This window comes from Hordeum vulgare, chromosome 2H (assembly GCF_904849725.1).
Source record: "Hordeum vulgare subsp. vulgare chromosome 2H, MorexV3_pseudomolecules_assembly, whole genome shotgun sequence".
Classification (NCBI taxonomy): domain Eukaryota; kingdom Viridiplantae; phylum Streptophyta; class Magnoliopsida; order Poales; family Poaceae; genus Hordeum; species Hordeum vulgare.
Genome location: NC_058519.1, coordinates 584,544,705 through 584,616,793, shown reverse-complemented (window position 1 = coordinate 584,616,793; position 72,089 = coordinate 584,544,705). Strand labels below are relative to the sequence as shown.

Genomic DNA, 72,089 nt, shown 5'->3' with positions numbered 1-72,089 from the left:
GATGGGGTTTTCATCATTGGTTTGAGATTATCCCTCTACATCATGTCATCTTGCTTAAAGCGTTACTCTGTTCGTCATGAACTCAATACACTAGATGCATGCTGGATAGCGATCGATGTGTGGAGTAATAGTAGTAGATGTAGAAAGTATGAGTCTACTTGTCTCGGACGTGATGCCTATATACTAGATCATTGCCTTAGATATCGTCATGACTTTGTGCGGTTCTATCAATTGCTCGACAGTAATTTGTTCACCCATCGTAATACTTGCTATTTTGAGAGAAGCCTCTAGTGAACACTATGGCCCCCAGGGTCTACTCCACACCATATTTTCAGCCTTACACTTTTTACTTCGTTGCACTTTCCGCCTTCAGATCTCACTTTTCAAACAATCTTGAAGGGATTGACAACCCCTTTGAAGCGTTGGGTGCAAGCTTGTTTGTGTTTGTGCAGGTACTCTGGACTTGACGAGACCCTCCTTCTGGATTGATACCTTGGTTCTCAAACTAAGGGAAATACTTACTGCTCCTGTGCTGCATCACCCTTTCCTCTTCAAGGGAAAAACCAATGCAAGCCCAATCTCCGTCAACGTGTCTATTTCTGGCGCTGTTGTTTGAGAAGTAGCACAAGGATTTCTAGCGCCGTTGCCGGGGAGGAAGATCAAGTCAAGAACTCATCCAAGTTAGTGTCGCAAACTCATCTCTTGCATTTACTTTGTTTGCCAGTTGCCTCTCGTGTTCCTCTGCCCCACTTCACAAATTTGCCTTTTCTGTTCGCCCTTTTCGTTCGCCCTTTTCTCTCGCTTGCTTTCTGCTCATCTGTGTGGGATAGTCTATCCTCATGGATAGATCCACCACTTCGAACGATACTCCCGAGAGCGAAGTTCTCAAATTCACACAAATTGAGGGAGAAAACTTAAAGGACGCTTGGTATAGGATTTGCAATGCTCAGAGTAGATCTACTCATAAGCAATCCACTACCGTCTTGCTTGGCGGTTTTTATGTGGGTATTTCTCCTTGGAATAGGTATATTCTTGACACCATCGTAGGTGGAAATTTCTTGGGTAGCCATACCGTTGATTCTTACAGAGCTATGATAAATTTGGTAGGCTCACCCCCACTCATGGTTAATGGAACTACCTTAACTGTGGAACATGTGATGCGTAGACTCGACGCTATTGAAAATAAAGTCGCTACGATTGAACTCATTGAGAATTTGGATAAAAAGATCCACAATCAAATCACTTAGTACGGATCCAAGGTGGGAATGGTTTTGAAAAATTTAAAGGAGAAAGAACCCACAGTTAACGAAAAGCAAGGACACGATTCCGCTAGGATTGGCAAACTAGAGGATGTTATTACCAACTTGGGTTTCACTTTTGCCGCTGTGCAGGATACTCCAAATTTTGCCCACAATAAAATCGCCAAGTCTATATTTGTTCCTAAAAGTAGTGGTGAATCATCCAGCAAGAAAGATGAAAACCTCAAGATGATAAGTGATCACACCACTTATGGTTTGAGCACCAAGGACGACGATACGTGATTCTATCGCTTTTATGCCTAGCTAAGGGAGTTAAACAATAGCGCTTGTTGGGAGGAAACCTAATGAATTTATCTTTTTCTTTCTGTTTTGTTGCGTCCATACTTTCATAATTCTGTTATGATTGTGTTTCTTTTGTGTTTGAGCCAAGCAAAGCCTTTATGATCTGTCTTGGTAATGGTTGTTTGATCCTGCTGGAAAAAGACAGAAACTCTTCGCTCACGAGATAATTTTTCATTTTTATTAAGAAATATATTTTGAGTTGATTCTTTTTATGCTGATTGATATGCTTTTTCCCGAGACCGTCATAATTTTTCAGATTTTTTGAGGTACCAGAAATATATGAAGTATACAGATTGATACAGACTGGTCTATTTTTGACACATTCTGTTTTTGTTGAGTTGCTTGCTTGTTTTGATGAAACTATGGTTAGTATCGGGGGGTACTAGCCATGGAAAAGTGAGAATAAAGTACACATCATCAATATAGATAGAATTCAAGTTTTCTATAGTACCAAAAGAAGTGGTAGTTTATTTTCTTGTACTAATGTTATCACAAGTTTCTGTTTAAGTTTTGTGTTGTGAAGTTCTCAAGTTTTGGGTGATGTTCTCATGGACAAAGAGATAAGGAGTGGAAAGAGCTCAAGCTTGGGGATTCCCAAGGCACCCAAGCCAAATTCAAGGACACCAAAAATCCTAAACTTGGGGATGCCCCGGGAAGGCATCCCCTCTTTTGTCTTCAATCCATCAGTAATATTACTTCGAGCTATATTTTTATTCACCACATGATATGTGTTTTGCTTGGAGCGTCTTGTATCATAGGAGTCTTTTAGTTTTTTTGTCACAATCATCCTTGCTGCACACCTTTTTGAGAGAGAGATACATGCACTCATCGTGATTTTGCTAGAATGCTCATAGTGCTTCACTTATATCTTTTTGAGCTAGAAACTTTTGCTCTAGTGCTTCACTTATATCTTTTGAGCTAGATACTTTTGATCTTGTGCTTCACTTATATATTTAGAGCACGGCGGTGCGTGATTTGGTAGTTGGCTTATGCTATGAAAGTAGTCCCATGTGCTAGGTACCCAAAGAGAATGCAAAAACCTCCATCTTCATGTGCATTGAGTAGAAAGAAAAGTTTCGATTCCTCTCAATTAGTTTTGAGACATGGATTCGGGAATATTAAAAGCTATGTTAGTAGGGTGTTGTGAATCTAGAAATACTTGTGTTTAAGTTAGTGATTCCCGTAGCATGCACGTATGGTGAACCGCTATGTTAGGAAGTCAGAGCATAATTGATCTATTGATTGTCATCCTTTGTGTTGAGGTCAGGATCGCGTGATGGTTTACACCTACCAACCCTTCCCCTCGGAGTATGCGTTTAGCACTTTATTTTGATTACTAATAAAAACTTTCGCAACAAGTATTTGAGTTCTTTATGACTAATGTTGAGTCCATGGTATAGATGCACTTTCACCTTCCACCATTGCTAGCCTCTCTAGTACCGCGCAATTCTCGCCGGTGCACAAACCCACCAAATTCCTTCCTCAAAACAGCCACCATACCTACCTACTATGGCATTTTCATAGCCATTCCGAGATATATTGCCATGCAACTACCACCGTTCCGTCTCATGACTCGTGTTGTCACTCTCATATTGCCATTGCATGATCATACTAGATCGTTGCACATCCCGGTACACTGCCGGAGGCATTTCCTATGGAGTCATCATCATTTTGATCTTTGAGCTTTGAGTAACTAAAAGTGTGATGATCATCATTATTAGAGCATTGTACCATGTGAGGAAAAAAAAGAGGCCAAAGAGCCCAAAAACAAACAAAAAGGTGAGAAAATAAAAAAAGAGGCCTAAGAGCCCAAATAAAAAAAATAAATGAGAGAAAAAGAGAGAAGGGACAATGCTACTATCTTTTTCCACACTTCTGCTTCATTTTAGCACCATGTTCATGATTGAGAGCTTCTTGCTTTGTCACTACCATATGCTAGTGGGAATATTTTTTATAACTTGGCTTGTATATTCCAATGATGGGCTTCCTCAAAATTGCCCTAGGTCCTCGTGAGCAAGCAAGTTGGATGCACACCCACTAGTTTTCCTTTTGAGCTTTCACATACTTATAGCTCTAGTGCATCTCTTGTATGGTAATCCCTACTCATTCACATTGATATCTATTAATGGGCATCTCCATAGCCTTTTGATACGCCGAGTCAATGTGACCATCTCCTCCTTTTTGTCTCACAACCACCACCACACTCTATTCCACCTATAGTGCTATATCCATGGCTCGCGCTCATGTATTGCATGATAGTTATAAAAAGTTTGAGAAAGTAAGAGTGCAAAAAAAATTACTTGGCCAATTCCGGGGTTGTGCATGATTTAAATTAGTTGTGTGGGGATGATGGAGCATAGCGAGACTATATGATTTTGTAGGGATAACTTTCTTTGGCCTTGTTATTTTGAAAGTTCATGATTACTTTGCTAGTTTGCTTGAACTATTACTGTTTTCATGTCAATAGCAAACTATTGTTTTGAATCGTACGGATCTGAACATTCATGCCACATGATAGAAGCTGCAAAGGACAACTATGCTAGGTAGCATTCCCCATCAAAAATTCATTCTTTATCACTTCCCTACTGGAGGACGAGCAGGAGTTAAGCTTGGGGATGCTTGATACGTCTCCAACGTATCTATAATTTTTGATGGTTTCACGCTATTATATTGTCAAACTTTGGATGTTTTGTATGCCTTTTATTTATTTTTTGGGACTAACTTATAAATCCAGTGCCAAGTGCCAGTTCCTGTTTTTTCCATGTTTTTGACCCCTTTTAGAGGAGATTTTGAAACGGAGTCCAAACGGAAGAAAATCCTCGAAAAGATTTTTTCTGGAACGAAAGAAGATCGGAGAGCTTGGGGGCCAAGCCAGAAGAGCCCCAGGGGCCCCACAAGCCCCCACCCCGCGGCCAGGGGGGTCGCGCCATGCAGGCTTGTGGGCCCCCTGGAGGTCCCCTGACCTAGATCTTGCACCTATAAATTCCCAAATATTCCCAAAAAAATCAGGGGAGCATCGTAATCACTTTTCCGCCACCGCAAGCTTCTGTCTCCGCAAGATCCCATCCGGGGCATGTCCTGGTGCCCTGTCGGAGGGGGGATTCAGACACGGAGGGCTTCTTCATCAACACCATGACCTCTCCGGTGATGCGTGAGTAGTTCACCATAGACCTACGGGTCCATAGCTAGTAACTAGATGGCTTCTTCTCTCTCTTGGATCTTCAATACAAAGTTCTCCATGATCTTCATGGAGATCTATCCGATGTAATCTTCTTTTGCGGTGTGTTTGTCGAGATCCGATGAATTGTGGATTTATGATCAGATTATCTATGAATCTTATTTGAGTTTCTTCTGATCTCTATTATGCATGATTTCATATCCTTGTAATTCTCTTCGAGTTGTGGGTTTTGTCTGGCCAACTAGATCTATGATTCTTGCCATGGGAGAAGTGCTTGGTTTTGGGTTCATACCGTGTGGTGACCTCACCCAGTGACAGAAGGGGGTAGCGAGGCACGTATCGTGTTGTTGCCATCAAGGGTAAAAAGATGGGGTTTTCATCATTGGTTTGAGATTATCCCTCTACATCATGTCATCTTGCTTAAAGCGTTACTCTGTTCTTCATGAACTCAATACACTAGATGCATGCTGGATAGCAGTCGATGTGTGGAGTAATAGTAGTAGATGTAGAAAGTATCGGTCTACTTGTCTCGGACGTGATGCCTATATGCTAGATCATTGTTGGAAATATGCCCTAGAGGCAATAATAAATTAGTTATTATTATATTTCTTTGTTCATGATAATCATTTATTATCCATCCTATAATTGTATTGATTGGAAACACAGTACTTGTGTGGATACAAAGACAAAACACTGTCCCTAGTAAGCCTCTAGTTGACTAGCTCGTTGATCAAAGATGGTCAAGGTTTCCTGACCATAGGCAAGTGTTGTCACTTGATAACGGGATCACATCATTAGGAGAATCATGTGATGGACTAGACCAAACTAATAGACGTAGCATGTTGATCGTGTCATTTTGTTGCTACTGTTTTCTGCGTGTCAGGTATTTGTTCTTATGACCATGAGATCATATAACTCACTGACACCGGAGGAATGCTTTGTGTGTATCAAACGTCGCAACGTAACTGGGTGACTATAAAGATGCTCTACAGGTATCTCTGAAGGTGTTCGTTGAGTTAGTATGGATCGAGACTGGGATTTGTCACTCCGTGTGACGGAGAGGTATCTCGGGGCCCACTCGGTAATACAACATCACACACAAGCCTTGCAAGCAATGTGACTTAGTGTAAGTTGCGGGATCTTATATTACGGGACGAGTAAAGAGACTTGCCGGTAAACGAGATTGAAATAGGTATGCGGATACCGACGATCGAATCTCGGGCAAGTAACATACCGAAGGACAAAGGGAATGACATATGGGATTATATGAATCCTTGGCACTGAGGTTCAACCGATAAATATCTTCGGAATATGTAGGATCCAATATAGGCATCCAGGTCCCGCTATTGGATATTGACCGAGGAGTGTCTCGGGTCATGTCTACATAGTTCTCGAACCCGCAGGGTGTGCACACTTAAGGTTCGGTGACGTTTCGGTATAGTTGAGTTATAGGTATTGGTAACCGAAAGTTGTTCGGAGTCCCAGATGAGATCCAGGATGTCACGAGGAGCTCCGGAATGGTCTTGAGGTAAAGATTGATATATAGGAAGTCCTATTTTGGTCATCGGAAAAGTTTCGGGCTCATCGGTAGTGTACCGGGAGTGCCGGGAGGGGTGCCGGGGACCAACGGGAGGGGTGTCACGCCCCAAGGGGTCTCATGGGCTATGGGAAGAGATAAACCAGCCCCTAGTGGGCTGGAATAAGTTCCCACTAAGGCCCATAAGGTTTGAGAAGGAAAAAAACACAAGGTGGAAAGAGTTTCCAAGTGGGAAGGTGGAATCCTACTCCAAGTAGGATTGGAGTAGGACTCCTCCACCTCCATTTTCGGCCAAACCTTGAGGTTTTGAGGCTGCCTCCTCCCCTCCCTCCCTCCTATATATACTGGAGTTTTAGGGCTGATTTGAGACAACTTTTGCCAGGGCAGCCCGACCACATACCTCCACGGTTTTTCCTCTAGATCGCGTTTCTGCGGAGCTCGGGCGGAGCCCTGCTGAGATTAGATCACCACCAACCTCCGGAGCGACATCACGCTGCCGGAGAACTCATCTACCTCTCCGTCTCTCTTGCTGGATCAAGAAGGCCGAGATCATCGTCGAGCTGTACGTGTGCTGAACGCGGAGGTGCCGTCCGTTCGGCACTAGATCGGAGCGGATCATGGGACGGATCACGGGACGGTTCGTGGGACGGTTCGCGGGGCGGATCGAGGGATGTGAGGACGTTCCACTACATCAACCACGTTCACTAACGCTTCTGCTGTGCGATCTACAAGGGTACGTAGATCGGAAATCCCCTCTCGTAGATGGACATCATCATGCTAGGTCTTCGTGCGTGTAGGAAAATTTTTGTTTCCCATGCAACGTTCCCCATCAGTGGTATCAGAGCTAGGTTCATGCGTAGATGTCTTCTCGAGTAGAACACAAAAGTTTTTGTGGGGGGTGATGTGTGTTTTGCTGCCCTCCTTAGTATTTTCTTGATTCCACGGCATTGTTGGGTCGAAGCGGCTCGGACCGACATTACTCGTACGCTTACGAGAGACTGGTTTCATCGCTACGAGTAACTTTGTTGCTCAAAGATGACCGGCGAGTGTCGGTTTCTCCAACTTTAGTTGAATCGGATTTGACCGAGGAGGTCCTTGGATGAGGTTAAATAGCAATTCATACATCTCCGTTGTGGTGTTTGCGTAAGTAAGATGCGATCCTACTAGATACCCATGGTCACCACGTAAAACATGCAACACCAATTAGAGGACGTCTAACTTGTTTTTGCAGGGTATGCTTGTGATGTGATATGGCCAACGATGTGATGTGATATATTGGATGTATGAGATGATCATGTTGTAATAGTTAATATCAACTTGCACGTCGATGGTACGGCAACCGGCAGGAGCCATAGGGTTGTCTTTAAACTAAAACCTATAGAGAATAAAAGACCTTTCCGATGGGCGGATTCTGCCGGGGAGAACTCATCCCGGAAGGGGAGATCGTTCTCATCATCATCACCATCATCACGGCCATCATCGAGATCATCATCACCATCATCACCAACAACAGCACCATCTCCACCTTCATCCCATCTACTTCACTATTGCAATTGGAGTTGTACCTTGCACTATTCATCCCCTCTACTCTAGCGGCGTTGATTACTCTTTTGTGTTGTATGCTATTTAGTTTGGTTGGAGGATTATTGTTATGACAAGATTGTTAATCATATTTTAATCACCTCTGATTATGATCTCTTTTATGTCTTGTGAGTAGTTCCGTTAGTTCTTGAGGACATGGGAAAAGTCTAGATGCTAGTAGTCATATGATGTTGAAGTAATATGTGTTGATTGATATTTAAGTTATGATGTTATTCTTCTAGTGGTGTTATGTGAATGTCAACTACATAACACTTCACCTTTTAAGGACCTAGGGGAATGCATCATGTATAAAGAATGCTTATGGTGGGTTGCCGGAGTGACAGAAACATGAACCCTAGTTCGCATACTTTTGCATGAGGGAGTATTGGATCCTAAAGCTTATTGCTATGGTTAGGCTTAGCCTTAATTTCTCGCTTGTATTTGCAGATGCTTTCAAGAGGGATTAATCATAAGAGTGTACTTGTCTTAGCCTAGACGGTGCACTAGTTAAGATCCACCCACATAACACTTATCAATACAAAACATAGTACTAGACAGAGTATGGCGAAAGCACTTGGCTATCTCTCCCGTGTGTCCTCAGGAACGCCTTAGTCTTTATAAGTTTAGTCCCGTGGGTTATCCTTTGTGTTTAAAAGGATTGGGCCACTTGTTGCACCTTGGCACGATTTACTTTACTTGCATTTATTTCCTTGTTGCTTATACTAGAAAACCGATAAAAAGTTACATTTCAGTACTTGCAGTTATTCCTTGCTCAACATCACTTGTCAATAACTTCTGCTCCTCGTTGGGTTCGACACTCTTACTTATCGAGAAGGATACGATAGATCCCCTACACTTGTGGGTCATCAAGACCATTTTGTGGCGGTGTTGCCGGGGAGTGTAGCGATATTGGTAAGTGAAATTGGTAAGGAAATTTTTACACTGTACCTACTATTTTTGTTTTACTGTTCCCGCTTTTTGTCCCTATGGACCACTCTGCTCTTGGTTCGTTGCTTGTGGGGAACAGCCCCAACGCTATTGTGGTGGAGAAGCCATCCCCACCTACTGAAATTGTGCCTTTGAAAATACCAACTGGTATTATTGATTGTGTTTTGGCTAATCGATATGCAAGAGATAGACATCCAGGTGAACACTTGCTATATATTTCACAACTATGCTCCTTATTTAAGCTTGCAGGTATATCGATGGATTTTTTTATGAGAAAGTTATTCTCTCTATCATTAAAAGATAAGGCTTTGGATTAGTATAGGCTTCTTGATGATTCTCATTTACTAAATTGTCAAGATCTTATGCCTCTCCTTTATGTGAAGTTTTATCCTCTTCATGAAATACATCGAGGCAGGAATTATATTTATAACTTTTGGTCTCGTGACGAAAAAGCATCGCTCAAGCTTGGGGGAGATTGAAATCCTTAATGCTCAAATGTCCCAATCATGAGCTCTCCAAAGAAATTATTCTCACAAATTTTTATGCAAGACTTTCTCGTCAAGATAAAGAAATGTTTGATGCCTCCTCTAGTGGGGCATTCTCCAACAAAAGCACTGAAGCTAAGTGGGATCTTATTGAAAGGATCCATAAGAACACTGAAGACTGGGATATTGATAAAGGTATTGAGCCCGTTACAAATTATGAGCGTTATCACATTGAGAGCTATGTGAAAACTGATTACTTCAATACCTTTTGTGCTAAGATTGGTCTTGATTCCCAGCTTCTAATTGATTTTCGCAAAGACTTTGCCTCTCATATTGACTCTTCTAAGAAGAAGGAGGATCAACATCATAAACCTTTTAAGGAATTACCTGTTGATATTAATGTTGTTGACCCTATCTTGCCTGCAGTTGAATATGAAAACCCCCTTTTCCCACAAGGATAAGGGAGCATTCTTTTGTCACACGCATCTTGAATAAAAGTGAAAGAATGACCGATGAGCATGAGGACCTGATTAAAGTCGATCCTCAAGTTGCATTAGTCAAGGATCTTGTTACTAGTAATATTGAGGATTCCAATATAAATTTTTGTGTTGTTTCCACTAACCTTGTTAAAATAGGAGATCATAATTATTATGGGCTATGTGATTTAGGATCCAGTGGTAGTGTTATACCTTTTTCACTTTATCAAGAGATCATGAATGAGATTCTACCATGTGAAACTGAAGAAGTCAATGTTACTATTCATCTTGCAAATAAAGAAACTATCTCTCCTATTGGAATTGTGCGAGATGTTGAAGTTCTATGTGCAAAGGTAAAATATCCTACCGACTTTCTAGTACTTGGTTCACTGCAAGATAGTTTTTGTCCTATTATCTTTGGTAGGCCTTTTCTCAAAACTTGTGGAGCTATTATAGATTGCAAAAAGGGAAAAGTATATGTTGAATTTCATGGTGAGCCATATGAATTTAAATTTACTAAATTCTCGAAGCAAACTCATGGTACTGATCTACCTAGTAATGATAAAATTATTGAAGAGATTGCTTCTATTGCTATTCCTCCTAACGATCTTTGCAGCAATTTATGGAAAACCACGAGAATGATATGCATATGCTGGAAAGGAATGAGCTAGATGACATATTCTTGAGACAACCTGCTATCCTGAAGCACAACCTTCCGGTTGAGCCTTTGGGAATTTTATTGAAACCAAAAGAAGACCCGGTGTTCGATCTCAAACCTCTTCCCAGTACGCTCAAGTATGCTTATTTAGATGAAAAGAAAGTTTATCCTGTTTTTATCAATTCTAACCTTTCAGGATATGAAGAAGAGCAATTATTGGAAGTCCTTCGTAAACACCGAGGTGCTTTTGGTTATACCCTGGATGATCTTAAGGGGATTAGTTCATCTATTTTTTAGCATACTATAATCTTGATCCTGATGCTAAACCAGTTGTTGATCATAAACGACGGTTAAACCCGAAGATGAAGGATGTTGTGAGGGCCGAAATCCTCAATCTTCTAGCCGCGGGTATTATCTACCCTATAGCCGATAGTAAGTGGGTAAGTCTAGTACATTGTGTTCTCAAGAAAGGAGGTACGACTGTGGTTCCTAATGATAAGAATGAACTAATACCTCAAAGAATTATTATTGTATATAGAATGTGTATTGATTACAGGAAGCTGAACAAGGCAACCAGGAAGGACCACTACCCGCTGTCGTTCATCGACCAAATGCTTGAAAGGTTATCCAAAACCACTCACTTTTGCTACCTTGATGGGTACTCTGGCTTCTCTAAAATTCATGTTAATACTGCCGATCAAGAGAAGACCACTTTTACTTGTCCCTTTGGTACTTATGCTTATAGACGTATACCTTTTGGTTTATGCAATGCTCTTGCTACTTTTCAAAGGTGTATGTTCGCTATCTTTCATGGTTTTTGTGAGGAAATTGTGGAGGTTTTCACGTACAATTTCTCTGTCTATGGAACCTCTTTTGACCATTGTCTCCACAACCTTAATAAAGTTTTGCAGAGATGTGAGGAGACGAACTTGGTACTCAACTAGGAGAAGTGCCACTTCATGGTCAACGAAGGAATTGTCCTTGGCCACAAGATTTCTGAAAAATGAATCGAGGTGGACAGGGCATAGGTTGAAGCAATCAAGAGAATGCCTTATCCAAAAGACATCACAGGTATTCATAGTTTCCTCGATCATGCTGGTTTCTATAGGAGATTTATTGAAGATTTTTATAAAACTTCAAAACCCCTTACTAATCTTCTCCAGAAGGATATTCCTTTTGTGTTTGATGAAGATTGTAAGGAAGCCCTCGAAGTTCTTAAGAAAGCCTTGATAACCACCCTTATAGTCCAACCACCTGATTGGAATTTGCCTTTTGAAATCATGTGTGATGCTAGTGATTTCGCTGTTGGAGCTATGTTAGGACAAAGGGTTGATAAGAAATTGAAAGTTATCCACTATGCTAGCAAAACCCTTGACACTGCTCAAAAGTATTACGCTACTACTGAGAAATAATTTTTAGCGGTAGTGTTTGCTTGTGATAAGTTTAGGCCTTACATTGTTGATTCTAAAGTTATTATTCATACTGATCATGCTGCTATTAAGTATCTTACGGAAAATAAGGATGCCAAACCAATGCTTATCAGATGGGTCCTTCTTCTTCAAGAATTTGATTTGCAGATTGTTGATAGGGAAGGAGCACACAACCATGTAGCAGACAACCTTTCCAGGATGGAGGATATTCCACACGATCCCATTCCAGTCAATGATAGTTTTCTTGACGAAAAGTTAGTTGGTTTACAGGTGAAATCCAATTCAGATCCATGGTATGCAGATTTTGCTAACTTTATTGTTGCAAAGTTTTTGCCTCCGGGTTTAACATTCCAGAAGCGGAAGAAGTTCTTCCACGACTTGAGGTATTAATTTTGGGATGACCCACATCTTTGTAGAGAAGGTGCGGATGGGATTGTGAGGATATGCATACCGGAGCATGAGCAGAAGGATATCTTGAGACAATGTCATAGCAGTCCTTATGGAGGACATCATGCCGATGAGAGGACCGCACCCAAGGTTCTCTAATCAGGTTTTTATTGGCCTACTCTTTTAAAGATGCTAGAAATTACGTTTTATCCTATGATAAGTGCCAGAGAGTTGGTAATATTAGTAGGAGGAATGAGATGCCTATGAATTATTTGCTAGCCACTTAGCCTTTTGATTGCTGGGGTTCTGATTTTATGGGTCCTTTCCCTCCTTCACACAAATACACTCACATCTAATAGGTGTAGATTATGTGACCAAGTGGGTTGAAGCAATCCCCACTGAAAGTGATGATCATAAGACATCTTTGAAAATGCTCAAGGATGTAATCTTCCCCAGGTTTGGTGTACCTAGGTACCTCATGACCGATGGAGGATCACATTTTACAGACGGTGCTTTTAGAAAAGCTCTAGTAAAATATGATGTTAATCATAGAATTGCATCACTTTACCACCCTCAAACAAGTGGGCAAGTTGAGCTCACAAATAGAGAGATCAAGTTGATCTTGCAAAAGATAGTGAACAGTTCTAGAAAGGACTGGTCCAATAAGCTAGGAGATGCCTTGTGGGCATATAGAACTACTTACAAAATTCCCATGGGGATGTCCCCGTATAAGATGGTTTATGGCAAGGCATGCCATCTACCTCTAGAGTTAGAACACAAAGCTTTATGGGCTTTTAGAGAGCTTAATGTTGATCCAAAACTTGCTGGTGAAAAGCGTCTCATGAACTTGACTTCTCTAGATGAGTGGAGAAGTGAAACTTATGAGAGCGCAAAAATGTTCAAAGAAAAGGTAATTAAGTGGCATGACAAGAGAATTTTGAAACGTGAATTTAATGTTGGTGACAAAGTTTTGTTGTATAGATCTCGTTTTAGGCTTTCTCCATGTAAATTACTTTCCAAGTGGGAAGGACAGTACCATATTGAAGAAGTCTACCACTCCGGTGCAGTCAAGATTAATAATTTTGAAGGCACAAAACCACATGTTGTGAATGGGCAAAGACTCAAGCATTACATGGCTGGAGACCCCATCAATGTAGAGCTGGATGTGATACAGGTAGCCACTCATGAAGAATATATTACAACACTGTATCAGACACCGGCAGAAACAGAATAAGAAAAGGTATGAAATACGGTAAGGAAACTTCGCGAACCTCAACAAAAGTTCTGTATTATGCGTTTTTGCAAAATTAGGACAATTCCGAGCCAAAGCGGAGCTAGAGAGGAGCTCAAGGTCACCCAGGCGACCTGCTGGCGCGGGTTGGCCCCTGTCCACACCAGGAGGCCGCCTGGACCACCATGAGTCCGTCTCGGACTCCATTTTGGCTTGTTACCTTCCATTCGGTGCATAAATGTTTCCTATATATTTTCCTAGATTGTCCCGGCTTTGTATCTTGCGATTCCGTGCATTTTCTTTTCGATTTGTTTGTGCCAGGAGAACGTTCAGCAAACTTAGGTACCATGGCTTCCCCAAAGTCTCCCAAGGACAAGTTCCTCGTCAACGTCATCAACCCTTATCTCGCAGAGGTAAATAGACACCCTCAAACCCTTTGGGTAGAGGATGGTGTCCTCCACAAAGAAGATTTGAAGGGACATGTAAAGGAGGGGAGCACCAGGGCCAAACCGGAAGAAGTGCAGCACGAAGTCTTCAAGTACAAGTTGATGATCGAGCATGGTGTTGTGGCCAACTGTGATATCATCGCTGAGCTGAAGAGGGAACATGAGGAGGAGATGAAGGAAGTGCAATCAATCATATCCTCACTAGAAACCAAACTGTTCGAGCTTCAAGGGCACATCTATGACCTTTAAAACCAGAACTGTGAGTATGAACTTAAGTTTTTGCGCATGGGCTTATCTGCCGAAAGCAGGATCCTGGAGACTGAGGAATCCTATGTGGAGGGAGGACCTCTGCCATGGAAGCGTTTCGCTAAGGATTACCTAAGGAACAAGAACAAGGATGAGGAGTGAAATCTTCATGGGTAATGGCATTCCCTTAGCTTGTTCCAAGCTTGGGGGAGTGCCCGGTATCTTTATTTTTATCCTTTATCTTTCTTGGTCAAGTTTAGCGTTGTATCATGTCTAGGAAAGTTATCTTATGAAATAGGTCTCTGCATTGAGGTCTATCACTCCGTTGTGGAGAGTTTGTATCTGTGAGCGTGCAGTGTCTTTGATGGAATATTAATGAGAAGTCTATTGGTTTCTTTGCTGCACTTGGTATCCTCTTCATGCAATCGATCTTATATGCTGATTCTTATGGGAGTATTGATCTTACACATCAGGTATGGCTTTGAAAACTTTATTTAATCTTGGCAAACATAGCATTGGTCATAACAACAAGCATGAGTTTTTCTAGTAGCGACATAGCCAAAACCTTTATGTTCTTATGCTTGAAGTGTTATGCTGACAAGGAAGACAACTTGATGTTTTATGCCAATTATTTATGTTAAAATTTATAATGTTTTGCATCCAAGTCAACATTATTTGTCTGCTCTCAAAAACCTTTGCTAGCTAACCCTTGCACTAAGCGGGAATACTTCTTGTGCATCCATACCCTGAAACCTCAACCTTCCCAAGAGTCCAGCATACCTTTCCTATACGTGGTATGTCACCGCCACTCCTAAAGTATATTACTCATGTGCTATCTTAAACCTTCAAATATTACTCCCTATTTTGTGCCTCTAATTTAGCTCATGAGGAAGTAGTAGGTAATTCATGATCTTCTCATACTGGACAAGTTTTATCTTGGGTTTGCATGTCTAATCTGCAAACCCCTAATAGGAGGAGGGACTGGCATGAGCGTGCCCATCTCGTAAAAGATAATAACAACAAACAAAACCTCCTTCACGCTTTGTTGATGAGAAATCAGAAAAAAATTGGTAGTGACAAACAAAGGAGACTAAGGGGATGTGATCGTCCCCACTTTGGGAGCCGTTCCTCAAAACTTGTCCAGCATGAGAAGTATTGGGCTATCTACTAGCATTCATTGACAAATTATGCACCTCTCAAAAGCTTGTTTTACAATCTTGTTGATTTCAAAATCTCTGAAAGCTCTAGCACATGAGTTTTCCCTACTTTCCTCTACGAAGGGCCAATCTTTTACTTCTATGTTGAGTGAGTAAAACCTACTTCTTTCTATCCTAAAAAGAGTAGACACCTTATGTTGACAAAGATGCATGCATTTATATTGTTTCTGAGAATTGCCATATCACACCTTTGTTGACATTATCATTAAGATAAGTGAGTTGTTTGTTAAGCCTAGCTAAAGCAAACATCTTCCTTTGTGTTAGTGTTTTCACTTCTTGACTAATAACATGTTCTTTCAAAAAGCTTCAATTGATCTCATCAAAATATAAGAGGAAGAGCAAAAGTTAAAAGTTATTAGTTGTTCTTTAACCAAGGACATGTTTGCCATGGTTTGATGAGTTTTCTTAGCTCTACTTTTGATTGTAATTGATATTACTCTTTCATAAGGGCCTTATGAGTTGAGATTGCTGTTGAGGATGGTTGAGTTTAGTACAGAAATTATGATGCTTCATGTTCGCATTCTTATTTATCGACACTTCACTCTCTAAACTTGTGGACAGGTTTACCAAGCTCAGTATTCGCTTGGGGACAAGCGAGGTCTAATCTTGGGGGAGTTGATACGTCCAAAATGCATCACTATTTTGTATCATAATGTGTCTCTATTCATTGATGTATTTCACTTTATGATGGTGTACTTATAGTGTTTTGGCTTATTTTACACAGTTTACAACTTTCTGGTGCGGAAACAACAAACGCAGGATTCAACGGAGAAAATAGCACGAAGAGTTACAATATCAAAACATCTCCAATTGCGTTGAAATTTTGAGGGAAGAAGTTTCCAAATAGGTCCCGAAGACAGGCCAAAGAAGAGCCGGAGGGGGGCCATAGGTCACCCAGGTGACCTGCTGGCGCCCCCCCAGGCCGCGCCAGGAGGACGCCTGGGCTCCGGTGCTCTCCTTTGGCCTATATGTCCCTCTTGACCTAAAAGTTCTGGGAACATAAGAGTTTTTGTGATTCCGCCGTAGCTCCATGGTGGAAACCTACAAAGAAGAAAAGACCTTTCCGGCGGGCAGATTCCGCTGGGGAGAACTCCTCCTGGAAGGGGAGATTGTCCTCATCGTCATCACCATTGTCACGGGCATCATCGATATCATCATCGCCATCATCACCAACACCAGCACCATCTCCACCTTCATCCCATCTACTTCACTATTGCAATCGGAGTTGTACCTTGCACTATTCATCCCCACTACTCTACCGGTGTTGATTACTCTTTTGTGGTGAATGCTATTGAGTTTTGTTGGAGGATTATTGTTATGACCAGGTTGTTAATCATATTTTCATCACCTCTGATCATGATCTCTTTTATGTCTTGTGAGTAGTTCCATTAGTTCTTGAGGACATGGGAAAAGTCTAGATGCTAGTAGTCATATGATGTTGAAGTAATATGCGTTGATTGATATTTAAGTTATGGTGGTATTCTTCTAGTGGTGTTATGTGAATGTCAACTACATAACACTTCGCCTTTTAAGGACCTAGGGGAATGCATCGTGTATAAAGAATGCTTATGGTGGGTTGCCGGAGTGATAGAAACCTGAACCCCGGTTCGCATACTTTTGCATGAGGGAGTATTGGATCCTAAAGCTTATTGCTATGGTTAGGCTTAGCCTTAATTTCTCTCTTGTATTTGTGGATGCTTGAAAGAGGGATTAATCATACGAGTGTACTTGTCTTAGACTAGACGGTGCACTAGTTAAGATCCACCCACATAACACTTATCAATACAAAACATAGTACTAGATATAGTATGGCGAAAGCACTTGACTATCTCTTCTGTGTGTCCTCAGGAACACCTTAGTCTTTATAAGTTTAGTCCCTCGGCTTATCCTTTGTGTTTAAAAGGATTGGGCCACTTGTTGTACCTCGGCACTATTTACTTTACTTGCAATTATTTCCTTGTTGCTTATACTAGAAAACCCATAAAAAGTTACCTTTCAGTACTTGCAGTTATTCCTTGCTCAAGATCACTTGTCAATACCTTCTGCTCCTCGTTGGGTTTGACACTCTTACTTATCGAAAAGGCTACGATAGATCCCCTACACTTGTGGGTCATCATCCGCTAAGTATCCTCTCCTGAAAGATAGGACAACTCATCACATAGGAGGGAGGAGGAGTCCTCGATGATCGTGTGAAAGTGACTATTATAAAACTTGCCAACTTTGCATGATGTTTTCCACTATCCATTGCTCATAAGAATATGATTCCAATGTTGTGATTAGGTCTATGGTTTCCACTAATCCATATCTCATGGTTGTATATTGCCATGTTGTAATATTTGCAGAAACTATGGACACAGACTTAGAAGAAGAAGAGCTGATGGGGGATATAATCCGCAATTGAGGTGATGATGATATCACCTTGTCGTATCTCAACGACACCGATCGAATGGAGGAGGGAGGAGATGACGGCTTCGGTGATCGGATGGAGGAGGGGGAGATGACGGCTCCGCGGGTGTTGGAGCCTTAACTATTGCAAAGTCCGGCAAGGTATATATATATATATATTAATTAAGCATGTGCCGACTAGATGCATTACTTGTTTTCTATGTGCATATATTAATGCTTCTTTCTTCTTTTAGCCCTCAGGATCGGGCCAAACTTTTGTAAAGAGACGAGGCCTGAAGAAAAGGTTGGGCTAGGATGAATGGTTCACGATCGAAGAAGTCGCTCCAGATGGCCAACCGATTAGTCCCAAGAGGAGAAAAGGCAAATTTATATATCAATGCAAAGTTATTGTTAGGGACAGCATCCCGATCAGCATCCAAGAATGGAATAATAAGAAGGACGATGAAGTTTCTTATGTTGATGATACACAAAAAGATGAGCTTTGGAACTCGCTGATGACAAATTTCATCCTACCGCCAGAGGAGGATCCAAATAACCCAGTTATACAGCGACGAGTTAAGGCGTTCACTCTTAAGAAGATGCCAAAACTATTGAAGAACAGGAAGAAAAGATTGAACGAGTTTGTCGAGAAAGACCACACTCCAGAATTCACCGATCAATTTGCGAAGATAAAAGATCATTGGCCCGCATTTGTGGCGTACATGAAATCGAAGAAATATAAGAAAAGGTCACAGGTAAATAAGGAAAATGCTGCAAAGAAAAAGTATCACCATGTTACAGGTCGGGTGGCTACGAGGTTGCCCGGACTATGTGGGACAAAGCTCGGAAAGACCTGCTTGATAAAAGGGGTCCAGCCGGCGACATTGCACTGGCCCGATCGGTCAAGGACTTGGTTCTTCGGGCATGGGGAAGCTTTGAACCCAGAAACAGGGAAGTGTGTTTTCACGAAAGCTCAACTCGAAACACCCGTCTTAAAGATTATCGAAGCAATCAAGGACGCGTAGGAAGGGAGGTTCCATCCCGACAGAGAGAAGGACGAGCTGAGAAAGGTCCTCGGGAATCCTGAACACTGCGGACGAACACGAGGCACATAAGGCTCCGTTTCGTGGAAGTATGGGTTTCCAGCGCGCACTGATTATAGAAGCCGAGGGAGAAAGAAGAGAAAGGAAGCAGACCATATGTAGAGGATGGAAGAAAGATTATCGCTGCAGGAGAAGAACCTAGAGGCATATACCAGTCAAAGAGCTTCTCAGCAGCACGAAGCTCCTTCATTCGATACTGCCCACGAAGCTACCCCACCATCTCAGCTGACAAGCAGCGTGGCTTCCACTGAGTTATGTGTGTGCAGGTTTCACTATGTTTTGCTAATCATTAGGCTTGAGGAGGGACTAGTAATTGTCTTGGACTCATTACGTAAAGACCCTAGAGAGTTGGCGCCAATTATGGAAATGCTTCAGAAGTAAGTTCAATCATTATCACACCATGTTGGCAACTTTCTTTCATTTCCTGATATCAAGTAATCATTTTCTTTGCCGTGCAGGGTTTGGAAGATGTTCACCCGCACCGCTAGGGGTGAATGGAATAAGGAGCTACGATTTTTCTTCGCCAAAGTAAGTAGTACTAGCTAGTTCCGCGCATCTCTCATTCATTATAGTTTCAATACCATCATCATGCTTGATTATTATTTTGATTGAAGTCTATTCTCGTAAAGTACTGGTCGAGGCAGGGATACGGAATAATTTATGTGCATACTACATTTGCGAGTGGATTGACCAGACGACCTCTGAGAAGGGCAGATCTTTTAAAGAACTTGAAGTACGTAAACAATATTTACATTTTTATTTTATTACCATCAATTGTGTCGAGTTTCATTCATATATATATTGACCCCCTTCTTTATATTAGATCCTGCGGATGCGGGAAGACATCCTACCAACAGATCGCATACAAGAAATTCAAGAGGAATTGGAGGTATTCTTTGTTGAGATGTCATACCTACAGACGAGGAATAACATCAGGATTTTCTTATCAATCTTGGTGGATAGATATTAGTTAGTTAGGGATCGCAAGAGATGTTATATATTGTATATATGCATGATCGTGTACTATATGTAGTAGCGTCGAGTTGTTCGTCCAAGCAGGGAGAAAGAGAGGTCACTTCTCTCTATATATGTTCATGACGATGTTGTGTAATTAATGGTCCCTTCATTCCTATATGTAGTACCTAGCATCGAGTTGAATGAACAATATAAAATAAAATGAAATCCTAAATGTAAAACAATTGAAGGGTAAACACAAAAAGAAAAGGATAAAACACAATATGAAACCCCTAAACCTCTCCTTTGAAAAAACAACAGTGGCAAGCAGCTGCTGACACATGAGCACCTTTTAGTCACGGTTGTTGTTACCAACCGGGACTAAACGTCCTCCTTCCCTCGCGCCCCACAGCGGCCACAGGGAGCACTGCTAGTCCCGGTTCGTAACACAATCGGGACTAACAGTTTCGACCATCTGTCTCAGTTTTTTAGTCCCGGTTGCAAAACTGGGACTAAATGCCCTCTGGAACCGGGACTGGAGCCCTATTTTCTACTAGTGGTTGCACACTTCACCGAATTTAATCATCAAATGCATGATTGGAGAAGTCACATTCAACTATAAGATGGTTTGGTTGACCACGGAGGAGCGGTTGCAGAGTTCGCCGATCAAATGCATGATTGGAAACTCACATTCAACTATAAGATGATCTGGTTAAGCACATGGGGGCTCACCTTGACATCCACTAGATGTATCGACTATTTTTCTTTCAAATGTATATGTGAAAATTTAAATTTCATTTGGTTTGTAAATGATGAGATTTTATTTGGTTGTGAAACTATGATATTTGTATTTGGTTGCATAATATAAATTTGGGCAATGTCTTTGATATGTATGCAAAATAAGTAAAATATGACCGCATAGGTGAAAACGCGGTTAACGCATTGGCGCATTGTTAACCCGAACACGAACGAGGCCACGCAAAGATCGGAACGCGGACCCAAACAGAAAAAAAACAGACAAAATCCACATCCAATTGCATCAGCGCAATGGAGTTGCCCTTAGGATTAGGGTCCCCTTGGATGTAATTCCAGACTGAATGGTAGACAACACTATGGTTGATGTCTCCAGCCAGGGTTCAATGTCACTCTCGAGTTTCTCCAATAAAGCGTACACGGGGTACCTTCTAAGTCCCCTCTTGTTATCGTTCTTTATAGGATTGGGGTCCCGTGTACTTCTTGGAGGTTGAAGGAGGAGGCGAAGAGTGCCGAGGTTAGAGCATCTACAACCTGACCTTTCAAATTCGTCTCAAACGCCCGGGCAGACTGCCTGGTCACAAAAAAGTGACCCGGACACGTGCCTCAAACGTCCGGGTTGGCTGACACCCCTAATTTAGATCCCAAATATTGGGCGGATATTGGGGCGCCCGGGCGTGCCCACCACGTCGATCTTGCATCATGGACCAACGCGTAATAGTTCTGAAACCCGACGGTTGCCTCCTACGGTGAGGTGGTGTGAACGTTGCATGGCGTCGGATTGGCTTGCCGCCCGAATCCAAATCCGGCTATTTAAGCCGGTTGACGTCCTGCAACCCTATCCCAAAGACCTCCTTCCTCTCCGCTCCGCTAGCCCGAGCCCATCCACCTCCTTTCTCCCGCTTCGACGCTCTTCCCATGCTCTCTGACGGTCCCATGGTCCGGACGAAGATCACCACCTTTCCTATGCTCACGCCGGAGCACCAGTCCTGGATCGAGCAGGAAATCTGGGCTAGGCACGCTGCCCACATCACTGACGGGCTGCCTCGAGGCTCGCAGTGGCCGGAGGAGGAGGAGAAGTCGCAAGTGGAGGAGCAGGCGCGTGCGAAGGAAAAGGAGGAAGGGGAGCAACAGCCCACTCTGCTGGAGGAGGAGCAAGCAGGTGAGGAGGCGGAGCAGCCGGAGCAGGAGATGGCGCCGGCTCCGGACTTCAACATGGAACACACGGAGGCGAAGTTCATCGTCGCTCACACGGAGGAGATGGTGGAGCGGTAGGCCATCATGAAGTCCATCCAGGATGAGGCTTGTGTGGAGGCCAACCACCACTTCATCCGACAACAGCGGGCGGTGGCTGACGCTCTTTTTGCCGAATTTAACGTGGAGATGGATGCAAAGGCCGATGTGAAGGAGCCGCAAGAACATGAGCTGCAGTTGCCACAAATGTATCGGTACCGGACAGAGAGATAGTCGACATATCCAACAGGAACTAAGATACATGGTTTATGCAATATGTGGATTTTTATTTACACATGTTTTTACATGGTTTAAAAAAAATTAATATGAGGTATCGGAATATGGACGAAAAAATTATGAAACAGTGCCGGCGGTCCCGGATTTGTCCATGGCTATTGTTTTTTTTCTAAACGGAGGCAAAAGATTTGCCTCATCGAATTAATTAAGAAGAGAGCAGTATAGATTTGTGGTTACATGGCCACTCAGGCCAAAATAGGAAACAGGTTAACTACCTCCCTGAAAAATGTTCCCAAGGGACTTAGCTCCAGCTTTTATCCATAATTGTGCCTCGACCTTAATAGAAGCAACAACGTGGGTAGGCAAGGATGCCTTGTTTTGAAATACCCTCACATTCCTCTCGTTCCAAATTACCCAACATATTAGCATCTTCAGGGATTTTCAGGCCTTTTTGCGTGTGCTGGTGGCTAGGCCATCAGCATCCCAGCACTTCTGGACAGACGGGAGACCTGCCCATGAGTTGGTCTGTGAAGGAATCCCCATCCAGTCATTGATTGAGTTCCAAATCCTGACCGAGTAGCGGCATTTAAAAAAGAGATGGGTAGCAGTTTCCGGTTCTCTTTTGCAAAGCTGACACAGGCCACAATTTGGCCATCCTCTGCGGGCTAGTCTATCCGTTGTCCACACTCTGTCTTGAAGGATGAGCCATGAGAAGAATTTAATTTTAGGCGGCGCCCAAATCTTCCATACCATCCTAGGCATGTCTGATTTAATTAACCTCGCAAATTGCATCCTGTAAGCTGTGGCGACGGAATAGCATCCATCCGCCGTGAATTTCCATCGAATGGCGTCCTCCACGTCCGTCTGTACTTGGGCCTCCTAGATCTTGCTCCATAGCTCCACAAATTGTTGTATTTGGACAACAGATAGCCCTCCATGTATGTCGACGCGGCCAATCCAATCATTGTTTGCCAATGTGTGTGCCACGCATGTCTTCTTGCGCTTGGAGAGGGTGAAAATGTCCGGTGCCACATCTTTTGGTTTCTGCCCTTGCAACCAAGGAGCAAACTAGAAGCTGGCCTTCTTGCCGTCTCCTATGGTCATCGTCGTCGCGAAGTAGAACAAATCCGTGTCGTCGGCATCGCAAGGAATGTCGAAATCATCCCAAGCCCTTTGGGGGTCCACCCACTGGAACCATAGCCATCGCAGTCTGAGAGCTTTGGAGAACTTATGAAGATCGAGAGTCCCCAGACCTCCCAAGTTCAGTGGTTTGCACACCAGCTTCCAGTTGACCTTGCATTGTCCTCCAGACACCGTGCTGGTGCCTGCCCACAGGAAGGCTCGTTGAATCTTGGTGATATCCATAAAGGTCCCAGCTGGAATGTTAAGCGCTGGCCAGGGACGATAGCACGGATTTAACCAGGGTGGATCGTCCAGCGATGTTAATGTTCCTGCTTTGCCAAGGAGGTAGTTTCCCTGCCACCTTGTCCACCAGGAATTGACAGTCCGACTTCTTGAGATTATGTGTGGAAAGCGGGAGGCCCAGGTAACGCAATAGGAATCCAGTTCTGGTGGCACGGAAACTTTGGAGGATGTCCTCCAGATCAACATGTGCGCAATGAATGGGTGCAACAACACTCTTGCTTGGATTGGCCATGAGGCCGGTGACCTCCCCAAAGCTGGTCAGGATTGTCTCTAGGTTCTGGATGTCCTCCTTGATAGGAGCAATGAATATGGCCGCGTCATCAGCGTAGAGGGAAGTGCGCATTGCTGCAGCCCGTCCCCGGAGGCGGTGAAGAAGGCCAATCTCCGTGGCCTTATCCAGCAGCTGCTGTAACGGGTCGATTGCGATGACGAATAGGAGAGAAGATAGCGAGTCTCCCTGTCGTAGCCCTCTACCCAGATGTATTGGCTCACCCGGAATCCCATTGATGAGTACTCGCGAGGATGATGTGGCCCAGATGGCCGTAACCCAGTTCCTAAATCTGGCAGGGAAGCCTCGCCGCTGAAGTAAGTCCAATAGGTAGTCCCAGCGAATGGAATCAAAGGCCTTCTTGATATCTAATTTTAGCAGCAAGGAAGGCGTCTTGGTCCGATGGAGGCGTCGAATGAAGCCTCTCACAAACATAAAGTTATCATGAATGCTTCTTGATTTGATGAAAGCGCTTTGGGAGCGAGATACTAATTCATTCATGAAGGGGGCTAGCCGAGTTGCCATGATTTTGGACAGAATCTTGGTGAATGCATTGATGAGGCTGATGGGGCGAAAATTTGTTATGTCTTCAGCGCCTTCCTTCTTAGGCAGTAACACAATGTTGGCTGAGTTGAGCCAATGAAGATGTGTGGTTTGGAGATTTGAGAAGGAGTTCACCGCATTCATCATATCCTCCTTGATTATTACCCAACAAGACTTGAAGAAAGCTCCTACCGTCTGGACCCGACGCCTTGTCACCTGGCATTTGCCAGATGGCGGTGAGAACCTCGTTCTCTGTGAAGTTGTCACCCAGACTGGATAGATCAAACTGATTGAATTGAAGGACCTCCCAGTTAAGGTCTTTGGATCGATTTGGCCCTTTTTGGAGGATCGAAGTGAAGTGATCTTGAGCAATCTTTGCTTTGTCCTCATGAGAGCTTACCCACCCTGGACCAACTTTTAGCCTGTGGATGTAATTCTTCCTCCGTCTCGCATTAACCCTTTGATGGAAATATTTGGTATTAGCGTCTCCAACCTTCAAATTCTTCACCCTTGCACATTGCTTTTTCCTCGTTCGTTCAAGCACGGCCAGTCTAATGACTCTCCTCTTTAATCTAGCCCTCAAATTTGACTCTTGTAGAGAAAGAACTCTCGAGTCTTGAGCCATGTCAAGATGAAGAATGACATGCAAAGCCATGTGAAGCTGAATTTTTTGCATCGGAGAATAGTTGGCTGCTCCAACATTTTAGCATGTGGGCTGTTTTGTGCAGTTTGTGATATAAAATGTGGTAGGGCTCAACATGATCAGTTGTCTTTGTTCAAGCTTCCTGCACTGCCGTCTTGAATCCACGCATTGAAATCCAGAAGTTTTCAAACCGAAGCCACCGCTATTTTTGATGCTCTCGTGCCACCTACCACTAGTAGCCGGCCATCAGTCCTGGCGCTCCTAGTCAGGCGCGTCGTACAAACTGACATGCCCATCTCCAAGCCGAAGAGGTGCATGGCCTCAATAACAAATCGAGGCCGACCAGTTCAGGCCTCTCTGAAAACGTGGGCAGTAGTAGAATCAAGGCCAATGATACTAGTAGTCCAGTACTGCTACTCAGGTCCCGTGTATGGAGTACTTACAACTAATACGGGTCCTGTGTGATGTGCGTTCCGTCCCGAAATACTCCAGGCAACCAGCATGCGAGGTCAGGTGCGACGTTAAACTCACCGAAGCCACCGTCTGTTTCCCCGAGCAGCGGAAGTGCAGCTCAGCTGTATCCATTTTCTCTTGACAGTTACGTGCGCGTGAGACCCAGTCCACACAAGAGTTGCTCTATCCCTCAAAAGCGGGGCATGCACTTGTTAAGGATATTTTTGTAACCAGCTGAAAATGGCGTCACGTCGTCCTTGTCTCCTCAACTGAAAACCGCAAATTCCACCGAGGGGCACGCGCACTCTCCAACTTACACAAGTCCGCATCAGCCACTTTAATGCCAGCTCAAGTTTGGAGAAAGCATCGCAGCCCCTAACCCTTTTTCTCTTCGAGATGTATCGCAGTCCCTCACCGTGCGGTTTCTCTCAGCACACGTGAGTGACACATCCACATCACAACTCCTCAAATAGTGTAGCAGCTCCAAACCCAGAAACGAATAGAAGAGAAAAGCCCAGCAGGCCACAAGCCGAGATGGCCCATTGCAGCGCGTCGCGGGCGTCACCGTCGCCTTCCGTGCAATCTCCAGCTGGTCTGACAAGTAGCTGAAACGCACCCCACCTAACCAACCGCCGGGTCGCACATCGCGCTTCACTTCACTCCGGCTGGCTCCTAGTGTCACCCCGCGTTTGCAGCAGCGCGCCGCACGCGTTCCTCCGCCTCCCGTCCATATGCGTAGCTATATAAATAGCCGCCGGATATCTTCCCTCCCAAACTCGTACCAAGGCAGGCATGCAAAAAGTAACGGAAAAACAATCTCCAACGGACTGATGGAGTGGGCGTGCTGCGGCAGCGGCTACTCGTCGTCGGGAACGCAGTCCCCGGCGGCCGGCGACGGGGAGGAGGGCTCGTACATGACGGTGTCGTCGGCGCCGCCCAAGCGGCGGGCCGGGAGGACCAAGGTCAGGGAGACGAGGCACCCGGTGTACAAGGGGGTGCGCAGCAGGAACCCCGGGCGGTGGGTCTGCGAGGTGCGCGAGCCGCAAGGGAAGCAGAGGCTATGGCTCGGCACCTTCGACACCGCCGAGATGGCGGCGCGCGCGCACGACGTCGCCGCCATGGCGCTCCGCGGCCGCGCCGCGTGCCTCAACTTCGCGGACTCGCCGCGGAGGCTCCCCGTGCCACCGCAGGGGGCGGGCCACGACGAGATACGACGAGCCGCTGTCGAAGCGGCCGAACTGTTCCGCCCGGCGCCTGGGCAGCGCAATGCAGCTACCGTGGCGGCAGCGACTGCTCCGCCGGTGGCCTTGGGAAACGCCGAGCTCGTCGCAGACTCTCCTTACTACCCCATGGACGGGTTAGAATCCGAAATGCAGGGCTATCTTGACATGGCGCACGGCATGCTCATCGAGCCACCACCAATGGCGTGGCCGTCGACGTGGATCGAGGAGGACTACGACTGCGAGATCAGCCTGTGGAACTACTGATGGCGCGCACCATAGCCGGCCCGACCCTGGCGTTCACGACTCACTGTACATACATCTTATTATGGTCATCCAGGACAAACCTGTACTTGTGGTGTGATGGTGTGTGATGTTTTCCTGCTATTCTGATGAAAATGTCATTGATAGTGAGCACACGAGTCCGCATTACGACTTAAAAGGGCGCGTCCATTTACACGTTGCCGTTGGACAGGCAATGTTGGTCAACAAACACTTAGCGCCAGAGATCTTGGCACTCTGAATTCAAGACTTTACTCGACTGATTCATACGTTTCCTGCTTTGAGATAACTCGGTCACAGGAACAGGCTCTTGCACTGTCGCAGAAGTTTCGAGAGGAGTTTTTCAGGTTGCATTCCGGGATGCAGATGCAACCAGCGGAGAAAGACACTGGCAAAGAAAAAACAGCGGAAAGACATGAGCTGTCCATGCTCCACATTGCTTCCAACTCGAGACAGAAACATCAGGATCAAAATTGGATGGCCCAATCGCTTGTCAAACTCAAGCATTTTACCAAGTCCGACAGCCTGTCAGGACACGAGCTATCTTGAGTTAGACACTGCAACTCCTCCTTAAGTCAAGCGACGGCCTAGATGCGTGGAAACCGCTTCAGGGCTTATTCGGTTAATCCCCACCACAAGGGAATTGAAGAGGATTGAAGGGGATTGAGGAGGATTTTGACTTGATATTTTAGTGTTAGTTCTTAATTCAGCTATAAACAGTCACTGAGTGCCTTTGTAATGAAGTTAACTTTGCCGTGGCTCCTAGCTTCTACTTCTTCTAATATTGGATATCCATTGCGGCTTCTACTTGCTTCTAATATTGGATGCATTAAGGTTATCGTCGAGAGTGATAGTATGAATGCTCTCGCGGCAATGGAAAGCCCGAAGGTATATATAGGACCCGATGTTACTATTATCACTCAGGCCACTATTTTATGTTTGGAGTTTTCAGAGATTTTCTTCATACACTGTAATAGAGATGCAAACCTAGTTGGAGATAGTCTAGCTAAGTATTGTTATAGTACTCATTTATCAGAGTCTTGAGAAGGAGATTTCCCTCATTTCATTCTTCCTCACATTGTAAACGATGTGGCTATTATTTGAGGAATAAATTTTGAATTGTTAAAAAAACTTTGCCATGGCTCCTAGCTTGGAATATAAGCCGGAGAGTAGGTGGATGGGCGACACGACATGAGAAATAAATCCTAGTTCTACCATTTTTTCATGGCGCCGCCGGCTACACTTTACCTTGTTGTTCTAGTTCCTCCTCCCAAAGTAGCTTCCTTTTATCAATTTCATAAGTTGTTTTACCGAAATTGCTACATCGTGAGTTCACAGATCATTGGAACCCTTCTGTGATCCTGACAGTTGGTACCAGAGCCTTCGATTTGGACGAAATTTTTGTCCCCCGTGGGTTTGTGATAATCCAGATTAGCTGTAGAGAATCCCCGCATTGATGAAATTGGTGTTCCTCGAGTCCGACTCTGATTTGCTGCCATGGGAACGAGCTCGACACGCTCTTGGGAAGCTCTCGCGCAAGCAGCAGAAGAAGTTGTCATTCTAGAGGTTGCACAACAGCAAGCCAGGGGTCTGTTTAGATTGGACTGGCAGTCAATAGATCTGTGACAGGAGGTACACATCCTTCCTTATCTAACGAATCGGGTATGAGTCTCAATACTCCTCCTCACAATCATTCGCAATTGAGCCCCATACTTGAGGTATCAACTCCACTATCGATTTCCTGAGCCAACTTGTCGGGGATATAACCTGTGTATGTAACCCGCCTACTCGTCGTTCGGAGCCTGCGAGTTTCTACCACTTTTGACATTTTAGGCCTATTGCAAAAATTGATTACAATCATGGCAAATCAAAAGATATTGTAGAATTGTATCTTAGTTGCATGAAAATTGTTGTCATGTTTTTTGTTACACCAAAATATGTCTAAATTCGCCATGTACAAGAATGTACAATTTTGCCATATGACAAGTTTTAAACTTCCTAGGATCGCCATGTGTACATTTCAAATTTTTATACACCTTTTGCCACTCTTAAAAAATTCATCCGATTAATCAGTTAATCAGTTAATCGCTACTCGTTGGATGACCGATTCGAATAGCATCTATTCATCGCACTAACTTCTGAGGCCGATTAAATGGCTTGTCGTGCAGATTAACTACCATGTGAGGCCGAATAATCGGTTGTCAGGAAGATTACTCGTTGTTGGCCTATTAACTTTGAGACAAACAAAATCCAATTTTTTGGCATGTAACCTCTCCCATCCTCCTATTGCTCCTCGGTAGCTAGGATTTGTTCAAACAATATTATTTTTTGGTATATTACATAGCTAACAACATGAGAGTAGGGTACAATACATAAAAAACTTAGAATATTTCCGGAGGTTCCTCTTTAATCTACAGTTTAATGTCTGACCTATTAATCAAGTTAAAAGGATGATTCATTGATTAATTGGGACTCCCAAGCCAACCAAGTAGCTGCCACTTACCGATTTCCTTAACAATGCTTTTGGCCATGCTTTTTGTAAAAAACCATTTTTTTTACGAATTTTCTATGTGACCACATATGAAACTTTTGCCATACTATTAACAAATTCTATAAACATTGTTTTGTGAATCGTACGCCCAAAATATGCATTCCGTTATGATATATACATTTTGCAATCATTTTCGATTGCAATTTTTTTGAAACTTAGATGTGATCTGTGCACAAAAATTGATCATCGACTTTTTACCTTTTTAAGAACATCATTATTCCTAGTTTTTAGCATTTCATTTTTTTATATTATTGGCATGGAAATACTTATTGTTCTACTTTCCATGGCAACTTATCTCTTCATTGACATGACAAGTTTATCTAAATTGCCATGGAAATTTTTAACTTTTATTGCCATGGAAATTTCTATTTTTTCCATGGAAAATTTACATTTTTTGGCCATGGCATAATTATCTATACTGACATTGCAATTTTACTCTCACATACAATGTCGAATTTGTACTTTTAGTTGATCATCGCTAATTCAATTTACTTTTCTTTTTCGCCATGTCAAACTCGCGTTAATTGACATGGCAAATTTACCTATATCGCCATGGTAAATTTTAGATTGTATTGCCATGGCAATCTATACTTCTATGTTTTTTCCATGGCAAGTTTTAACTTTGTATTTATTTTGCTATGGCAAATTTATGTATGCTTTCATGGCAACTTTCTATGTTGTTGTTTTTTACTTTTTAGTCGATCATGGCTAATTAAATTTACTTTCTTTTTTGCCATGGAAAATTGACCTTCATTGACATGGCAATTTTACCTAAATTTTCATGGCAAATTTAACCTTTTTCCATGGCAACTTTACATTTATTTGGAATGGCAAAATTATCTATGCTGTCATGGGAGTATTACTTTTACATATTTGTCAAAATTTTACTTTTTAGTTGATCATGGCAAATTAAATTTAGTTTTCTATTATTTTGCCATGGAAATTTGAGCTTCATTTACATGGGAAATTTCCCTATATTGCCATGGCAAATTTTAACTTTTATAGCCATGGCAATTTTTATGTTTCATTTTCCTTGGCAATTTCAAATTTATTGCCATGGAAAAAAATATCTGTATTTCCGTGGCAATTTACTTTTACATACATGTCAAAAAATTATTTTTGTCCAATATATGGCAATTAATTGTTTAGTTTGTCATGATAAAATTCAACTTACGTAGACCATGGCAAAACTTAATTCTTAACCTGGCATAGTTGATGTTAAACTTTTGTAACACATCAAAAACTTTGATTTAATTTATCACAGTAGAAACGAAATTACTTTTGGAGCTCGGCCTCCTTGGTGGCCTTTAAATTTAGATCCAGAATTCATGAAAATTCATATTTTTACATTTCAAAAAATTCTAAAAAATACAGAGATAAGTGAGGGTGTAACACACATGTGTGAAAAATTGTAGAAAAAAATACGTTGAAATGAGGCTTGTACAAAAAAGACAAATCCGGGGCTTTTTAACACATGATACTATTCATGTCGAGGCCATGGATTTGTCTTTTTTTGTATTGATCGTATTTCAAGGTATTTCATCCTAAAAATTTACACACATACACATCACATCCTTCTTTACTTTCATTCTTGTTTTCGTAAATTTTTGGAACCAAAAAGTTTCAATTTTGATTTTTTCGAAAATTTCGAGCTCCATGGAGCTCCGCCTTCAAACGTTGGTTCTCCAATAGAAAACGATAAAAAATCAGAGCATTTTCATTTGCTTCGTTATAATGTGTTATTTGTTTCCCTTTCTGTATTTTAAGGAGAAGGACAACCATTGGGAGGCGTTCAGGGCTTCGGCCTGTGGGGTCTCATGCCGAACGAAATCTTTCATAGGGTCGATCTGCGGTACTAAACTTTCGCTCGGCATGGAAGTTCTTCATGTCGAACATAGGTGTCCATAAAAAGAAAGTACTTTCTTTTAAGAATCAATAAAAGAAAACCTTTTTGGGTGATGATAACGCCCACACGTGTAGTAGAAGAATAACAGCCCACACGCTCAATTATCAAAGGTTGCGCGAGGTCACCGCATGCATGCACAAGTGACGAAACCGATGATGTCAACAAGATTTTTTTGTCTTTTTAGTTTTTAAAATGCTTTATATCTTAAATAATAAATTTGATTGAAAAATCATTTTCACCATTAAATCCGCGCGACGAGATCTTCGAAACTAGATCTCATATTGATATGTTTCAATGACTTTTTTAGGTTAAAAGTTGTCGTGTCTATTGCACATAAATTGCCATTATGATTACATTAAAGTTGTCATGATATATTTCAACTACTTTTTTTTTCTATGTTTCAAAGAAACTTTGACATGTTATAGAAAAGAAAATTAACAAATTAAACTTGCCACGATGAATTACCAAAATTTGCCATGATCCATGACATAATTTGGAAAAGGTTCATAAGTAAAAAAAATAAAATATCATCAGTTATTTTAAAAAGGCATGGTCACTCGCTCAAATTTGCCATGAACAATAAACTAAAATTGCCATGATGAATTATTTAAATTTGCCATCATACATGCACTAAAATTTGCATGGTTCATACAAAAAATGTTTTTCATGTTCAAAATACTAGAATCTTCATGGTCAAAATACTAAAATTGCTATGATCTATAAACTCAATTACCATGATGAATTACCAAAAGTTGCTATGATCCATGAATTAAATTTTTCGTTGTTAATTACTAAAATTTGCCATGGACAATTAATAAAAATTGCAGCGAAAAGTTGTTGAAATACAATGGTAGCTTTAAATCTAGAAGAAAAATTGTATTAAACATGTCGTGACAACTTTATTGTAAACCTTATGACAACTTCAGTGTAAACATGTGGTAACTTGTAGTCTAAAAAAAGTCGTCAAAACATATCAATATGAGATCTAGTTTTAAAGATCTCGTCGAGACGAATTTAATGGTGAAAACGGATTTTAATTGAATTTTGTATTTTAAGAGATAAAACATTTTTAAGTCTAAAAAACCAAAAAAATAATATTAATATCATATGTTTGATGTTGCAAGATGAATGGTTATAGAGGCGTGTGAATTATGTTGTCTCGTGCCACGTGTATGAGCGTTAGCATTTAGGTTTTTAGAATCAATAAAACACTACATATTGTACACATGTGATAAGAAATTCAAACAATTTTTTTTAAATGTACAAAATGTCAAAGGCCAAGCACAAAATCGAACTTTCCCGTGCAAAGACATAGCCAAAGCACACGGGCAGGCTAGGCTACTACCGATGGAATCCTATAAAGCACGGGTGAGCACTTCAGTATACTAGAGATGTGTTTGGTTGACTGCATTAGGTTTAATTATCTATTTGATTGTTCGTATACATTATTAAGCTTGCATCACATGAACTTTAAAACAGTTTCGAGCCACAGCCGCGAGGTACTGTCGAATCAATAGTTTTCTGAGAGCTAGACCCAAACGATGCACAATAAATGCACACGGTGGTCTCCTTGCACACAAGAGGGGTTTGAAGGGACGGGAATGTGGGTCTTCTTCTATCTTCACTAAGCTTCTCCCTAGTTTCCTTTTTTCCTTCTTTCTTGTAATCTATACAACGATTCGAGGTATGCTCTAAAAGAAAGATGCACATCGATGTTACGATTTCATTTTTACGACAGATTAGTAGTTCCGTCAATCGTAAGTGCCTAATGTCATGTTCATGTTCGGAGCTATTTCATACTGTCATCTATCGTTCATTTGAAATTTGCTTTTACCGATAGCTTCGTTTCGCAGTTCCACATAATATTCGTGTTGCAAGTTTCTTGTTTCGATGATTGTTCATCTTGGTCTTTTCTCTTTGATCCGTCATGGACCCGTAAACTGTATTTCTTCTTCTCTACCCTCCGCCTGAGAGTCCTCCTTTGACCCCTTTTGATACGGGTGTCGTTCCTCTTGATCTCGTTGCCCGTGTCCTACTACGCTGGAGTCGTTTCCGGCGTCGGTTATCTCAGCATCCTCTCTCTCGACCTATTGCACAGATGCTGCCATGGCGCGAGCACTGCGTTTCTCCTCCTGCGTCATCAATGTTTGTGCAAACTTTCTCTATAGTGACGAGGCTAGCAACTAGTTCGCCGCGTGGCAGACGGGGTTACTCGTGTACGACTCCAAGCTCATTGTATCAGACGCAGTGTCACAGCCACCGTCCACCACAGTCGTCATAGTTCAACACACGCTGCATTTCTCTTTTTCCATCATTTGCCTCAGCGCTCCTCCACACAGACTTTTTGTACGACGGGATGCTAGCAACTAGTTCGGTGCGCCACTGACGTGGTCGCTTGAGCATGACTTTGTGCTCGTTGTGTCGGACGCAGAGCAACGGCCACCTTCCATCACAGTCGTCATGGTCCGACACGCATTCCATTTCTGCTCCTCCGTCCTCTGTTTCAGCGCTCCTTCACATGGTCTCTCTATGCATGGTGCCGCTAGCAACTAGTTCGCCACGGCGCCGAAAAGAACGCTTGTCCGAAACTCCATGCTCATCGTGTCGGACACGGCGTCGCGGTCACCGTCCGCTACAGCCACAAGGCACGATGTATGTTAAATGTAAATGCTAGTTTTTAATCATATCCCACCTATATACAATCAAAACCCGATTAGTTATGTGACAAACATTATGCCAAAATTATTTTTTAATGTGAAAGGCGTATATGTGAACAACCAAACAAAATATAGATGTTGACTTTTAACCTGTTTTTCTTCAAACAGGTTCCATTAAGCCTGGCTGAGCTAGCCAGCCCCGGCTCATACGAATCGAGCCAAGAAGGGAATCCTGGGGAGTTCAACACGGGCAGGTGAGTCCGTAGGGTGCCGGCCCCGGACTCCACCGCCACGCGCGGAGCGCGCCCACCCACCTCGTCCGCGCACATATACCCTCACCGCAGATCTCCATGCCCCAGCGCGCGGCTTCCGCCGCACGCGAGCGCCCCTATCGCCCAACCAAGCACCGCCGGCCACGTAGAGCGGTGGGGCGATCGGGCCGGACGTTTCAGCCGTATTTGAACCCGCCGGCCGGCACTTGTCCCTAAATTTTTTGGGCCGGTACAAGAAGCCAGCTCTGCCCGGCACGGAGCTCCACTCAGCGCGCTCTGCGCTTTGCGTGCCAAGCGAGACGCAGGATTTGCCACGGCGAGTTCGGATTCCTCTGGCAAGTTCCATGGGCAGACGGAGGTGGTCCTGCCTCAAGAAAAACATCGACTCAGGCCGAGGCTTTGGAAGCCTTTTGCTCATTTTTTGTTGCTTGGACGCATGTTCGCCCTAGAAAAGTGTTTCTCAGCGGCCCAGGAGTGCATGACAGCATGGATGTGATTTCCTTACAAAGAAAACTGCTATAGTTAGGTACTACTCTCTTAGTTTTCAAATATATCATTAAAAGATTATATACGAATGTATATAGATATATTTTAAAATATAAATTCATTCATTTTGCTCCATACATAATTCTTTGGTAAAATCGCTAAAAATACTTATATTTACGAATGGAGGAAGCAGTTTAATTACTAAATAACACTAAGATAAATATGCCTTGTAGCTTTGCGCTAGTAAACTGATAAAACTCCCCTAAACGCTCGGTCACACAACTGGACCTACTCAAACGTGTTCACTTTCATGAAAGCAAACCGTCCGCAAAGGCGATGGTTGGTGTCGCCGTTAGACGTCGTGAACGGTGGCCTCCAACCCTCTTCCTCCGCTGCTCTGGCGGCTGGTGGAGAGGGGTGGGCTCCCATTTTCTCTTCCTGTTATTCTATAGGTTTAGTGTTTCGTCTTCGTCTAATAATATCAATTTGGTGAGATTAATGTTGTGTCTAATAAGTTGCCCTTAGTCTATTCCTCCCATGAAGATGTTTTTTTTTTCTATGGCGCCGCTAAGTTGATGGCCTCGTCTGCTTGCCGTTGGTTCAAAGCGGTGGGCCCTATGCTTTCTATGTCCAATGGTTGCCGTTTTTTACGGCGGCGCCGATAAGTGGGACATATTAGTGCTAGTACATGGTTGGTGGTTCGACGATGGCGTTTTTTTGCGGCAATAGTGACAAGATGCGTCGGATCTAATTTTAGGTCAGTGTGGGGAACATCCTCGACTGACACGTCACATCGTCAAGTGCATGTTATGCAGGTCTGATCTTTGGCTCACAACGCCTACAAGGCTATGATGCTGGTCCGGATTTTGGTTTGCTGGTGTTTTGCCTCTTCTTTCGATGTGCGTCTCGGCGGCATTGATGTTCGATGGCAATTTCATATTTGGTTGTTTGCAGGGACTCCGATGGGCTCATTTGTAATATATTTTTATGTGGAGTTCATTCTAGAATTTTATCTCGACATCTATCATGTCTTGATCTTTCTGCTAGATTTCACATGTATGTGTGCAATTGTACATTGTTTTATTGATTAATAAAGTGTGTATAGTAAAGAAAACTCGTATTTTAGAGAAAATTTTATATAATTTTAGCTAATTAAGAGCATCTACAACCGGACACCTCAAACTTCCCTTCATACGCCCGTGGACGCGTCTGGTTAATGACCCCTTATATCATCCCTATACGTTCGGGCTGTCCGTGAACCCTCATAACCATATACATATCAAATATAGAGAAGATATAAGGGCTCGCGGCCCGGACGTGCCCGGTCAGTCCGTCACGTAGGACGCGACCTCACCCCGAACCACTTTTCTTTTTCTTTATTCGTTCTTTTCTTTCCCTCTCTTACTCTTCACCAATTACATGAAAGCAATCGGACATATCATGAAGAAAATAAGAAATATGATTGTGGGACTCACAAATAAGAAACACGCCTGATCATTGACAGGAGGTTGAAGAAGACGATCTAGCCATTAATTTTGCATCCGACGGTTGATAACGCATCAACTGATCCAAAATCATTTTTCAGTACTAACCCCTAGCTTATCCTTTACTACTTTGCACGGTCATTCTAATCCATTTGCTCACATAAGCTCTTATTAAGACACCGCCAAACACGACAAACAGTGCGTGAAAACAGCCTAAGCATCCGATGCATACACTGTTTTGGCTGCAACCTCCCCGAAACCGATGCGACACGCTTCTTAATCCCTGGCCTGACAATGCCAAGTGCAAACATCCTCTGCACCTCCAGCTTCCAAACAAAATTTTACTGCACTACCGCCCAAACCATCCCACTCCGAGTCTCCGGCTAACTCGTGCGTGTCACAGTCCGGCAGATCATATACAAAGATTACTACTTGTAGTGTCTGCGTCTGCCGCTCTGTTCACCACCCCCCAAAGACCACACAGGTCTCGCCTCCTTGCTCCTTGCTCCATCGCCCATCAGGGCACAAGCTAGCAGAACATTACATCATTTTATTCTCTGGGAGTGCAGTTCAGTTGGGCAGCCGTGCAAGAAAGCGCAGGGTGCCAGCCATGGAGTTGGAGGGGAGGCCGGCGCTGATGCTGAAGGAGTGGCTTGAGCTGGAGTTCACCGCGGAGCTCTCCCGCGGCGGCTTCGGGTGCTACCCGCGCCACCTCGTCGCCGAGCTTCGTAGCACGCGGCGCAACGGCGACGTGATGGCGAGGGTATCCGCTGCGGTGAGGGCCGCGTTATTCCGGCCATCGGGAAGGGAGGGGGAGGTCGCGCTCGCCGGGAATTTCCCGAAGAAGCTGCGTATGGGTTTCTGGAAGAAGAGAAGGGGCGAGGAGGCGGTGGAGAGGAGGGTTCCCAGCTGCTCAGCGTCCACCACAGCCATCGGAAGGAGGGATGGTTCGTCGCCGGGGCGGAGTCGGGAGCGTGGCCAGGCGGGTGACGTCGGTGCAGGTCTCGCCGGCCGCCGTAACAGCGAAACAAAGGTAAGAGTGCACCCTTTTCCTGTGAATTCACCTCACGTCTCCATTCCCTTTTCTGCTTAATTATGTTCTTCGTGCCGGTTGGTTGTTGGTTTGCATTGGATCGCGCGATCCTCCTTCTAACAGGTTGCTGGGCTCGGGGCAACGCGACACTTGGAGCAGGAGCAGGAGCAGGAGCGGAAGCAGCGTCTGAGCCCGGTCTCGGTGATGGATTTCCTCAGCCAGGATGAAGACGACGAGGACGAGAACGGCGACGGCGACGGCGTGGATGGAGACGACGAGACCGCGTCGCCGACGTTCCAGCGAAGCATCGCCAACATTCGAAGTAAGGCTTTCGGCACTTCTTTTCTCTTCGTTCTGAAGTGAATTCTGTTCGTTGAACCTGTCACTGCTACGTCAAGTCCCTGCAAAATTGCACTTGATGCAAAGCGCTCGCACATGTTTATCGCCCGTAAGACCAGGCTAGGCTAAGTTTTGGCTTTTGTTTTTTTAGAACAGTGATGATATCAGGCTAGCTGCTTAGGCGTCTCGATCACGTAGTGATCGTTGACAGTAATCACCGATCGACAGGCACAACGTTTTCTACCACGGCTCGTCCGTCCTCCACCGTCTAACCGTACGTGCTGCAGTCGCCAGCACAGCAAAGTCGCCTTTTGGTTCGTACTCCTACTTAAGCCCGGATTAGTTAGAAAATAATCGTGTGCAAATGATACGGCCCCTAACTAATGTAGATCAAGTACAGTTCGATGCCCTGGTCGATGTATATATGCACACGAACTGTTGGCGTATTAGGCTATGGCAACCACATGCCACGAATATATATCAGGTGACCCATTCCTGTCTCCCCTCTTATCAACTCAAGGCACATTGCTCCTGCGCAGACCGTTGGATGCAAATACGTGCAAGTAAGGAACAGTGTAGTGCAGTACTACAAGAAGAAAAGGAGCGGGGGAAACGTGAGGTTGATGGCCGAGCAGCAACGCATAATGGTTGCGTGGAGAATTGTATATGATCAGCACATTAAACAAGTGTTAACTCGGGGGACAACTTGATTCTCGATCGCAGCCTACACTATCGGAAAGTACAGAGCATGTCGTATTCTAAAGTTTCCAACGCAATATGAAAAGCGAGAAAGGGGCGAAATGATGGACAGAATAATCGCCTTATCAACCGAGTAGCGGCTGGCCAGTGGATGTAATCATGCAAGGTGTACCATCCATCTGGTGCTCATCCAGAGTAATCACATATTAGTAGCATTTCGTAACACGAAAGGGGCATATACCGGCTGTCGACTATGATTGTCCTCTTTAGATGAGCATACTTGGGAGTTAACAATTTAGCATGCACCGGCTCGTCAAGTGTCATATATAGCACGGAGATGGGCAGAAACCTAAAGCAATATGTAGTGAGTAAGGGCATCTTCAACGTGGATCATCAAAAAAATCTGAAATTATCAAGAACACTTTAGGCCTTCAACGCTAGTTCTTAAATGTCCACGGACTGGTGCGGACATCCGAAAACCTTCAGGCCATCCTTAAATCCCGGGGGAGCTTTAGATGGCTATTTGCTTATGTTCATTTGGTGACTAGCATTAGATATGCCCTTATTCAGTGTGTTATTAATGAATAAAAGGTTTGCTAGCTCTAGATGAGTTTATTACGTGTCAAGTTATGTTGCAATACAAACTTAGAGTACCTAGGCTTATATTATTTGGAGTTTGGTTAGCCAAAGAATGTGAGAATTAAGCTAGCAGCCTAGCAATGCCAAATAGTTATGGGGCATAGACCGGATATCTTGTGTTTTGTTATGACTTGCCATGCCAATGATGCCATGTTGCTATCCAATGGGGTTTTCCCATTAACATACTACTATTCACATTGACATAGTACTATTCAGTGCTCACCGAGTTTTATCGTAAGACGGACATGCAACAATGGACCATGTGTCTATATATTGTCTGCCATTACCAATGGAGCAAATGTTAGTTTATAAGTGCCCCTTTTTATAATACAAGTTATTTACGAAGCTCATAATATCATGCACCATCTTTTAAATCATTATACATCAGTTGCTAATTAAAAACTTATGTTGTGTAGGAGCAAGTCAAGAGTTGCTTCAAAAAATTCGGCAATTTGAGCAGCTAGGCGACCTAGACATATCTGACGTGGACGATGCTACCACGACCACGGAGGATGTAAGCTACAACATGGCAGAAACAGAGTCCACAGCAGACAGTGATAATGCGTCAGCGCAGGGCATACTAGACCTCCTAGAAGCAAGCTCCTCGGGGTCCATCCACTGCTTCCAGAAGCTTCTAGTTGATTTCTTTTGCGACGATAAAACCCCGAGAAATCTAGGTCGAAGAAAGGCATTGTTGGAGACGGCCCAGGCATGGTTGGATGGGCAAAATTGTTCATTAAGACCAATTTGGGCAGTGGTGAAGGCGGAGATTGAGCCGATCCAACGGTGGAGATGTTTCGGGGATGATGAAAAGAAGTTACTAGTTGCTGATCTTGAGAGTGACATCATCTCGTTGTTGGTCGGAGAATTGGTTGACGAGTTATATTGACCGATGGCAACGAGAAGATGATTTCTTGAAACTGCTTTTGAACATGGAGATAGATGGACCAAGCAACTTTGTCCTGCAACTTTTATTTGGTGTGTATATCATCGAAGGAGAAGCACATATGAACTGGTGCAACCTTGCGAGATCCCACAACATAATATGGTGATACTATGATGTTGGAATATCAGTGTTGTGTAAGTGCTTGTACATTTATGGGTGATCTGCAATCTATTGGATACATGTCTTTTGCTTTGGATAGGGCATCAAAAGTTTGGCAACAATGTGTTCTGACCTAGAAATTTGTAATAAAACATGTGTTCTTATAAGATCCTAGGAAACCAGGTGCTTTGAGAGAAATTTGTAATAAAACTATTTTTCTTGTAAGATCCTAGGAAACCACATGCATTGGGAAAATCGCTCTCTTTTAAATGTCAAGTCACATGATGTAAATAATCATCAGCGAGGAAAGAGGACACAAGACATACTGAGTAATCATGTCTAGTTTTCTATGTAGAACACACAAAAAAGAGTTTAAACAACACGTCCGTTCCGATTTTACCCGAGTGTAATTAACATAAATGGGGCACCCTTTTTTTACAGGACATATGGGTCAAGGATTGCTATTTCACATCTAGATGTTAACCGTTTTCTAATATCATTAGATCTTGTTTGTCTATAAATTCCGTGTTAACCTTTCTAGCTTAGAAGCTCTAACCACGGGAGACAAGACACCTCTTGTATAATTAACTCAGTTTTCCTCCTTTTGTCTTTTTTTCCATTTTCTTTTCTTTTCTTTTCCTTTCCTTTCCTCTTTTCTTTTCCTTTCCTTTCCTCCTTTTTTCCTTTTTTATTTTATTTTTTCAAACCGATGAATTATTTTAGGAATTTGTTGAACCTTTAATAACATTATGTGATTTTCAAAAATTGATGAACTTTTTGTTTCAACTGAATGAGATTTAAAAAAAAATGATGAACTTTTTCAATACCGAAGACCTTTTTTCAAACTACATGGGCTTTTCTTTTCAAAATTGAGGAACTTTTCTTTTAAATTGACAATAACCTTTTAGCCCAAATGAACGAAACTTTTATCTTTTTTTTCATTTTACAATTTTTTCCACAAGTACTAAAAAATGTCGGTTTTTGTCTACCAGGCCAACAACACAAGTAAATGGAAAAAGAATAGCCCGTGGCCGACCGAGCGAATGAAGTCATGTGCAGGTGGAGCGAGAAAGCGGTGGGAGCAAAGCTTGTTAATGGGTCGCGGCCTCGGGCGGGCGTGAGCGCTAGTAGGTTCCGGTCAGTGAAGGCGCTGTATAGGGGGAGGTGCTATTGGACGCATTTTGCCCAATTAGAAGGGGCTTCGCATAGAAGTGCTGACTGCCAGGCTTTAATGGGCCGCAAATATTTTCGCGCGCGTTGAGCTGTTTCCGTGATTGTTTTAGTACACGTTTGGGCTGTTTTACCGTTCATGCCGCTTTTACCGTTCAAACTGTTTCTACTGTTCTTGCTACTGTTTTCAAGTGTTTTCTGAACCGATTCAACTAATTTTTGCCCTCTAAAAAAAGATGAAATTTCACTGTTTTTGTAAAAGTGTTGCTTCAAAAACATTTATAAGGTAACTGCGATGGTTTCTAAAACAGTTGTAAAAGTAAAAACAGTTTATTCTACAATTAAATCTCCACGCATTTTTTTTAAATAACCTTAAGAACAATTTTTGAGAAACACAAACAACATTTTGAGTAATTTTATGAACATGGTTATTTTCCACAAACGCAATTATTTTTATTAAAATGAATAAATTTTTATTTTCCCTATCATTTCTTTAAAACCTGAACATTTTTTTTTAAAACGGAGAACAAACTTGTAAGCGAACTTTGTAAGCGTGAACAATGTTTTAAAGAACGAATATTTTTAGAATCTTAAGAACGAATTTTGAAACCGAGTACAATTTTGAAAAATCCTAAACAATTTGGAAGCGCGAACATATTTTGAAGCTTGAGAACAAGTTTTGAAATGGAAAATATTTTTTTGAATTCCTAAAACTTAATCAGCTGTTGTATTTACAAACAAAATTATAAATTGAATTCTTTTTCAAATTAATCAGCTATTGTATTTCTAAAACTTATTCAGTTGTTGTATTTGCGAATTTGTGAACAAAGTTCAAACTGGGCATATTTTCCAAATTCCGGAACATTTTTCGAACTCCAGAACATTTTTTCAAATTATGAAACATTTTTTGAAATTGAGAACATTTTTTGAAAATCTAGAACATTATTTAAAACATAAACAGGAAAAAATTGGAACATATTTTAAAAAAATTGGATCATTTTTCTAAATTCCAGAGAAAAATCTCGATTCCCAATTTTTTTTTCAAATTTTGAACATTTTTCAAATTCCAGAACAGTTTTCAAATTCCGGACATTTTTTCAAATTCCGGAACACTTTTTGAAAACCCAGAACATTTTTGAATTTTTTTGAAAACCCAGAACATTTTTGATTTTTTTTGAAACTAAGAACATTTTTGAAAATTTATGAAACATTTTTTAAATTCCGGAACATTGTTTCTAATTCCAAAAAAAAAGCAAATCCCGAAACATTTTTCAAAACCCCGAAATTTTTTGAAAACCCTGAGCAATTTTGAAATTTTTTGAAAACCAAGATCATTTTTTTAAAATTCAAAATATTTTCCACATTCCGAAATATTTTCTCAAATTTGGGAACATTTTTTAAAATTCTGGAACATGTTGTGAAAACCCAGAACATTTTTGAAATAGAAAAAAAAGAAACAAAAAAAAATAAAACAAATAAAAACCGATTTAGGGAACCTTCTAGAAGTTTTCCAAAACCAAAAAACCAGTTCCAAAAACCGTAGGTGTTGGCATATAAATGGGCCGGCTCATTCCCAAACGCTAATTGGGTGCGCCGCGTCAAATAGGGATTTTCATGTATAGGACCTCCCCTAACTTGATCTTGCGTCACTTGTTTGCATTCTTTAGTTTGCGATAGCCCATTCTATTTTGTTGTTTGGTTGCGTTATCACGTGCCATAGTACGGGCCACTTTTGTATATTTTTTCTTTTCTTGTCCTCGGCATCTCGTTCTGATTTTTATTGTTTCTTAGGCTGTGCTATCACGTGCCCTCGGGAAGATCACTTTGTTTTTTTTTTCAGTTTTCATTTTTATAATGTAGCTATTTTTAAATTCATGAAAAATTTATATACATATTTTCCAAGTCACATGTAGATGAGAATTAGTTATCCTACGTCTAAGTTCCTCACCACATGATCTAAAGCTGTAATTTTCGTGCAAATTTGTGATCATCCACTTCGCGTGACTTTCTACCAATGTTTGCGTGAGCATGCGGTCTGTTGGTTGTGTTACTCGTGCGTGTGGGTCGGTATTTTTGTTTGTGTGTGGGCTTGGATTGGGTTGGTCTTTTTTGTTTGCGTTTGTGTGGAAAGTGGGACTTTTTTGTGTTTGTTTCTAGTGAGCTCAGGGGAAGAATTAGGCGAGCATATTTTCAAGTATTTCGTTTTCGTCACTCTCTACACACACTTTATTTTATTTTTTCCTTCTTTGTTTTCCCAAAATTTTCTTTTGGTTTTTTTTTTTCTTCTTCAGAAAATCCATGATTTTTAAAATTTCATGGTATATTTTAAATTCACTACTATTTTAAACAATGTCTCATCTAAGTTGTCATTGTTTTTCATTTAGCTTCGTAATTTTGTGCAAGCGGTTTATATTCTGCCTCGCTTGTAGTTGTTTGTTTGTTGCGTATCATGTTGTTGGCCTAGGCATGTTTAGCTTCGCTTTTGTCGACCAATTGTTGCAGCCTAATGGCAACACCGTTCCCTTTGTTGTTTCTAAACCGTGACGTACAGTGTCCCTGATTCCTTCTAAACTTTAGGTGGATTATATTTAACAATGTCTCGTCAAGTTGTTGTTTGTTGGGATCTTGTTGGTGCATTTGTCATGCAAAATCTTGATTTCATATCATCGATTAATGTATTCCTATGTCATCTATTCTGTTTTATCCACTTTTGTCAATCTGTTTGTGGTAGATGTATGTTTTTTATCGAACTTTTTTTTGCTCTCGTTTGTGTGGCTTACTTTTTATGTGTTATGTGTTGTAGTACTCGAAGAGACATGCTATGCCGCTTGTCATTATTTTTTTCTATTTTCCTTTTAAAGTTCGATGTTCAAGATGCATAATTTGTACAAAAAAGATGTCCTGCCTTACGGTATATATGCAACAGCATCCGGTTAATTGTTGTCTTAGTTCCAAGTCCATCCTTAACTTAAGATAAGAGCCATTCTTTTTCCCCATTGTCGGCGTCAAAACCGGGAGATCTCGGGTAGGGGGTCCCGAGTTGTGGACCTTGGATCGATGGGTTATAGGAGACGAAGGAGACGATGTTTACCCAGGCTCGGACCCTCTTAATGGAGGTAAAAACCCTACGTCATGCTCTTGTTTATATTGATGGCGGAGTATCGAATACAGAGTTGATATACCTCAAGATCATATGTTGTGGTCTAAATCCTAAGAATAATGATCATATGATTATGAGCCTGTCTATTGACTAGCCTGGCCTCAGTTTATATAATGCACCATAGGCCTAGGATAACAAGAGTCCTCTACGTCGGTGTACAGGAGTCCTTGTCTTGATCACCAAGTTTTGTGGAATCTTCCTTGTATATGGCATTGGCTGCCGGAAGTAGCTGAGGAGTCCGGCCCATAGAGATAGGACGGTGGCGCGAGGACCCCTTGGTCCTAGACTCCCTCAGTAGCCCCCGAACTGGCCACCAATGACGCAATCTTGATCCTCACGCGTCCAAAGTCTTTGGCTTGCGGGGTGAGTTCCCCTTCGCATTTATGTTCGGCCAACACTAGTTCGCCGTCGATGACTTCCCGATTTCCGAGCATAGGTCTTCAAGTTGGGACGCTCCTCGGTTCTTTCGAACTATTCTTCATCTCGGTTGTCGGTCTTGTATACGGGTTTAACAAATCTTCTCATGACTCATCTTGAGGATCGTCGGGGTTTGAAACCGAAGAGTTCACACGTCGGGCATCCAAGGAGCCCCTTTAAGTTATCATCCTTCATTAATGCCTTGTAATTTTTCACGCCACACCTTGGGTTTGAAATGTTTCCTATGCGAGGGTATCCTCTTGCGCCCGAGCTCCAACGCCGAACTGCATCCAAGGTGTCCTCTTGTGTCTGAGCTCCAACGCCGGACTGCATTCGAGGTGTCTTTTTGTAGCCGAGCTCCAATGCTGGCCGGCATCCGAGGTGCCATAGATTACCTTGGTGTGTGAAAATTTGAAGGAATTAAATGTCGGAATAGCCTTTTATGGAGCCATTCATTCGCCTCCGAACTATATGCTGGAGTGCTCCTGAGGTGGTGCAGCACCTCTGTCTCGGGCTGCTTTTTGCGGAATTTATTTCCGGTTGGTGTAATTTATATACTACCGAGATGTATTGCCAGTAGACCTCAAGGTGCGTGTCGGTCTAAAATCCAAGATGCATCTGAAGGGTAAAAATAAAACCGCTCATCCCAGTAGCCCCGAGACTCGGGTCGATTTGCGAAATCGGCCTGACGATAAATTCTTTACTCGGCAGCATACTTTAGTTATGAAAATATGGTGTGTAGTAGCCCTCGAGACTCAGGTTGGGTGCGACCGACCGACCTGAGGATAGAATCTCCTCGGAAACTGTATTGCACTTGTTGTGTATGTTTTAACAACGCCAAGGTACAGATCGATAGGAAAGATGCCGAACTGTGGGTCGGAAAAGATTTTTCGGTTGGTATAATTTATTCTCTGACGAGCTATATAATCAGTAGCCCCCGAGACTTGGATTGGGCAACATGACTGACCCTAGGATCGTATCTCCTCGAGAACTATTTCATCCATTAAGTGTGTTTTCACAACACCGATGTGGAGCTCGGCAGGGAAGATGCTGAACTGTGGGTCGGAAAAGATTTTCTGAGTAGAACCACCACGCAGAACCCCTATTCAAAATATCGTCCGATTTATCGCTTATTGGGGTTAGACCGATAAGATAAGTGAATATGTTCGACACTTATCGGTGTAATTGATATATCGGTCTGACAATCGATATATTACCGGTATTTGCCGATATTTGTCAATATTCGCCGATAAATCTGCGGGCCCGACCAATTTAGCTCCGGATTTTTTATTTTGGTTGAGTTTTTTATAGTGTGATACATGGTTGATGCCTTCTATTTGTGTAGATGGCTACTTCCGGTACATCTTAGGTCGCATATGTGGAATATGGAGTACATGGCTTACGGGTTTGCCATGTTGATTGATCCCGATGATACGAAAACCTAAAGTTTCTTAAAAACCTTGCCGATAAATAGTTGAACGATAAAATCGATAAATCGGCCGATAAGTCGATTTATCTATTATCTTGGGTCGACCGATAAGTTAACGAGAAACGATATCGCGAACATTGTGCAGAACACCTCGAACAAGAGGATGTCCCGTCTGTGAAAGAAAAATATAAAATAGGTTAAAGGTGTATAAAGCACGGAAAACCATTTTTTTTAGAAAAAACATTATGTTTTGAACTAAATCCAGTTTCTTGGTGCCAATCCAAAAATTGGTCTTAAAATTAATATGTGCTTCGGTCGTGCTTTAACAAGATACATCCAATCTCTCAGAATTCAAGCGGGTCAGCCTTTGGTTTCAACCTCCATATTCACACGGCGGAGTGTTTCTCCGAGGCGTGTTTTAGCAAACTAAACTCAAGCGATTATAGAGAGAAACTAGGCTACCCGGCTATTGACCAAACACTCGTGTCGAAAAAAGGAGTAGTAGAAAAAGACTTTGCAACGACAAAGAAGAAAACATTTATTATAAAATTTCTCTTATAAATTTAAGAGCCCCCAGGTAACATGGGTAAAGGAAGTGTGTAAGTGCATCTAGTGCCCCTTAGTGATTTTGGTGGTTTGAAGACTTATAGGTCAAGTATCTAATGTGTTCATGAGTGTACATAGGATCTATAAGTCACTGAGGAGTTTGAAATATTTGATGAATATCGACCTCTAAAAATGTATATCTTCGGTTGAAGAAATTGGTCTGAAGCCGAAGAATTGAATCGCGAAGAATCTGCGATGAAATTGATATTCCTCATGAAGATATTGAAATTGAGGAATTCTGTGTGTCCTGAAGAAAATCATTCTGAAGACTTTGAAGCATGAAGATTTACTCTTTATGTTTTGTTTTCTTCACACTTGAGTAATAGGAATACCGTACTGTTAAAGGGGGTCGAAGTTACACTTTGGAATGAATTTCCTCATGATGCTCAACCCAAGCCTAATCCTACCAAAAGCCTCACGTGAGGAATATGAGTGACATGAGGACTCTCACAGTTGAGGGTTCCGACCGTTTCGATAGCCACGCCACATCATTGGTCTTATCCACACCAATGGTCATATTATTTAAGGGCATTAGTGTCAAATCATGTCGGGGTGCTCCCAGGCTATAAATAGCCGCCCCCACAACCATTAGCTGGTTGGCTGCTCCGTTAGAAACTGACACTTGTCATAAGAGCAACCCAAATTCCTCAAAGTCTTCGAGAGTAATTCATCAGTGAGGAAATACCCCAAACACCAAACCACAAACCGAGAACCAAGTGATTGAGCATCACTGAAGAAGTTGTTCCTGTGTGGGACTGAAGCCTTTTACCTTTGAGGACTGTGCATCCTCCAGACGGTTAGGCGTCATGGTCTAGAGCAATCCAACAGTCAATTGTGGATCGTCGGGTGACCAAGTTTGTGAGGGTTTGGAAGTCTGCCCTGAAGAGTTACCTCGAGTGTTGGGCGAGGACTGCGTGTTCTTAGCCCAAGGAGAATACGGTAGGGACTATGCGTCCCGGGACTGTGTGTCTTTTGGTTTCAATACCAAGCCGCTCCAAACCAGATGTACAACTGTCACAGCAATTGGAACTGGGTCATCAACTACTGTCTTCACTGTGAAACGGGTTCTAATTCCTCAACTCTTTATATTCCTCAGATTATGTGTTGATGATTTCCACTGTCACTGTTTGAAGAATTTGCTGAAGACTTTCTCTGAAATTCCTAAACTCCAAATTCTTCACGCTAGTTAATCCTCATATGTTTTCTACGTGCCTGCTTACTGTGCAATCTGTTTTCACATTCCTCATACTGAAAAACTGATCTAGTGAAACTTTGCACTCCTGATCGTTTACTGTTTCCGTTGTAAGTTAGTCATCAGTGAGGAATTTCCTCAAAAGGAATTTCCTCAGTGATGAAATTCTAAAAATCTCCTATTCACCCCCTCTATTCGATATAACGCACTTTCAAAGTGTTTTTAACAAACAATGCTTTTAACAAACTAAGTGTTTAACAAACAACTTTTGTGTTTAACACAAATAAAATGTTTGGCTGAACCGCATAGAAATTAAAAATTGAGAAAAGGTTGAGCATGAAAGCGACTTAGCTGGTTAAAGTGCTTGGTGTGACGTGGAACATGTTGGGGAACGTCGCATGGGAAACAAAAATTTTCCTACGTGCACGAAGACTTATCATGGTGATGTCCATCTACGAGAGGAGATTAGGATCTACATACCCTTGTAGATCGCACAACAGGAAGCGTTAAGAAACGCGGTTGATGTAGTGGAACGTCTTCACGTCCCTTGAACCTCCCCATGAACCGTCCCATGATCCGTCCCACGATCCCTCCCGTGATCCGTCCCACGAACCGTCTTGCGATCCTTCTCATGATCCGTTCTGATCTAGTGCCGAACGGACGACACCTCCGCGTTCAGCACACGTACAGCTCGATGACGATCTCCACCTTCTTGATCTAGCAAGAGGGGGCGGAAAGGTAGAAGATTTCTCCAGCAGCATGTCGGCGCGCCGGTGGTGGTGATGATCTACTCCGGCAGGGCTTCCCCTAAGCTTCGCAGAAATACGATCTAGAGGAAAAACTGCATGGTATAGGATCGAGCAGCACGTGGCAAAGTTGTGTCCCAAAAACCCTCAATACCTCTAGTATATATAGGAGGGAGGGAGGGGAGGAGGCAGCCTCAAACCTTCAAGGTTTCGCCGAAATTGGAGGTGGAGGAGTCCTACTCCAATCCTACTTGGAGTAGGAGTCCACCTTCCCACTTGGAAACTCTTTCCACCTTGTGTTTTTCCTTCTCAAACCTTATGGGCCTTAGTGGGAACTTATTCCAACCCACTCTAGGGGCTGGTTTATCTCTTCCCATAGCCCATGAGACCCCTTGGGGCGTGACACCCCTCCCGATGGTCCCCGACACCGATGAGCCCGAAACTTTTCCGGTGACCAAAACAGGACTTCCTATATATCAATCTTTACCTCCGGACCATTCCGGAGCTCCTCGTGACTTCCTGGATCTCATCTGGGACTCCGAACAACTTTCGATTACCAACACCTATAACTCAACTATACCGAAACGTCACCGAACCTTAAGTGTGCAGACCCTACGGGTTCGAGAACTATGTAGACATGACCCGAGACACTCCTCGGTCAATATCCAATAGCGGGACCTGGATGTCCGTATTGGATCCTACTTATTCTCCAAAGATCTTATCGGTTGAACCTCAGTTTCAAGAATTCACATAGATTCCCTTTGTCCTTCGGTATGTTACTTGCTCGAGATTTGATCGTCGGTATCCTCACACCTATTTCAATCTCGTTACTGAAAAGTCTGTTTACTCGTTCCTTAATACAAGATCCTGTGACTTACACTTAGTCACATTGCTTGCAAGGCTTGTGTGTGATGTTGTATTACCGAGTGGGCCCCGAGATACCTCTCCGTCACACGGAGTGACAAATCCAAGTCTTGATCCATACTAACTCAAGGACACCTTCGGAGATACCTGTAGAGCACCTTTATAGTCACCCAGTTACGTTGCAACGTTTGATGCACACAAGGTATTCCTCCGGTGCCAGTGAGTTATATGATCTCATGGTCAGAGGAACAAATACTTGACACGCAGAAAACAATAGCAATAAAACGACACGATCAATATGCTACGTTCATAGTTTGGGTCTTGTCCATCACATGATTCTCCTAATGATGTGATCGCATTATCAAGTGACAACACTTGCCTATGGTCAGGAAACCTTGACCATCTTTGATCAACGAACTAGTCAACTAGAGGCTCACTAGGGACAGTGTGTTGTCTATGTATCCACACATGTATTTGTGTTTCCAACCAATACAATTATAGCATGGATAATAAACGATTATTATGAACAAGGAAATATAATAATAACTAATTTATTATTGCCTCTAGGGCATATTTCCAACAGTCTCCCACTTGCACTAGAGTCAATAATCTAGTTCACATCACCATGTGATTTCAACGAATCCAACACTCATATAGTTCTCAGGTCTGATCTCGTCTTGCTCGTGAGAGAGGTTTTAGTCAACGGTTCTGAAACTTTCAGATCCGTGTGTGCTTCACAAATCTTTATGTCATCTAATAGATGCTGCTACTACGTGCTATTCGGAAACACTCCAAATATCTACTCTACTACACGAATCCGTTTTACTACTCATAGTTATTCGGATTAGTGTCAAAGCTTGCATCAACGTAACCCTTTACGACGAACTCTTTAACCACCTCCATAATCGAGAAAAATTCCTTAGTCCACTAGTTATTAAGGATAACTTTGACCGTTGTTTAGTGATTCAATCCTGGATCACTCTCTGTACCTCTTAATAGACTTGTGGCAAGGCACACATCAGGTGCGGTACACATCTTGGCATACTTTAGAATCTACAGCTAAGGCATAGGGGACGACCTTCGTCCTTTCTCTTTCTTCTGCCGTGGTCGGGCTTTTGAGTCTTACTCAAATTCACACCTTACAACACAACCAAGAACTCCTTCTTTGCCGATCTATTTTGAACTCCTTCAAAAACTTGTCAAGGCATGCATTTCATTTGAAAGTTCTATTAAGCGTATTGATCTATCTCTATAGATCTTGATGCTCAATGTTCAAATAGCTCTATCCAGGTCTTGCTTTGAAAAAGTCCTTTCAAACAACCTTTTATGCTTCACAGAAATTCTACATTACATCTGATCAACAATATGTCAACCACATATACTTATCAGAAATGCTATAGTACTCCCACTCACTTCTTTGGAAATACAAGTTTCTCATAAACCATGCACACACCCAAAAGCTTTGATCATCACATCAAAGTGTATATTCCAACTCCGAGATGCTTGCACCAGTCCATAAAAGGATCGCTGGAACTTGCATACTTGTTAGTATCTTTAGGATCGACAAAACCTTCTGATTGTATCACATACAATCTTTCCTCAAGGACACCATCGAGGAAACAACGTTTTGACCTCCTATGTGCAATATTTCACAAATAATGCAACAACTACTAACATAATTCCAACAGACTTTTAGCATCGCTACGAGTGAGAAAGTCACATCATAGTCAACTCTTTGATCTTGTCAAAAACATCTTTGCGACAAGTCGAGCCTTTCTTAATCGTGACTTATCACCATCATCGTCTGTCTTACTTTTAAAGACCCATCTTTACTTAATAGTCTTACTACCATCAAGTAGTTCTTCCAAAGTCTACACTTTGTTTACATACATGGATCCTCTCTCGGATTTCATGGCCTCCAGCCATTTGTTGGAATCCGGGCCCACCATCGCTTCTCCATAGCTCGTAGGTTTATTGTTCCTCAACAACATGACCTCTAAGACAGGGTTACCATACCACTCTGCAGCAGTACGCGACCTTGCCAACCTACGAGGTTTGTAGTAACTTGATCTGAAGCTCAATGATCACCATCATCAGTTTCCACTTCAATTGGTGTAGGCGCCACAGGAACATCTTCCTGTGCCCTGCTACACACTGGTTGAAGTGACGGTTCACTAACCTCATCAAGTTCCACCATCCTCCCACTCAATTCTTTCGAGAGAAACCTTTCCTCGAAAAAGGACCCCTTTCTAGAAACAAACACTTCGCTTCCGGATCTGAGATAGGAGATGCACCCAACTGTTTATGATATCCTATGAAGATGCATTTATCCATTTTGGGTTCGAGCTTATCAGACTGAAACTTTTTCACATAAGCATCGCAGCCCCAAAATATTAAGAAACGACAGCTTAGGTTTCTCCAAACCATAGTCTATACTGTGTCATCTCAACGGAAATACGCGGTGCCCTATTTAAAGTGAATGCGGTTGTCTCTAATGTATAACCCATAAATGATAGTGGTAATTCGATAAGAAACATCATAGTATGCACCATATCAAATAGGGCGTGGCTATGACGTTCAGACACATCATCATACTATGGTGTTCTAGGTGGCATGAACTGCGAAACAATTTTCACTTTGTCCTAATTGCGTACCAAAAACTCGTAACTCAGATATTCATCTCTATGATCATATCGTAGATAGTTTATCCTCTTGTCACGACGATCTTCACTCTGAAATTGCTTTGAACTTTTCAATATTTCAGACTTGTGATTCATCAAGTAAATACTCTTGTATCTACTCAAATCGTCAGTGAAGTAAGAACATAAAGATATCCACTGCGTGCCTTAGCACTCATTGGACTACACACATCAAAAATGCATTACTCCCAACAAGTTACTCTCTTGTTTCATGTGGCATGTTTTGCATGTCTCAAGTGATTCAAAATCAAGTGAGTCCAAACAATCCATCTCTATGGAGTTTCTTCATGCATTTATACCAACATGTATGGTTTGCATGTCTCAAACGTTTCAAAAATGAGTGAGTACAAAGATCCATCAGCATGGAGCTTCTTCATGCATTTTATATCAACATGACTCAAGTGGCAGTGCCTCAACTAAGTGGTACTATCATTATCACTTTGTATATTTTGGCACCAATATTATGAACATGTGTAACACTACGATCGAGATTCAATAAACCATTGAGGGTAATTATTCAAGCAAATAGAATAACTATTATTCTCTTTAAATGAATAAACGTATTGCAATAAACACGATCCAATCATGTTCATGCTCAACGTAAACACCAAATAACAATTATTTAGGTTTTACCACCAATCCCGATGATAGAGGGAGTGTGCGATGTTTGATCACATCAACCTTGGAAACACTTCCAACACATATCATCAACTCGCCTTTAGCTAGTCTCCGTTTATACCGGAGCTTTCATTTCGAGTTACTAATCACTTAGCAACCGAACTGGTATCCAATACCCTCATGCTACTAGGAGTACCAGTAAAGCACACATCAATTTCATGTATATCAAATATACTTGTGTCGACTTTGCCAGCCTTCTTATCTACCAAGTATATAGGGTAGCTCCGCCTCAGTGATCGTTTCCCTCATAACATAAGCACTCAGTATCGGGTTTGGGTTCAATTTTGGGTTTCTTCATCAGAGCAGCAACTGGTTTGCCGTTTCATGAAGTATCCCTTCTAGCCCTTTGTAACGACCAAGATGCGGTCCTTTCCGATCTGGGGATCGAAGCCCCGAATAGGAAAGAAGCGCATCTAAGCATTTCGCAAGCAGGTAACACAACACAAATAATAATAAAAGTAGACAATCCGGGATTAAATTGTCTTCTCATAAATAACTCACAGTACATCACAGATACAATCAAGGTAGTTCCGCTACGGACTACAAAACATAGAAATGCTATGCTACCCTGCATGCAGGCCCACGATCACGACCACGCCTCAATCCTTTAGATAATTTACGTAGAGGCGGTCTGTCTCCTCGTCGTACTGCCACGCCAGCTGAGTGTCGTCGGGATCATCTGTCTCTGGGGTACCTGTACCTGTTGGGAGTTTCGGAGGAATCCGTGAGCTACGGGGACTCAGCAATCTAAGACCTTGGTGCCAGAACTAGTCAAGTTATTAGGTGGGTTCGCGTGAAGTCTACAAGGTTGTAGCATCCTAAGCTTGATTTAGTGGCTAACTTACGTAAAGCAGTTATGAAGGTGGTCTACACTAGCGGTCGTGATTACTTGATCACTAAGTGATCCTGAACACCTACCTACGGCATTCATAACCCCACCGTGTTCCTGATCGAAGAGAGATCTTCGAGGGGGACAGTCACGGTTACGCACACAGTTGGCAATTTTATTAGCTTATGTTTAAGTTATCTAATACCGGATGTTAACAAAATATTCCAAGTTGCCACATAACTGCGGGCACGGCTTTCCGAAAGATTAAACCCTGCAGGGGTGCTCCAACTAGTCCATCACAAACGTACACAGGCCGCAAAGGCATCCTCTATCACGAATCTCGTGATCTCGTCGGATTCCTTAGAGGAAAATCTCAACTCTAGGGGAAACCAAAGCTTCACTGGGATTCCTATACGCAGGATATATCGCTAAGGTAAGACAAGACTAGCAGGACCTCCCGACGTGTCGATGACCCTGATAAGAGCCGCGTATCTCAGTCTCAGGACACGCCGGATGAGCGATGGTTACCACGCCAAAACACCGAGTTGCCCCGGGGAGCGTAATAAGCTGCTCTGGGTTGGACCAACACTCATGAGGAGCACTGGCCCGGGTTGTCGATTAAAGTCCTCGGGGTAGCTACTCCCTATGCAGATTATTATTAAGTGATTAGCAAATTAACACCAATGTTGGGTCCTGCCGGACAAGTCTTAGCACTACGCTATTTATAGAGGGGGTCCCCATAACAACCCCGAACGTGTTAGGAGCGATCATTATGGAATCAAACACCGGTAGCCGGTAACTAAGGCGGCAATAACGGAACAAAACACCCGGCAAAAGGCTAGGCCTTCCGTCATTTACCAAGTATATAGGTGCATTAATTAAATAACAGAATTTAAGATAATGATATCAAGCTCATGTTATCACATGAGTCAAAGCACCTGCATCTAGCAACGCTAACATTAGTAGCTGAGCAAAGCCTACTTAGCCATTCAAGTTTTGCTAGGAGGGGATCAGTGTATGGGTTCATGGCATATCAAGAGGAAGTTTAATTCAGTGGTAGGCAGCGAGCAATATGACATGGAAACGCAAACTAGCATAACAAGTCTAGAGATGGAATCAAGGTCATATCATCTTGCCTGTGATATCCTCAGCTTGGAATGGTTCTTGATCGTCCTGCACGTAATCTCCTGACTCCACGTATTCGTTCTCCGATCCCGGTGCTACCCAACATAAGAACAAGAACCAATGAACAACAGCACCACAAGATGCAACAAGCACATGATGCATGAGATGAAAGATGAGCATGCATCACTATTTCTATCACTAGCACAAGCAAAAGAAACTACTACAAGTTTCTGGACAGAACTGTACACTAAGCTATTTTTACATGCATGAGAATGGCATGAACAGATGCGTCTTGTGAGAACGATGCAAAACCATATAAGGAACATTACGAACGGAGCTACGGATCAATGGGAATCAACGAAACAAGATATGAAGCCCTACGTGTCAAAAACAACACCACACACTCCAATGGCACAAATCTGGTATTCCCAGGTTACCAAGACATATAACAACCCAACATGAATGGATTGGAGCAAGTAAGAACACCACAACATCAACTAATCACCCACAATCATGAAAATGACTATACTACGCAATCTGCCATAATCTGCATCTTAGCTGTTTGTGAGCTACATGCAACATAGCTACAACCCTCCAAATATGACAAATAACATATGTGGCTGTAGCCAACCAAGAACACTACAAGCACCAGCAAGAATCACTGCAAAAGGAATTAAACACAAGAAGACACAAGGCTGCAAACTTTCCCAAAACCATCAGATCTCAGGGACTTAGTGAAAATTCCTGCACCTGACTTTCTGTCTTTGTTCTGAAGCTTTTTGACAGCAACAAAACATAATCTACAGGACTCCAAATGAGATGAAAGTTTATAGGGAGCTTCACAAACATATCAGGTCCAAATTCCTAGCACTGAACTAAGGCTAGTTCACAACACAATGACCAGCACAACCTCATCTACAGGAGAAGAAAATGTTTCCAGATTCCCAGACTTAGTGAAATTTCAGATTTCACTAAGCTGGAATTTTCAACCACATGCCCACTTTGTCTAGGCATAGTTTGCACACAAGTAACACCAAGTGATAAATGACACCACTATGGTGTAGAGCAAAACCCCTACTACTATCACACAAAAGCTCATGCCCTTGGGCTCCACCTAATCCATGGAAACAAAGAGCAAACTTGCAACAAATCTGAATATGTCAACTCCATAAGGTATCCTAATGGCAAAACTAACTTCACCACTGGATTCCTTGGGAGATTCTACCCCAAAATCATATATAATATGTGGGCACTTACTTGGAACAAGTGACCACAAATTAAGGAAGAGGAAACTACTTCTAATCATGCCTAGTGAATAGGGCATCATTTCATGTACTTCCACTATATCAACAACTACATGGTTGATCTCATGTGCACAATGACAAAGTGACATGGGGGTTTGAACCCCATGTTTGTGTCATGCACATCAACTTCACAACCCCTACTACTAAGCTTCCCACACAAATAACATACCATGCCCTATCACATATGGTCATGTGAAGGTGCAAAGCTTGCTTGCAAAGGTGGGATGCTACTCACACACACATCTACTCCACTTCACCCACAAGCACATCATGCTCCAGATCAACACACATACCTACACATGTTATCATAGCAACCATCACTAGAACAAGATCAACTATATTTATACACACACAACCTAGTGCAAACATCAAGTGCTAGTACCTACAACAAAGAAGAATCTACACATGCTATATCTACACTTGCTATCATATTCCTAGGATCAACTACTAAGAAGCATCACTATACACACACACTCACATGTGACCAACATCATGTGTATGCACACACATCACATACACCACTCCAATGAACACACACATGCACACATGATATGGCACTACTTATTGCAGCAAAGGATAAAAATAAATGCCAGGCCATCTATGGATTGTGGCACAAGTATGGCATCAAGCAAAGAAGGCAAGAAAAAAAAATAACATGAAGGAAAAAAAATAAAAGGGGCTCCCTGGGATTCGAACCCAGAACCCACTGGTTGCAACAACAGAGCCATACCACTCTGCTACTGTCATCTTATCGACAGAACAGAGGGGCCAGGCAAGGTAAGGCTTCCCTGCAGAAGGTTGTGCCGAAAAATCAAATAAGCTAAAAGGTGCCGAGGGGGGATCGAACCCAGCACCTCACAACAGGCACAACAGAACGCTACCACTACGCTACGGATCGGGAGTCTGATAGAGGGGAGGGGGTAACCCTGAAGAGCATTTCCCTCTGCTTCTCTGCTGCCCGACGAACGGCCGGAACAAGGGAGGTGCTCGCCGGCGACACATGCTAAATTGGCCAATGGCTCGTGGAGGGGAGGAAGCCCACACACGCACGAGCTCATTTCACATCCTAACTACACCCGAGGAACTCTAGAGCGGCGTGGCGACGACGAGCGGCGGCCCCGGCGACAGAGAGCATGCGCGCTTCGATCTTACTGCTGCTGCGCTCGATCTCGGACAGGGAGGAGGAGCACTACCTCGCATACAAGTCGAGGAGGGAGCGGCTCGTAGAGGAAGTAGTGTAAGAAGGCCGTCGGCGAAGCTTCTCGTCGGAGGGGAAGCGCCGCCGGGAAGTAGTGGATGCAACGCGGGGGTGGTCGATCCAGCACCGGGAACGGGCTCCTGGAGGCTTCCTCGAGCTGCTCGTGCCGTCGAAGAGGGCGCAGGGGTAGCAGATCGACGGCGGTGACGACCTTCCACCCGCCGGCCATGGCGGACCCGAGTTCTCCTTACCTTGCTGCGACGAGAGAGAGAGGGGGGGATCGAGATCTGGACGGTGCGGCGGCGGGGAGGAACCCTAGCGTGTTTGCGCGGACGCCAAGGGATTATATAGCGTGAGAGGAGGAGACGAGGGTGTGCCGTCGCTCCTCTCGGTGGAACAGAGGGGAGGGAAAAGAGAGGATGACAGGTGGGGCCACCTGCCTCGTTGGAAAGGGAGGAGGAAGAAGCGCCACGCGCGTGAGCGAGGGGGAAATGGGTTGGGCCGTGCGGAAGCAGTGCCACTGGCGATAGATAGAGGAGGGGGCCCTGAGGGTTTTTTACTAATTTAGACAAACACCAAAAAGGATTTAAAACAAGTAGCAAATCTGTTGGTGTTAAAAACAAAACAACAATGCCCCTGGTCATAAGGAATTATGACCGATTCGAATAAAATAGAAAAGAAGTATTTGGAGCAATTTGAATAAATGCAAAACAGCAATTTATTTACTGTTTTGGATTTATTTGCACCCTTAAAACTAAGATACAAAACAGCAAAACACATCTTGACATCCTCTACAAAAATATACTAAATCATGGGTATTTTTGAATCAAGGTTGGGACAAGTGAATATTGGCTTGAGAAATAAAAGAGAGAGAGAGAGAGAGAGGTTGCAACCAAGACAAGCCCACTACATTTAGTACTAACATCACATGAATTCATAGAGCACCTCAACACATACACAACATCACAAAGTAGCTATCCCCAAGACCACCACAACATCACATGAAATGCTAAGATCCTATAACACAACACAAGACAAGGCATACCATGATATGCTATGCATGCATGCATGGGAAGGAAGGAAAATACAAGGGACACCACATGAAGTCATGGCACAGTTGCTATCATCAAAACTCTGACAAGTTGTACCCACTTACAATAGGTTCCAAATATGGCAAGGTTACATCTGGGGCACTACAAAGTCTCCCACACTACAAAGAAGATCTCGCCCTCGAGATCTAAGACTGAAAGAAATCGGGAAATTTGGAACGGAGGTGATCCTCGCGTTCCCACGTAGCCTCTTTATCGAAATGGTGAGACCACTGCACTTTGAGAAATTTGACAGTCTTGTTACGGGTCTTGCGCTCAGTCGCCTCGAGAACCGCAACTGGATGCTCACGATAAGAAAGGTCGGGCTGAAGGTCGATATCTGGAAGATGCACAGTGCGCTCAGGGGTCTTGAAACACCTCTGAAGCTGAGAAACATGGAACACATCATGGACATTTGCAAAGGTTGATGGAAGCTCGAGCTGGTATGCAAGGTCGCCCCTCTTGCCAACCACTCTGAACGGACCAACGAAACGAGGCGCAAGCTTGCCTTTGATGCCAAAGCGCTGCATACCCTTCATAGGCGACACCTTGAGATAGACATAGTCATCAAGCTCATAAGACATGTCACGGTGCTTGCTATCGGAATAGCTCTTCTGACGGGACTGAGCTGCTCTGAGGTTGTCGCGAATGATCCGACACATCTCCTCAGCTTCTTCTATCATATCATTCCCAAGGATCTGAGGCTCACCTGTCTCGGACCAGTTGAGCGGAGTACGACACTTCCTGCCATAGAGAATTTCAAACGGAGCCTTGCCAGAACTAGCTTGATAACTGTCGTTATACGAGAACTCCGCGAAAGGCAGACAATCTTCCCCCTTCATGCCAAAAGAGATAACGCAGGCTCTCAGCATATCCTCAAGAACTTGATTCACTCTCTCCACTTGACCACTAGTCTGAGGATGGAACGCTGTGCTGAAGCGGATCTTCTTGCCATAGCAGACTGAAAGGAGTCCCAGAACTTGGAAGTGAAGATACTTCTGCGATCTGAAGAGATCATCATAGGCACGCCGTGCAAAGAGACAATCCTGGAGGTGTACAACTCTGCCAGCTGAGCTGCCGAAATGGACTCCTTGACTCGAAGGAAATGAGCCACTTTACTCAATTTTTCGATGACGACGAAGATAGCATCATTGCCCTTCTTGGACTTCGGAAACCCGGTGACGAAATCCATATCAATGATCAAACTTCCACTCGGGAATCGGCAAAGGCTGCAAGAGACCTGCTGGGCATTGATGTTCTGCTTTCACCCTTCGACAAACATCACACTCGTTTACGAACTGAGCAATTTCACGTTTCATACGAGTCCACCAAAATGTCTTCTTCAAGTCATGGTACATTTTGGAGCTTCCAGGATGAATAGAGAGCAGAGAGTTATGAGCTTCTTCCATGATCACCTTCCTGAGATCACCTTTCGGGACGACAAGGCGATCCTCGAAAAACAACGTGTCCCTGGCATCAACAGTGAAGCACTTATACTTGGGGAGACTCATTCCCACACCAATCTTGACCTTCTTCACCATAGCGTCAAGAAGCTGAGTTGCTCTAACCTGATCTTCCAAGGTAGGAGAGATCTGAAGGTTCGCAAGAAAACCCTGAGGTACTAGCTGAAGGTTAAGCTTCCTGAAAGACTCAGAAAGACCCGGCTGGAGAGGTTGCAGAATCAGACTGTTGCAATATGCCTTCCTGCTCAATGCATCTGCCACAACATTTTCCTTGCCTGGCGTGTACTCAACACTTGGATTAAAATCCTGGAGCATTTCCACCCAACGTGTTTGCCGAAGATTCAAGTTAGGCTGAGTGAAGATGTACTTGAGACTCTTGTGATCGGTGAAAACCTCAACCTTACGTTCTAACAAGAGATGTCTCCAAGTCATCAAGGCGTGCACAACAGCTGCTAGCTCAAGATCATGCACAGGATAGTTCTTCTCCGCTGGCTTCAACTGCCTGGAGGTATAAGCAACCACCTTCCTATCTTGCATCAAGACTGCACCAAGACCCTGGAGAGAAGCGTCGCAAAAGACCTGGTACGGCTTGGAATCATCCGGAGGGGCCAAGACCGGAGTGGAGATAAGCTTCTCTTTGAGTGTATCGAAAGCCAGTTGACACTGTGGAGACCAAACATACTTAACACCCTTCTGAAGAAGACTAGAGAGCGGCTTGGCGATCTTGGAGAAGTTTTCAACGAACCTTCTGCAATATCCAGCAAGCCCGAGAAAGCTTTGAAGCTGCTTCACATTCTGCGGAGGCTCCCATTCAACAATGGCTTGAACCTTGGATCGGGTCAACCTTAATGCCCTCGGCAGAGATAATATGCCCAAGATAAACCACTTCTTTCAACCAGAACTCGCACTTGGAAAACTTAGCATACACCTTGTACTCTCTCAGCTTATCAAGCACCAACCTGAGATGTTTTTCATGTTCTTCCTCAGTCTCAGAAAAGACCAGAATTTCATCGAGATAGAGCAAGACAAATTCATTCTTGTATGGGGAGAAAATATAGTTCATCAATCGACAAAATGTCGGAGGAGCATTAGCCAGACCAAAAGACATGGTCGTATACTCATACGAGCCAAAACTAGTCCTGAATGCCGTCTTCGGAATGTCTTCCTCGCGAATGCGAATTTGATGATAGCCCATTCTGAGATCAAACTTGGAGAATACTTTAGCACCTTTCAACTGTTCGAACAACTCAGCTATGTTCGGAAGTGGATATTTGCTCTTGATTGTCTTCTTGTTCAATGGACGGTAATCGACACACAGCCGGTCCGAACCATCCTTCTTCTTGACAAATAGAACACCACATCCCCACGGAGACGAGCTCGGTCTGATCAAACCCAAACGCTCCTGCTCATCGAGTTGCCTCTTGAGTTCCTTCAATTCTTCTGGACCCAGCTTGTACGGCCGTTTGCACACTGGCTCTATGCCTGGCTCAAGCTCAATGACAAACTCAACTTCACGGTGCGGAGGCATGCCTGGCAGCTCTTCAGGAAACACATCTTCATATTCGCAGACTACTGGGACTTGCTCAATAGGATTGATCTCACCCTTCTCGTTCAAGGAGAACACACAGATTGTATCATCGCGCGCCGTGAATATAATCACATCCTCCGAAGAGTGGGTAAGCTTCACTTCTTTGGCTTCACAATAAATTGACACCTTATTCATGGCCAACCAGTCCATACCAAGAATCAAGTCAATGTCGGAATTGCCCAAGACAATAGGAGACGCCAGAAAAGAATAACTGCCTAACTTGACAGAAGCATCCGGAACCCTTATGTGCGAACTCATGCGCATGCCCGGAGAAACCACACGGAAGGGACTATCCAAATGAATTGCAGGAATATCATGCTTAACTATGAAAGGCTTGGAGATGAAGCAATGCGAAGCACCAGAATCAAATAACACTTTAGCAGGAATATCATTGACGAGGAAGTTACCCATGATCACATCAGAGGAGTTGTCTGCTTCAGCTACGTTCACCATGTTGACTCGAGATGATCTGGGGTTGAATTTGACAAGAGTGTTGCTTGGAGGTTTGCCTGGAGGAGGAGGCGGCAGACGGAGCTGAGAAGTACATTTGTTGGCATAGTGACCCTTCTACCCACATTTGTGACAAGTGACATCTACTGGCTACCGGAACTGAGTCTGAGGAGGCCCTTGCTTCTGATGCTAGTATCTCTGCTGGAAGCCAGGGTTGGGTGGGTGGGAAGAACCATGACCACCTGAGTGCTTCAGCTGCTGTGAGTGCCGAGGAGGAGGAGGAGAAACCCAAAACCTCTGTTGCTTCTGAACCACCTGAGTCGAGGAAGAGCTGGAATCTTTGAAGCGCTTCTTGGAGTTTTCCACCCTGAGCAAGGCTGCCTCTGCTCTGAGAGCTAGGTTGTAGAACTTGTCAAATTCCTCAGGATCGTGCAAAGCAAGAGCTAACTGCAAGTCTTCCTTCAAGCCACCCCTGAACTGATAGATCTTGCTCTTCTGATCCGGGACATCCTGCAGCGCGTAACGGGCCAGCTCGTGGAACTCGACATTGTACTTGTACACAGAATTGCTGCCCTGCTTCAAACGCCTGAACTTCTCATGCATCTCCTCCACAAAACTGGAAGGGATGTAGTGGGACCTGAAGTCACGACAAAACTCCTCCCAAGACATCACAGTGTCGCCTCTGGAGTCCTTGAGTTGCTGCCACCATATAGAAGCCTGTCCCTTCAACTGAAACGTTGCAAACTTGACATAATCCTCAGGACGCACGTTGCTACACTCGAAATGCTTGTTCATATCACGGATCCAATCTTCTGCATCAAATGGCTGGTCGCAAGAAGTGAACGTCTTAGGCTGGTTTGACAGGAACTGACTGAGATTGGCGAAGTGATTGCCACCCTGCTGGAAATTGCCCTGCTGATGATTGGCTCTCTCCTGGATCAACTGTAACAGCATCTGAGTGTTTGCATTAGTAGCTTCCATCATCGCCTGCCAGGCCTCTACAGGAGGAGGCGGCGGCGGCGGAGGAGGAGGAGGTGGTGGAGGCGGCATATCCTCGCGCCCTGGGGTCTGACGAGTCGGTGGAGCCATCCTGAAGACGGACAACACATTAGTCCACAGAATAATTGAAGATATTTCTGAATCAAAAGACAGAATATCTGAATAGAATTTAGCATTGCACTTGAACAACATAGCAAGAGTGCATCCTCAAAGTAACAGACGACAAAATTCCGATAAGGACCACTGCAAACAAGTGTGAGCTAGAACTGCTTGGAACAAACATATGATCGATATTTCCCAAACCTCAATCAAGCGTCTGTAGGAAGATAGTCCTATAAGATACTACTAGATATCCCACCTATGAATTCCCGAAATAACTGGTCATGCAATCTGGTACACGGATACAAGGAGTATTTCACACAATTCCTAAACTAACCCGTCACCTGTATCACATCCTTCAACACACAACCAACATCTCGGACCTTCATTTACAATAGATCCTCGTGATCACAACGATACCAAGTGTGGTAGTACCCCCGAACAATCTACACCAGTACTGGGGACATCGGGTTTATCTCACCACTACCAGTATTGAAGCAATAACGAACACCCTCCGTTCTTAGATACTCAGGAATCTGAATGATGGAGATGTGCGCAAGAATCCCCCGGAGCTCAACTCCCCTGATACTTAGAGCAGATAGGAGGCACCAAGATAGGATTCCGTCACATCGAAATCATATAGATTTCACAAATACCCGCGTGATCCTAAAAAAAATTTGAGCGAGAAAAGGAGTAGAGTTAAAGATTCCTAAGACGGGAACCTCACCAGAGCATAGAAGAGGAGAAAAAAGAATCCTACTCTCCGATATAACTAAGACTCAAAACATTTTCTAGACTCGACTCGGCCAAGTACGATCACACAAAGGCTCCTATGGTCGTAAGGCTCTGATTACCAACTTGTAACGACCAAGATGCGGTCCTTTCCGATCTGGGGATCGAAGCCCCGAATAGGAAAGAAACGCATCTAAGCGTTTCGCAAGCAGGTAACACAGCACAAATAATAATAAAAGTAGACAATCCGGGATTCAATTGTCTTCTCATAAATAACTCAGAGTACATCACAGATACAATCAAGGTAGTTCCGCTACGGACTACAAAACATAGAAATGCTATGCTACCCTGCCTGTAGGCCCACGATCACGACCACGCCTCAATCCTCTGGATAGTTCACGTAGAGGCGGTCTGTCTCCTCGTCGTACTGCCACGCCAGCTGAGTGTCGTCGGGATCATCTGTCTCTGGGGTACCTGTACCTGTTGGGAGTTTCAGAGGAATCCGTGAGCCACGGGGACTCAACAATCTAAGACCTTGGTGCGAGAACTAGTCAAGTTATTAGGTGGGTTCGGGTGAAGTGTACAAGGTTGCGGGATCCTAAGCTTGATTTAGTGGCTAACTTACGTAAAGCAGTTATGAAGGTGGTCTACACAAGCGGTCGTGATTACTTGATCACTAAATGATCCCGAACACCTACCTACGGCATTCATAACCCCACCGTGTTCCCGATCGAAGAGAGATCTTCGAGGGGGACAGTCACGGTTACGCACACAGTTGGCAATTTTATTAGCTTTTGTTTAAGTTATCTAATACCGGATGTTAACAAAATATTCCAAGTTGCCACATAACCGCGGACACGGCTTTCCGAAAGATTAAACCCTGCAGGAGTGCTCCAACTAGTCCATCACAAACATACACAGGCCGCAAAGGCATCCTCTATCACGAATCTCGTGATCTCGTCGGATTCCTTAAAGGAAAACCTCAACTCTGGGGGAAACCAAAGCTTCACTCGGATTCCTATACGCAGGATATATCGCTAAGGTAAGACAAGACTAGTAGGACCTCCCGACGTGTCGACGACCCTGATAAGAGCCGCGTATCTCAGTCTCAGGACACGCCGGATGAGCGATGGTTACCACGCCAAAACATCGAGTTGCCCCGGGGAGCGTAATAAGCTGCTCTGGGTTGGACCAACACTCATGAGGAGCACTGGCCCGGGTTGTTGATTAAAGTCCTCGGGGTAGCTACTCCCTATGCAGATTATTATTAAGTGATTAGCAAATTAACACCAAAGTTGGGTCCTGCCGGACAAGTCTTAGCACTACGCGATTTATCGAGGGGGTCCCCATAACAACCCCGAACGTGTTAGGAGCGATCATTATGGAATCAAACACCGGTAGCCGGTAACTAAGGCGACAATAACGGAACAAAACACCCGGCAAAACGTTAGGCCTTCCGTCATTTACCAAGTATATAGGTGCATTAATTAAATAACAGAATTTAAGATAATGATATCAAGCTCATGTTATCACATGAGTCAAAGCACCTGCATCTAGCAACGCTAACATTAGTAGCTGAGCAAAGCCTACTTAGCCATTCAAGTTTTCTAGGAGGGGATCAGTGTATGGGTTCATGGCATATCAAGAGGCAGTTTAATTAAGTGGTAGGCAGCGAGCAATATGACATGGAAACGCAAACTAGCATAACAAGTCTAGAGATGGAATCAAGGTCATATCATCTTGCATGTGATATCCTCAGCTTGGAATGGTTCTTGATCGTCCTGCACGTACTCTCCTGACTCCATGTATTCGTTCTCCGATCCCGATGCTACCCAACATAAGAATAACAACAAATGAACAACAGCACCACAAGATGCAACAAGCACATGATGCATGAGATGAAAAATGAGCATGCATCACTATTTCTATCACTAGCACAAGCAAAAGAAACTACTACAAGTTTCTGGACAGAACTGTACACTAAGCTATTTTGACATGCATGAGAATGGCATGAACAGATGCGTCTTGTGAAAACGATGCAAAACCATCTAAGGAACATTACGAACGGAGCTACGGATCAACGGGAATCAACGAAACAAGATATGAAGCCCTACGTGTCAAAAACAACACCACACACTCCAATGGCACAAATCTGGTATTCCCAGGTTGCCAAGACATATAACAACCCAACATGAATGGATTGGAGCAAGGAAGAACACCACAACATCAACTAATCACCCACAATCATCAAAATGACTATACTACGCAATCTGCCATGATCTGCATCTTAGCTCTTTGTGAGCTACATGCAACATAGCTACAACCCTCCAAATATGAAAAATAACATATGTGGCTGTAGCCAACCAAGAACACTACAAGCACCAGCAAGAATCACAGCAAAAGGAATTAAACACAAGAAGACACAAGGCTGCAAACTTTCCCAAAACCATCAGATCTCACGGACTTGGTGAAAATTCCTGCACCTGTCTTTCTGTCTTTGTTCTGAAGCTTTTGGACAACAACCAAAACATAATCTACAGACTCCAAATGAGATGCAATTTGACAGGGAGCTTCATAAACATATCAGGTCCAAATTCCTAGCACTGAACTAACGCTAGTTCACAACACAATGACCAGAACAACCTCATCTACATGAGAAGAAAATGTTTCCAGATTCCAGATTTCACTAAGCTGGAATTTTCAGCCACATGCCCACTTTGTCTAGGCATAGTTTGCACACAAGTAACACCAAGTGATAAATGACACCACTATGGTGTAGAGAAAAACCCCTACTACTATCACACAAAAGCTCATGCCCTTGGGCTCCACCTAATCCATGGAAACAAAGAGAAAACTTGCAACAAATCTGAATATGTCAACTCCATAAGGTATCCTAATGGCAAAACTAACTTCACCACTGGATTCCTTGGGAGATTCTACCCCAAAATCATATATAATATGTGGGCACTTACTTGGAACAAGTGACCAAAAATTAAGGAAGAGGAAACTACTTCTAATCATGCCTAGTGAATAGGGCATCATTTCATGTAGTTCCACTATATCAACAACTACATGGTTGATCTCATGTGCACAATGACAAAGTGACATGGGGGTTTGAACCCCATGTTTGTGTCATGCACATCAACTTCACAACCCCTACTACTAAGCTTCCCACACAAATAACATACCATGCCCTCTCACATATGGTCAGGTGAAGGTGAAAAGCTTGCTTGCAAAGGTGGGATGCTACTCACACACACATCTACTCCACTTCACCCACAAGCACATCATGCTCCAGATCAACACACATACCTACACATGTTATCATAGCAACCATCACTAGAACAAGATCAACTATATTTATACAGACACAACCTAGTGCAATCATCAAGTGCTAGTACCTACAACAAAGAAGAATCTACACATGCTATATCTACACTTGCTATCATATTCCTAGGATCAACTACTAAGAAGCATCACTATACACACACACTCACATGTGACCAACATCATGTGTATGCACACACATCACATACACCACTCCAATGAACACACACATGCACACATGATATGGCACTACTTATTGCAGCAAAGGATAAAAATAAATGCCAGGCCATCTATGGATTGTGGCACAAGTATGGCATCAAGCAAAGAAGGCAAGAAAAAAATAACATGAAGTAAAAAATAAAATGGGCTCCCAGGGATTCGAACCGAGAACCCACTGGTTGCAACAACAGAGCCATACCACTCTGCTACTGTCATCTTATCGACAGAACAGAGGGGCCAGGCAAGGTAAGGCTTCCCTGCAGAAGGTTGTGCCGAAAAATCAAATAAGCTAAAAGGTGCCGAGGGGGGATCGAACCCAGCACCTCACAACAGGCACAACAGAACGCTACCACTACGCTACGGATCGGGAGTCTGACAGAGGGGATGGGGTAACCCTGAAGAGCATTCCCCTCTGCTTCTGTGCTGCCCGACGAACGGCCAGAACAGGGGAGGTGCTCGCCGGCGACACAGGCTAAATCGGCCAACGGCTCGTGGAGGGGAGGAATCCCACACACACACGAGGTCATTTCACATCCTAACTACACCCGAGGAACTCTACAACGGCGTGTCGACGGCGAGCGGCGGCTCCGGCGACAGAGAGCATGCGCGCTTCGATCGTACTACTGCTGCGCTCGATCTGGGGCAGGGAGGAGGGAGGAGGAGCACTACCTCGCGTACGAGTCGAGGAGGGAGCGGCTCGTAGAGGAAGTAGTGGAAGAAGGCCGTCGACGAAGCTTCTCGTCGGAGGGGAAGCGCCACCGGGAAGCAGTGGATGCAGCGCGGGGGTGGTCGATCCAGTGTCGGGAACGGGCTCCTGGAGGCGTCCTTGAGCTGCTGGTGCCGTCGAAGAGGACGCAGGGGTAGCAGATCGACGGCGGTGACGACCTTCTACCCGTCGGCCATGGCGGACCCGAGTTCTCCTTACCTTGTTGTGACGAGAGAGAGAGAGAGAGGGGGATCGAGATCTGGACGGTGCGGCGGCGGGGAGGAACCCTAGCGTGTTTGCACGGACGCCAAGGGATTATATAGCGTGAGAGGAGGAGACGAGGGCGTGCCGTCGGCCATGTGCTGTCGCTCCTCTCGGTGGAACAGAGGGGGGGGAGAGAGGATGACAGGTGGGGCCACCTGCCTCGCTGGAAAGGGAGGAGGAAGAAGCGCCGCACGCGTGAGCGAGGGAGGAAATGGGCTGGGCCGTGCGGAAGCGGTGCCACTGGCGACAGATAGAGGAGGGGGCCCTGAGGGGTTTTATTAATTTAAACAAACACCGAAAAGGATTTAAAACAAGTGGCAAATCTGTTGGTGTTAAAAACAAAACAACAATGCCCCTCGTCATAAGGAATTATGACCTATTTGAATAAAATAGAAAAGAAATATTTGGAGCAATTTGAATAAATGCAAAACAGCAATTTATTTACTGTTTCGGATTTATTTGCACCCTTAAAACTAAGATACAAAACAGCAAAACACATCTTGACATCCTCCACAAAAATATACACAACATCACAAAGTAGCTATCCCCAAGACAAGCCCACTACATTTAGTACTAACATCACATGAATTCATAGAGCACCTCAACACATACACAACATCACAAAGTAGCTATCCCCAAGACCACCACAACATCACATGAAATGCTAAGATCCTATAACACAACACAAGACAAGGCATACCATGATATGCTATGCATGCATGCATGGGAAGGAAGGAAAATACAAGGGACACCACATGAAGTCATGGCACAATTGCTATCATCAAAACTCTGACAAGTTGGACCCACTTACAATAGGTTCCAAATATGGCAAGGTTACATCTGGGGCACTACACCCTTGCCCTTCTTGAAACTAGTGGTTTTACTAACCATCAACAATTGATGCTCCTTCTTGATTTCTACTTTCGCAGTGTCAAACATTGCGAATCACTCAAGGATCATCATATCTATCCTTGATTTGTTTATAGTTCATTGATACGTCTCAAACGTATCTATAATTTTTTATGGTTTCACGTTCTTATCTTGCCTTCTTTGTATGTTTTATGTACCTTTTTATATCTTTTTGGGACTAACTTATTAATTCAGTGCCAAGTGCGAGTTCCTGTTTTTTCCGTGTTTTTGACTCTTTCCAGATCTGATTTTGGAACGGAGTCCAAACGGAAGAAAAACCCCAAAATGATTTTTTCCCGAACGGAAGAAGTCCAGGGGGCTTTTGGGCCAAGCCAGGTGGGCTCCAGGCAGCCCACAAGTCCCCACTCTGCCACCAGGGGGAGGCGGCGGTGGGCAGGCTTGTGGCCTCCCTGACCGCCCCCTGACCTAGGTCTTTGGCCTATAAATTCCCAAATATTCCGCAAAAAATCAGGGGAGCCTCGAAAATACTTTTCCACCGCCACAAGCTTCCGTTTCTGTGAGATCTCATCTGGAGACCCTTCCCGGCACCCTGCCGGAGGGGACTTTGGAGGTGGAGGTCTTCTTCATCATCATCATCGCCCCTCCAATGACTCGTGAGTAGTTCACTTCACACCTACGGGTCCATAGTTAGTAGCTAGATGGCTTCTTCTCTCTCTTGGATCTTCAATACAAAGTTCTCCATGATCTTCATGGAGATCTATCCGATGTAATCTTCTTTGGCGGTGTGTTTGTCGAGATCCGATGAATTGTGGACTTGTGATCAGATTATCTATGATATATATTTGAGTCTTTGCTGATTTCTTATATGCATGATTTGATATCCTTGTAAGTCTCTCCGAGTCTTGGGTTTTGTTTGGCCAACTAGATCTATGATTCTTGCAATGGGAGAAGTGTTTGGTTTTGGGTTCTGCCATGTGGTGACCTTTCCCAGTGACAGTAGGGGCAGCAAGGCACACATCAAGAAGTTGCCATCAAGGGTAAAAAGATGGGGGTTTTATCATTGGTTTGAGATTATCCCTCTACATCATGTCATCTTGCTTAAGGCGTTACTCTGTTCTTATGGACTTAATACACTAGATGCATGCTGGACAGCGGTCGACGTGTGGAGTAATAGTAGTAGATGCAAACTGTATCGGTCTACTTGTTTTGGACGTGATTCCTATAGAAATAATCATTGCATAGATATCGTCACGACTTTGCACAGTTCTATCAATTGCTCGACAGTAATTTGTTCACCCACCGTCTACTTGCTTTCATGAGAGAAGCCACTAGTAAACACTACGGCCCCGGGGTCTATTCACATCCATCGTTTACAACTCCGCTTTTACTTTGCTTTGTTACTTTGTTGCTTTCAGTTCTCACTTGGCAAACAATCTATAAGGGATTGACAACCCCTTCATAGCGTTGGGTGCAAGCTTTTGTGTTTGTGCAGGATCTTGAGATACTCCTGTGCCGGATTGATACCTTGGTTCTCAAACTAAGGGAAATACTTACCTCCGCTATGCTACATCATCCTCTCCTCTTCGAGGAAACACCAACGCAGAAGGATTCCTGGTGTCGTCAACGTGCCCATTTCTGGCGCCACTGGAAGGTCTTTTGTGGAGCAGCATAACGGAGATCAGAAGCATTCATGCGCCATTGCTGGGTATCCCTTTCGAAACATCAGAAGTATTTTTGGCGCCGTTGCCGGGGAGGAGAAATCAAGATCTATCCAAGTAGGTCTCACAAACTCTTCTCTTGCATTTACTTTTGTTGCCAGTCACCTCTCGTTTTCCTCTCCCCTACTTCACATTTGCCATTTTCATTTGCCTTTTCGTTCACCCTTTTCTCTCGCTTGCTTTCTGTTCGCTTGTGTGCCATGTGCCCTTAATATGCATGCATCTTCGCTTGCTGAAAATCTAGTGATATGGATCCTCATCCACTTGCTACTCTCTTTAAGAGACCCACTCGTGTGGAACAAATTCTATTGAGTTGAGGGCAATTGACTATTTCTTTGGAGTTTTGCGTAAGATGCGTGAATCTGAAAATTGTGAGGAAGAAATTCATGAAGTGCTTCATGAGGGCTCCTTGGATGAAAAGCATAATTGCAATGATTTCACTATAAATCCTATTAGTGACAATCATGCTAAAAATATGCAAAACCCTAAGCTTGGGGATGCTAGTTTTGCTTTGTCCACTACTAGTTGCAATAATCATGATTGGGGTGATGATCTTTCTTATGATCTTGAAATTTTGTTCAAACCTCATGATGAATATGATATTTGCAACAATACTGAAAGTGGGATTGGAGAAGTCATGACTTTATTTGATGATAATCCCACTATTTTTGAAGAGCGTCAACTTTGCATGCATGTGGATCATGAAAAGAATATCCTATGGGATAGCTATATTGTCGAATTTGAATATGATCCCACATGTAATTTCTATGAGAGAGGAAAATATTTTGGTAGAAACTTTCATGTTACCAAATTACCTCTCGTTATGTTGAGATTGCTATTGTCTCTTTCTTCTTCCTTGCATTTGGCAACTATTGGTTGTCTTGACAATCTGTTTTCCTATAAAATGCCTATGCATAGGAAGTATGTTAGACTTAGATGTGATTTTCACATGCTTTATGATGCTCTCGTTGTGCTTCAACTCTTGTCTTTTGTGTGAGCATCATTCAATGCCTAGCTAAGGGCGTTAAACAAAAGCGCTTGTTGGGAGGCAACCCAACGAATCTATCATTTTTCTTTCTGTTTTGTGTTTTCCACACTTTCATAATTCTGTTGTGATT

At 43.4% G+C, this 72,089-nt stretch overlaps 3 protein-coding genes across 3 annotated transcripts; 2 read left to right on the top strand and 1 right to left on the bottom strand.

The window, feature by feature from the left end:
• Positions 1 to 26,184: 26,184 nt before the first annotated feature.
• LOC123430638 (dehydration-responsive element-binding protein 1E-like) lies at positions 26,185 to 27,055 on the top strand. The gene has a single exon (XM_045114493.1). The coding sequence runs from the start codon at positions 26,249 to 26,251 to the stop codon at positions 26,903 to 26,905; it is 657 nt and encodes a 218-aa protein (XP_044970428.1). The 5' UTR covers positions 26,185 to 26,248; the 3' UTR covers positions 26,906 to 27,055.
• A 7,063-nt stretch (positions 27,056 to 34,118) lies between these two features.
• Positions 34,119 to 34,734, bottom strand: LOC123430637. Its single transcript, XM_045114492.1, has one exon. The coding sequence runs from the start codon at positions 34,722 to 34,724 to the stop codon at positions 34,239 to 34,241; it is 486 nt and encodes a 161-aa protein (XP_044970427.1). The 5' UTR covers positions 34,725 to 34,734; the 3' UTR covers positions 34,119 to 34,238.
• Positions 34,735 to 36,787: 2,053 nt separating this feature from the next.
• On the top strand, positions 36,788 to 40,124 carry LOC123430636. The gene is made up of 3 exons (XM_045114491.1): positions 36,788 to 37,309; positions 37,469 to 37,631; positions 39,403 to 40,124. Exons 1-3 carry the CDS (start codon positions 36,887 to 36,889, stop codon positions 39,873 to 39,875), a joined length of 1,059 nt encoding a protein of 352 aa, XP_044970426.1. The 5' UTR covers positions 36,788 to 36,886; the 3' UTR covers positions 39,876 to 40,124.
• Positions 40,125 to 72,089: the final 31,965 nt, after the last annotated feature.

Excerpts from the sequence above, each read along its gene's own strand:
- LOC123430638 (XM_045114493.1), top strand. The coding sequence starts at position 26,249 with ATGGAGTGGGCGTGCTGCGGCAGCGGCTACTCGTCGTCGGGAACGCAG.
- LOC123430636 (XM_045114491.1), top strand. The coding sequence starts at position 36,887 with ATGGAGTTGGAGGGGAGGCCGGCGCTGATGCTGAAGGAGTGGCTTGAG. Across the intron at positions 37,310-37,468 it reads GCCGTAACAGCGAAACAAAG|GAGCAGGAGCAGGAGCGGAA; the intron begins GTAAGAGTGCAC and ends CACTTGGAGCAG. Across the intron at positions 37,632-39,402 it reads AAGCATCGCCAACATTCGAA|GAGCAAGTCAAGAGTTGCTT; the intron begins GTAAGGCTTTCG and ends TATGTTGTGTAG.
- LOC123430637 (XM_045114492.1), bottom strand. The coding sequence starts at position 34,724 with ATGAGCAAAAGGCTTCCAAAGCCTCGGCCTGAGTCGATGTTTTTCTTG.